Consider the following 72089-nt stretch of genomic DNA (forward strand, 5'->3'; position numbering starts at 1 on the left):
ACTGCTCTTTAACGTGGCTCAAGCTGAACCATTCTGACGCCCCACTCCGTATGATCGGAAATAATGCTCGATGATAAATAGTAGGTCTGCATCGGACGTTTTCGCTCGAGCGCCAAGTAGTTCATAGCATAAACCAATAGGTAGCGCACATGCATGATGGGTAAAATTGTCACGAGCGATAAATCCTCGAACGGTATAAGCCGAGCGTTAGACATTCGTTCTTGTTACAGTGATGAACTGTGTAGTAACATCATAGATGTTTATCATTTCAAAACTTTGCAGTGTTTAACTAACCTCTCCATAGTACAACTACAAAACTTGCTTTAAAATGTAATATAAATGTTGTAGGTAAATGTTCCCCCCCCCCCCACACAGGAGTGATTTTGCTTTTGCCACATCTGATAGATGTTATTGGATGTAAATGTAATTATTATAAACGGAGAACACAATCACGATAATGCAAGAACCGTATCAAGTTTTCTAGTAATAATAATAATAATAATAAGAATAATAATAATAATCTCTAATAACTAGTGTATCAATCTTTGCGCCTGTAACAGTTGTGCAGCATGATTATTCGTGTTATTATATTTTCTGTGACGTTATCTCTGTACTAATATTATTATTAATCTACTGCTATATCAATAATATTTGAAGAGTCCACTGCAAGAATGATGGATGTTATTTGGAATACATTTTTCAGGAGAAGCAATTGAAAGTTTGAAATGCTTAGCGCTCAAAGTTTAACTGTGATTTTCCGATCATTACTGGACAATGACTATCAGTGTTAATGCCATATAACTCTCTATGTACATTCTACAGGGACATCATTTTATTTTTACTTCAATTTTTATTGTACCTGAGTTTTTTAATGTACTTCACTCCCACCCCTTCTACTAATGAAGTTCAACCGTCCTGCACACAGATCCAAGACCGCATATACAGTCATAGTTGCCTTACGGTCATGTTAAACAGTACGTTCCAAAAATATCTTCGCGTTTTCCAGTGACGAAAGAGCTTTCAATATTGAATCATTTTCGCACAGGTACTGTCGTCCATTTGCCTACGTCGTATCCCGGTTTCCCCCACCAGCTTTTATTCGCCAGCTAGTGGCTGGGCTGTCGTCTTAGCTCTTTTGTGAGAACATTAATTTCTGTTAGGAATTGGACGTGTACGTAATATTATACAACTGTTTAAAATAGCTTAAATAAAAGGGGCTCGTTAAGTAATTAACTGTCACGTGATTCCCTCCCTTTCTACGACCTACGACATAACCACTTGGACGGACAGCAGATAGCATGTCTGAGTAATTTTATCTTTTCGGATGGGGCAGAAGTGAAGATTGAATTCACAGTACACTCTTTTATAGAGTAGGTACAGAATTATTTCAACATGAGTTACTAGTACAAAGGACGAAACTGGTAATTGGGATTGGGTACAATAGTCTACACAAAAGAACTGAAGCTTGTATCGAAATGAACGGCCACCATTTTAAAAATGTGTTTAAATATCCATATTATAATTATTTTTTAATTTAACTTCATTCTCTATATTGTATGCTAATGTGTTTTAGACAGTATAATATACACTGCATAATGAATACGTCCACATGGACAGGTCAGTTCGTGAGTAAAAACACTTATTGTTAATACTGTACTGTATTTTGATTAAACAAAAATCTAATGAAAATTATCAAACTCAAAAGCGCGATATTTCCTAGTTTACGTAAATGGATGAACTACTTTTCTTCCCTCCTATAGGGCCTACCTAGTAAAGTGATTTGTTTGTATTCTACGGCAGTATCATCGAACTCCAGTCGTGGAAGGGAGTAGCAAACGGCGTTGATCCAGAGGTATAGCCAAGTTAATATTAAAAATGTTAGTAAAAATAAAATGATGTCCCTCTATATTATGTCTTAAGCTATGCATTGACAGTCTTGGTTCATCTTCGACAAGAAAGTGACATCCATCATTCTTTCAGTGGACTCCTCATTTTGTAAAACGTTTCTACAGTGTCGCAGTATATAGGTGGAACACTATGTATGCACCTATCATATTATATATGTGGTATATATAAATCAAATATTGAATAATTATTAATTAGCAATAATAACTGTATATCGAAGTTTTTCATACTATTTTATTTATAAATTCATGTTCCTGTTTTGGTACGTTCCATTGACTGTTCCATTAAACGTTTGTCATAAACGCAGAAAATAAAGCCTTATTTTTACCGTGTGAGCAAAACATATGTGTATCTTATCTGTCGCTTTCCATACAAGATAAGACGTGTCGGTGAGATGACCTTGTACTGTGCTTCTATTTATTACGAGCATATCACGACCGATCTTATCTCACTCGAGGGTGCGACATTCGACCGAGTTCAAGCGAGCGATTTAACTCCAATGCAGCACTCTGATTATTAAACACCTTCGCCTCTGTTGTGAGAATCATAATAAAATTGCAGAAATCAACACAACACTGAATTCACAATATTTCAAAGTATTGTATACAATAAATATTTCGTTGCTAGGGAAACGTGGACAGCAGATGAGCGATAATTTTTAAATAAAGAACAGAGAAGGAAAAAGAGAGGAAAAAAGAAGTGGCGGTAGTGTTTGTAAAGAAAAAGAACATCGTATCTGAGGTCAGAAGCGATACTATTTCAGATCTTAATGCACTGAAAGTGAGCTGAAAACTGTGTAATGCTTTTTTTTTTCTACCGTCCTGTTATAGGCCTCTGATGCCCATCTTTCCATGTTACAAGATTGTATCATGTTTTTTTTTTTTTTTTTTTTTTCACATCCGGTCTAATCTAATTCTGCATTAAAGATGACTCTTCGCTTTTTTTTTTTTTTTTCGATAATTACTAAGTACTTTGATATAATTTATTCCCATGACAACCAACAATTTACATGTAAATAATAAAAGCATCTGATTTATGCAATACTGTATGTGGTCGATGTTTTTTTTTTCTTCAGTTGCATAGTTAACTGACTACATTTTACATAAAATCTATATTAGGCTACTAGAGTAGGATCGATTCCCGCTCGAGGTTGTGAAATTTTTCTTTCATACCATGGCATGATTGTGACTATAATAGTATTCATTAATATGTCACATCAACGGACGTGCATACGTCACCAAACATCGTAAGATGAAGATTACGTTTGTAAAGTTTCTTTCAACCCATAAGCAGTGCTGACTAGATCAGACGCTATGGACAGTACTCTATAACAGAGTCGCCAGTATGAAAGCATAATTCCGAGCCTTTGGCGTGAGACGAACTCGATAGTTCAGTGATAGAGCGCCTGACCGGAGAACAGGAAGTCGCTGGTTCGATTCCCGCTCGAGGTTGTGAAATTTTTCTTTCATACCATGGCATGATTGTGACTATAATAATATTTAAATTCATTACTAGAGTATATTTCGAATGAGGAACTCTCTTTTGCAGGAGTCCCTGTTTCAGAACTTCAATCTGCTAGATATATTGGCCTTACTCTTGATACAAAACTAACATAGCAGTGTCACCTTTTTTGTAATAGAAAATGCAGACATCGCATCTACAGGGTGTTAAAAAAGTATCCAGTATTTTAGAAGGTGCTAGTATGCATCAAAATAAGAAAATAATGTCTAATAAACATAGGTCCTACAACACATAATTTCTGAGATCTACACACTTGGTCATAGGAGGTGCTCAATGTGACGTCCATTCATGACAATGCATTCCTCTCCCCTTCGGCGAAAGGAATCACGCACTCTTTGAAATTGACCTGGTTGTTCTTGATAACCAAAAGTCTAGGGGATTTAGGTTCGGGGAACGAGGAGGCCAAGTTGTGGGACCTCCCCAATCAATCCAGCGGTCCAGAAATGTCAGCGTCATGTGTTCACGTTCATTGCGAAAAAAATGTGCTGGTGTGCCATCATGCATGAACCACATCTGAAGTATTTGCTGACATGGCACATACTCCAGCAAGGTAGGCAATACGTTAATTAGAAAGTCCTGATAACGAACCCCAGTTAGTCTCTGTGGTAGCACGTATGGCCCTTAATCTATCGCCAAGAACGCCTGCCCGTAAGTTGATTGAGAATCGGTGCTGATGCCTTGTTTCTTCAACTGCATGGGGATTTTCATCAGCCCACACATGCTGATTACGAAAATTCACAACACCATCTCTGCTGAACCCCGCTCATATCCGCAACCAAACTTTTGTTTTCAGTATTCCTTGCGACATACCAGTATTCCATGCCCGGGTTGTCAACTACAGAATGATTATTTGGTAGTCTGCTGTATTGTAGGACAGAGAAATGCATATACACAATTCATCAAACCATCCCATATAACATAAACATGTAGGTTTCCGTACAATGACACACAGATTAATTAATACACCAATGAACAATGACAACTACACTGAAGAATTAAACACAATAAAATATATAGCACAAGACAATGAATATAACCCTAACATGATAGACACACTAATAAAAAGGACAAAACAAAAACAGAACAAACCAACACAAACAGCACGCGAGAATAAATACATAACATTAACATATCACAATACCAATACTTACAAAATTGCAACTTCATTCAGAAAACTAAAATACAAGATAGCATACAAAACAAATAACACAACACAGACATATCTAAATAATCACATTAAACATTCAAATAAATATAATTCAGCTGGGGTTTACAAACTAAAATGCAATAGTTGCCCACATTTTTACATAGGACAGACAGGAAGATCCTTTCACACAAGATAGAATGAACATATTAAAGGTATAACCAAACCTTACATCACATCAAATTATGCAGATCACATTATCAACAATAATCATGACGACAATAATATAGAAACAGATATGGAAATTTTACACATCGCACCAAAAAGTTCACAGTTAAACATCTTAGAACAATACGAAATATACAAACATACAATAACATACCCACAACATATACTTAATACACAATTACAGTTCAATACCCACACATTATTCGACGTCATGATACGTCATAACACACAAACAACCAGCCCCCACCATAAGAGCAACACACCCCCACCCCTACAACCGACAAATGCACATCGCAGAATTCAAGATCACCAGTAGTTCAGGAGACACTGATGAAGACGTGACATCACGTCGAAACAGACCGTCTGTCCAGGGGCGGACGCAGGATTTTTTTTCGGGGAGGGATTTGAGGAGATAGTAAAAATGGAGTAATTAGAAATAAGTTTATATACTGACAATTTGTTTCCGAGTCACAAACATTTACAAGTTGGCCTGAGTAGCGTAGTCGGTATAGCCTTCTGTGCTCGAAGTTGCGGGTTCTACCCCAACCCAGCTCGATGGCATTTAAGTGTGTTTCAATGCGACAGGCCTCATATCAGTCGATTTACTGGCATGTAAAAGAAGTCCTGAGGGGAAAAAATTCCGGCACACCGGCGACGCTGATATAACCTCGGCAATTGCGAGCGTTGTTGAACAAACTATAATTTTTTAATTTTAACATTTACAATGACTGCAATACAAAAACAATGACAGAATGACATTTACAGAAGAAGGCGACGAGGCTTCTTAGACATTTCATCCAGTACTTCATGAGCTTTTACTTCTACATTTTTATGTATATACATCAAGGCCAGTCCATTTAATCTGTCTGCTCCCATCGTGCTCCTCTGTTGCTGCAGTTACAGGCAACGTGCAGAAAAGTTTCAGCGCCTTGCGAGTGCAGGGAAAAATAATTTCATTGCACCTGTTCAAAGATGATATAAAATCAGTAGGTATTAGGTGAAGATTTTTCTGATCAAGGAAATTTCTTCTCCATATCTTCAATTCATTGAAGAAAGACTCTGGTGATGCATCAACATCATTGGGCCACTGATTTACTACAGCCTGAACAGCAGTTTCTAAATCTTCATCTGATGCTTGCACTATGTTTTTAGGCAGCAAAGTTTGTATGGACTTTAGGATTCCCTTATGATTTAAAAACCTGTCCTTGAGCTGACTAATGAAATAGTCTAAGAAGAGAAGGAAAATTAAGGGCCTAAAATACTCTTCATGACTCTCTGTCTTGAAGTAAGAACGCTGTCTTTGTCTTCCTGCAGTTCTTGGAATTTAACATTATAGCAATGAGAATTTACGTGGAAAACTCTCTAATTCCTATGTACATTCACGAATTAAAATTAATATTATTTTTGTTTCTTGTTTCGTATTTTTCTCAAAATTTCGGGAGGGGATATATCCCCTTAATCCCCCCCTTGCATCCGCCCCTGCGTCTGTCCAAGGTATATACCTTTTTCAAAAATGTTAACACTTTTTAACGCGTGACTAAACAATTTTATGTTTTTAACAAATATTGTAGCACATTCATTATTTTGACCACTAGCCGCTACTGGTCTAAGGCTGTACACACAGTGAAGACGAAGCACCTAGGAGAAGATACACTTCCAGCTACGTTTTCCATATAAAACGAAGCCATATTTCGAATTTTAATCGGAAAAATCCGTCATCCTTATTGGTGTTTGAAACTATAAGCCTGCAATGTAGTAACTGGACATCGACTGTTGGTCTTGACTGTGTGACGCGTGTTGCGGCGCTGCCCCTCTTTGGAGTGGCGCCGACTGTACTCCTCCGCTACGAGCTGGACGACAGAGCGGTGCGGGCGCAGATTAAATCACGCAAGGGACAAATGGAATCGTAATTAATTTCCCATAAATTCCGCTCAGCGCCCTTATACTACATTTTATTTATTTATATTTTTTGTGTGTTCGGTTCTGTGAAAGTGCGGGACTCAAAAGCTCGTTTTCCCTGCCATTTTCCCCTTCTCCTCACTCGCCCCCTCTTGCTCCCGTGATTCAATAGATAAAGCCCGATTGTTACCAATATATAGCTCTTCCCTGATGCCCTAGGGCCAACGGGGATTGTTTTCATTACTAACCATTATACTTCTTTCCGTTGTGGTCCATCTTTAAAACCGCAACAGTTGGAGGTTAAAGAGTGCAGTGGAATTTATTTTCCATTTCGGACTGCACTGGCGCGGACCGCGGAGAAAACACACAGCGGTATATTAAGGCCGAATGGGAAGCTAATATTCATCCTCCCCCCCCCCCCCGTATGTTGTAGCTAATCAGTTACGTCCATTTTCGGACGTAATTTCCAGTGGGTAAGTACTGGAAATTTCTAGCGCTCCTTCACTGGGGCGGCGAAACCCGAAGTGAGACAAGTGGCCAAGAGGCTTGGAGCTCACATATTCAGTTTTTCACATCCCCAACTCCCCCCTTGCAAGGACGTGTTTTCACGTACCTTTAAAGTTTCTCCTCCCACTTCCCCCCTCGTTCATTCATTCATTCATTCATTCATTCATTCATTCATTTAGCTAATATTCAGCCTATGGTTTTTCCGTGGTTTTCCTAAGGCGTTAAGACAAATGTCGGGATGAGCCCTAAATTAAATGGGCCACGGACCTGCATTCACTTCCCCAGACATTGGTGACGGCTCAAAATTAATGATTATTCACATCGAACTCGGGCCCTAACAGAATTCAATCGTCCCCTTCTACAGATCATTGGAGTCATCAAAGAGCCAATTGGCTGGTCTCCTGATCTGAGAAAAATCATCAAAGAGCCAATTGGCTATTGCCGTTAAGATTAATCCCTACGCGTTCGAATCTTCAAACAGCCAAACTGGCTCGTGCCTAGACTTGTATCACTCCTAGTTGGTACCATCGCGTCTGTCCTCCGGATCAGGTCGCTGTACTTCTGCCCCTCCTCCCCCCCCCCGTATGTTGTAGCTAATCAGTTACGTCTATTTTCGGCTTATCCACTGGAAATTTCTAGCGCTCTTTCACTGGGGCGGCGAAACCCGAAGTGAGACAAGTGGCCAAGAGGCTTGGAGCTCACATATTCAGTTTTTCACAGCCCCAACTCCCCCCTTGCAAGGACGTGTTTTCACGTACCTTTAAAGTTTCTCCTCCCACTTCCCCCACTCACTCATTCATTAATTCATTCATTCATAATATTCAGCATTTTAACATCTGTAAACGACTCTCACAAGTCTAGTGATGATCATCTCCTTCTTGTCAGGAATCTTGAAGAGGAGAAGAAAACTGCTCTCAAGCGCCTGAAAATTCCTGAAGCCAGCATAACACCTCGAACTACTAGAAGACATCTACGTGATAAGTTGCGAAAGAGATCGTTTGAATCCTGGTGTCAGTTACCTCATAAGGGGAAAGGTGTAGGTAGTCATATATGAAGAATATCCAAGAGCCAATTCATGGGTCAGCACCAAAAAGAATTTGTCGTCTTCGGAATATATTAATGCAATCAAGATGTCCTGCAACCTTACTGCAGTGCGCTCCGTTCCTGGCAGAGCGTTTAGCAACCAGACTGCAACGAGACAGAAACTCTTGGCCACGTGTTGGGTTTTTGTCGGAAAGGAGAGTTATTGCGTAACAGGCATCATAGAGTCCGTGGAGCTATCGCCTGTCTGCTTCGGAACAAGGGTTGGGAAGTTCATGAAGAGGTCCACTGCATTTCTGAAGACGACTCTCACAGAAGAGCGGATATAATAGCAATAAACAGACAACAAAAGGCTATTGTCATAGATCCAACTATACGCATGGAGAGAGATCTAAACCAAGCTCATCAAGTTGATCAGGAAAAGAGGGCTATTTATGAACCTTGTATTCCCTACCTTAGTGCCAAGTATAACATCCCTCTCTTCAATTGGCCAGTGACAGGTTTATTTTTTGGTGCTCGGAGTTCTTTACCAAAATTTACATATAATTTTTTAAAACAATTATCAATATCATCTTTTGTAATTCAAAAAATCATCTCGCAAATTCTTAAAGATTCCCTGCAGATTATACAATTTCATTTATACCACTCAGAAGGCCTTAATTAAGGATATGCTAATTTTAAATAAAATCTTTTATTTATAAGTATAATTTTATAGTCATCTTCTAAGATTTTATTCTATAATTGATAATTTTTGGTGCTTAATTATTACATTTTATTTTTATAACAATACTCATATTTAATTGATTGTATTTGTTTGCTATTAATTTCCAGATCCTTGTGGTCATCTTTAATTAAGGCCGCACGAGTTATTTCTCTCTCTCTATGAAAAACCTTCAACTTCGGTCGTCTCTTGTTCTCATTGCTTAGTAACGGCGAGTACGGAGTAACGTTACGCTATCTGTAACAGTCGTAGATAAATAACTTAGAAAGACCTCCAATTCAATGTATACCTTCAAGAGACTATTGAAATTTATAAGCGAATGTTGCAGTCAGTGGTGACAAAAATTAGAACTACATCTCGTGTTACTTAGCCTGATCGGTATTACAGGTAGCCATTATACTAGCAATATTATTTTTTAGTTGGTTATTTAAACGACTCTGTATCAACTACTAGGTTATTTAGCGTCTATCAGCCGTTCCGGGTAAACTGGGAATTGCAATGAAAAAGTATTTTTCAGAAATATTTGTTTATTGTTAGTGCAAGACATTAATTTAAATATTCTAATGTTTTATTTTCAAAAGGAAAATATTTTTAAGGTTTTAACGGTATTGAATCTAAGTCGTCTTGGCTTGGTATTAGGTACTTTTTGTTTCCCTAGAGTTTGCAGCACTTACTCATAGAGAGATCAGCTGTTAATGTATGTTTTTGAAGGAGCTATTGTTGAAGAAATATTTTGAGAGGCTGCACTGTTATTTCCAGATCTCCAGGATCAAGGAACTTTTTACTCTGTACTGTATCCTTTCTGCTATTTATTTTCAGTAGTTTGTGTGTCATACATGTTTCTTTCTATCATAGCAGAAATTTACATTAAATAAATATTTAACATTGGAGAGGTTATAAGGTCACAATGTCATGGCCGTCTAAATTCAGAACCATTAAGAAATAAGTATCCATGGAATAGCTTGTCCTATTCATGTTCACGATTTCATGGCCGTCTAAATCAGCCATAATCAACAAAGCGGTAGGCAATAAAAAAGTAAAAAAAATGGCACAATAATCTTTGAAAAAGGCGTTATAAGTTTTAAAAAAATCATAATTTAATTTAGCAATAAATTTAAATTATATTAACATAACTCACATATTTACTTCGTAGGTTGACTTACAAAATAATTTTTTTCGTGATTAACTGTCTTTTCACGAACTTTACATAACAAAACTGTCCTATCGATTGAAAACACATGGGGACCAAATTCACTAAAGTAAGCATGAAGTTTACTGAATTTAGGCATTCTAGCTAACCGATCTTATATCTTCTGTCACCCGACAGTAACTGACTGTTCCTCACTCAAATTTCTTTCTCCTACAATAATAAACACGTGTAGCACAAAATTGTAACGGTGAGATTTGAAAATATGAAAGCAAACAATTGGAAATGCTACGTGACAACTTCTATGAGAACGAGCTTAATATTTAAAATTATAAAGCTGATTGTTGGTATCGTGAAGACATGACAATATTATATTTGTAACTGTGGATTGTCGATCATTATTCATATTACACCAATAGTATTAAAGCACGATTATTAGCGATTAAGCACCAAAATAAATTACTTTTATTTACTATTGCTAGTAAAGTTAGTCATTGTTTCAAATATTTAAATTTCATACACATTACAGTTCCCGGGGGTAAAAGGCGGTCAGAGCGTGGTGCCGACCACACCACCTCATTCTAGTGCCGAGGTCATGGAAAGCATGGGGCTCTACCTCTATGCCCCCCAAGTGCCTTCATGGTATGTTACGGGGATACCTTTACCTTTTTACCTTTACACATTACAGTTAATCAGAAAATTGCAAATAAACAAGAATTATTGCTTTAAAATGACAAAAAAAGGCATTTATTAGTAAGAAACACATTAAAAAGGCAAAATAGGCAAAATAAAAATTGGCCCTATCACTTTGATTTACTCCAAATCACATTTATATCTATGCAAATAATGATTTACTTCCACCGAGTAAAAAAAGCATTTTATCAAACATCCGGGCCCTGCTAATGTGTGGTACATGAAATATTTAAAGTAATGGAAGATCGTGACAATGTACTAATTTGTCCACACCTGTGGAGTAACGGTTAGCGCGTCTGGTCGCGAAACCAGTTGGCCCGGGTTCGATTCCCTGGTTGAGGTTTTTTCCGGGGTTTCCCCTCAACCCAATATGAGCGAATGCTGGGTAACTTTCGGTGTTGGAACCCGGATTCATTTCACCGGCATTATCACCTTCATCTCATTCAGACGCTAAATAACCTAAGATTTGATAAAGCGTCGTGAAATAACCTACTAAAATAAAAAAAATCTACCTTTGATAGATTTTTTGATAAAAATTAAATTCTTAAAAAATAGTAAATAGTCAAATATCAGTATTTTCTTCTAACATAAAAAGAAATAGGGTAAACTAGGGTCTGTTGGACAGTCGGGCATGTTGGACACTCTGTACTTTAACGTGTTACCTCGGCACTTGTGGGCCATGACAACAATCACCTCCTACATAATAGCCAAATTGGCTAGTCTCTTGTACATGAGACAACTCATCTCGCCTAAGGTATTCCGTGGTTTTCCTCAGGCGTAAGACAAATGTCGGGATGAGCCCTATAAGAAATGGGCCACGGACCTATATGCCCTTCCCCATACATATTCCACCCTTATTATAAACGATGTATGCCCTAGTTCAGATAATATAAATAGTATATTAAATATACGAGGTCACTTAATAAGTCGCAAATTGAAAGGACAGGGACCTCTCAAATTGCAGATTAGATTTCATGGCGCTTCTTCCGACGGCCTTCACATGCTTTGTCATCGAACAACAGATGACGGCGTCTTGCCATTCTAACGGCAAACACCAGCCAACTCCTCCTCGCCCCGTTCCGTGATCAATTGATCAATGTCAGCCCCCTCGCGTATGTGGTACCTAAGAGGTTACGTCCAATTTCGGCTTCCTATTCAAAATTTTCTAGAGCTCCTTCAGGGGAGCAGCGTAACCCGGAGTGAGACTAGTGGCCAACAGGCTTGGAGCTCACATATTTAGTTTTGTACAGCCCCCAACCCACTTTCAAGGACGCGTTTTGCGTACCTTTTAAATTTTCCTCCCAATTCTCCTTCGATTTTTCGATCACTTGTGGGCACCACATTCTGCTAGAAGTCAATGACGGAAGTAGGCACGAGTGGGGCTACTTCCGTCATTGACTTCTAGCAGAATGTGGTGCCCACAAGTGCCGAGGTAACACGTTAAAGTACAGAGTGTCCAACATGCCCGACTGTCCAACAGACCCTAGTTTACCCTATTATTTATTAAGGAATGTAATTGAAAGAGCATGATATTGTAAACATGGGTTTCAGCAACAAAATAATATAGAGGGAGAACATGAAAAAGTTAACAAGTTTATGAGTTATGAATGAAACGTTTCATCACTACACAGTGAACTACCAGCATTTTCAATTTTGAAAAAAAAAAAAAAAAAAATATATATATATATATATATAAATAATTATTTTTAAATCGTGTGTATATATATGTATGTATATATATATATATTTTTTTTTTCATATAGTAGAAGGATAGTGTTTTACACATACCAATTTTCATTATTGTACAAGATACATTAATGGAGGAAAAAATGTTGAATATTTCCAAAAAATTTACTATTGTAAGCTGTACTTAACCCAGACTCACTTTACGAACTATTAACGTGGGCAGAATGCAACTTTATGCACTACCGTAAAAAAAACAATAAATTATAAAAATAATATAATGTTAAAGGACAGACAGAAACATCTTCGAATGAGGTGGAGAGAAGAGGTTTAATATCAGTAAAAATTACGTTTTACAAACTAATCCCTAAAGATGAAGAAGACTATAATATTTACGAACATAATCATAGTTATTGAAAACAAAGCAAGTGTGGTGTAAAGTAGACATTCATAGTTGTTGGCAAGTGTGTACTGCCATATATTGTGGTGTGTGTTTTCTTTGCGGTCCTCTCCGCGGCGGTGAATGTTTCAAGAGGTCCCCATCCTCCCACCTGATATGGATATCTAGGCGGCGCGGCGCATGTACTACACTTTGCCGCCGTGACATTTTCCGCACGATTTCTTCAATAATGCAACAGCCACTCAACTCATTCTATATACCGACTACTGCCAGCGCTTGCTATAAGAGGGTTCCCACTGCCGGCATCGTCGCTCGCTTCTTTTGCATGGCCTTCTCATCCCTTTCAAGCTAAACCCATCCCCTGACAGGGGTGATCAACACTATGGGCCTATCGGTCACATTAATGCGATGTTGCCTATAAATCTACTATATATAATTTTCTTGGGGCTTTTCCTTACGATATTCATTCATAGTTTCCTGCCCAACGCCAGGTCTTTCGCTACAAACCCGGCATTCTCATATATCTTAAGGGGAAAGGATGGTATTTTTTAAAACTTTTTTCCTATTTGGTGTAAAATATTAATTTTTTGTACAGGGACATCATTTTATTTTTACTAATATTTTTAATATTAACCTGGCTATAACTTTAAACTTACAGCAGAGTCCGTATAGGCCAGTTTCTGTCTGATGCTTTTCCAATTCACTGCGAGCTAAAGCAGGGAGATGCACTATCACCTTCACTTTTTAACTTCGCTCTAGAATATGCCATTAGGAAAGTTCAGGATAACAGGCAGGGTTTGGAGTTGAATGGGTTACATCAGCTTCTTGTCTATGCGGATGACGTGAATATGCTAGGAGAAAATCCACAAACGATTAGGGAAAACGCGGAAATTCTAGTTGAAGCAAGTAAAGCGATAGGGTTGGAAGTAAATCCCGAAAAGACAAAGTATATGATTATGTCTCGTGACCAGAATATTGTACGAAATGAAACTATAAAAATTGGGGATTTATCTTTCGAAGAGGTAGAAAAATTCAAATATCTTGGAGCAACAGTAACAAATATAAATGATACTCGCGAGGAAATTAAACGCAGAATAAATATGGGAAATGCGTGTTATTATTCAGTTGAGAAGCTTTTGTCATCTAGTCTTCTTTCAAAAAATCTGAAAGTTAGAATTTATAAAACAGTTATATTACCGGCTGTTCTGTATGGTTGTGAAACTTGGACTCTCAATTTTGAGAGAGGAACAGAGATTAAGGATGTTTGAGAATAAGGTTCTTAGGAAAATATTTGAGGCTAAGAGGGATGAAGATACAGGAAAATGGAGAAAGTTACACAACGCAGAGCTGCACGCATTGTATCCTTCACCTGGCATAATTAGGAACATAAAATCCAGACGTTTCAGATGGGCAGGACATGTAGCACGTATGGGCGAATCCAGAAATGCATAGAGTGTTAGTTGGGAGACCGGAGGGAAAAAGACCTTTGGGGAGGCCGAGACGTAGGTGGGAAGATAATATTAAAATGGATTTGAGGGAGGTAGGATATGATGGTAGAGACTGGATTAATCTTGCTCAGGATAGGGACCAATGGCGGGCTTATGTGAGGGCGGCAATGAACCTCCGGGTTCCTTAAAAGCTAGTAAGTAAGTATAACTTTAGAGAACCGGAAACACAGTTTGCTACTCCCATTCACGACTGTAGTTGGATGATACTGGCGTAAAACACAAACAAATCACTCTACTAGGTATAGGAGGGAAGAAAAGTAATTCATCCAACTAGGAAATATCGCGATTTTGAGTTCGATAATTTTCATTAGGTTTTTGTTGAATCAAAATACAGTACTGTATTAAGAATAAGTGTTTTTACTGACGAACTGAGTTATCCATGCGAACATATTCATTGTGCAGTGTATATTATACTGTCTACAGCACATTAGCGTACGATATAGAGAAGCTGAATTGAAAAATAATCATAATATGAATATTTAAACACATTTTTGAAAATGGTGGCCGTTCATTTCGATACAGGCTTCAATTCTTTTGTGCATATTATCGCACTATAGACTATTGTACCTAATTCCAATAGCCAGTTTCGTCTTTCGTACTAGTAACTCATGTTAAAATAATTCTGTACCTACTCTATAAAAGAGTATCTTACGTACTGTAAATTCAGTCTTTACTTCTGCCCGACCCGCACAGATAAAATTACTTAGACATGCTACCTACTGTCCGTCCAAGTGGTTATGCCCCAGGATCGTTGAAAGGGGGGAAATCACGTGACAGTTAATTACTTAACGAGGCACTTTTATTTAAGTTATTTTAAACAGTTGTATAACAATTCCTAACAGAAATTAATGTTTTCAGAAAAGAGCTAAGACAGCCCAGCTTTTACAGAGGGGCGAGCAGAAGCAGGTGGGGGAAATCGGGATGCGACGTAGACAAACGGACAGTACCTGTGCGAAAATATGATTCAATATTGAAAGCTCTTTCGTCACTGGAAAACGCGAACATATTTCCGGAACGTACTATACTCACTAACTCAGTGCTGTTTACTATATGCAGTCTTGGATCTGTGTCGAGGACAGTTGGAACTTCATTAGTAGAAGGGGTGGGAGTGAAGTACATTAAAAAAACTCAGGTACAATAAAAATTAAAGTAAAAATAAAATGATGTCCCTGTATGTCGAGACCTCATAGCAGTAGCAACTCAACCAAATATAAATAGGGTAAACCGGGGTCTGTTGGACAGTCGGGCATGTTGGACTCTCCGTACTTTAACGTGTTACCTCGCCACTTGTGGGCACCACATTCTGCTAGAAGTCAATGACGGAAGTAGCCCCACTCGTGGCTACTTCCGTCATTGACTTCTAGCAGAATGTGGTGCCCACAAGTGGCGAGGTAACACGTTAAAGTACAGAGTGTCCAACATGCTCGACTGTCCAACAGACCCCAGTTTACCCTATTTTGAAAAAAAAAATTATTTGGGGGCCCAAATTAAAAAAAAATATACCCAATGCAGGATTTTACTAAAGCGATATATCTAAACCGTTTTTAAAGATAGATTCAAACAGTTTTTTGCAATGTATTTGCAAAAGCATGTTCTACAAACTGTCTGTAACAGAATTTTGATATTAGTGCCTACGTTTGTAAAATAAATAAGTAAAATTTAATAACAATTTTCTGATTTCCTTTCTTGCAAAGAAACGAACGTATTTTTAAAATGAATTCAATTAACAAAATCCTGTTACAGAGAAAAGGTTCCTAATAGTCTACAGAATGTGTGTTCTAAATTTCATGCATGTATCTTTAATAGTTCAGAAATTATATCCATTTTTGTCTGGCAATGTAGTAAATAAAATGAAGTTACTGGAAACCGATTAAAAGTGGGCGTGTGATTTAAAAATTCATAGCGCAGGAAGTTTAAAAATGACGTCTCAACATCCGATAAGGGCATAAATACCAACAAAATGTTATGAAATGCAGTTCACACATATCAAAGGGTATTTTAAAGATTTTTTTTTTAATTTAATTTACCGGAAACAACAATAAAAGTGGGCGAGTGATTTAAAAATCCATAACGCAGGAAGTATAAAAATGGCGACTCAACATCCGATAAGGGCATAAATACAAACAAAATGTTATGCTATGCATTTCACACATATAACAGAGTATTTTAAAGAATTTATTTTTTTGAAAATTTACTCATTTTTCACAAAAAAATACCATCCTCTCTCCTTAATGTCGTCTATCATCTGATATCTTCTTCTGCCCCGAACTCTTCTCTCGTTCACCATTCCTTCTAGCGCATCCTTCAGTAGGCAGTTTCTTCTCAGCCAGTGACCCAACCAATTCCTTTTCCTCTTCCTAATCAATTTCAGCATCATTCTTTCTTCACTCATTCTTTCCAGCACAGTTTCATTTCTTATTCTGTCTGTCCACTTCACACGCTCCATTCTTCTCCATATCCACATTTCAAAAGCTTCTAGTCGCTTCTCTTCACTTCGTCATCATGTTTTAGCCCCATACAGTGCCACACTTGACTTGATGCATTTCACTGATTAACAGAAATTTAGTCCATTACGTTTTCGTCCATTCGTAATTTGGTCCTAATTTTGCGGTTGTCCAGTTATATGATTGTTCTGCATCTAATTTTGTCCACAAATCTTTCATCCATGTCATTTTAGTATTATATGAAATTTCGTCCTATATAATATTTTGTCCTTACCCGATTCAATCCGAATGTATTTACTTGCAATTTTCGTAGCTGTGTTTATTACGAAAAAAGAACACTGAAATAAAACATGAGATTTATTTTCAGTTATTTCTAAGAACAAAGCTCATGCATCCATTGCAGCTATTTCTTAGAAAGTGTAATTTCCTTCTTTAATTTCCAACTTCGGGGTTCTGCGGGTTGCTGTGTAATTTCATTACAGGTTGACCGATTCCCACATCGCCAATATATCCTGGTTCGATCCTTATTATAAGAGTGGTGTTTATAACATAACCCGTCTTTTATGAGGAATGGTTTGTTCCTTTTTAAGTAATTACTTTGGTTTCCATACCTGATAATTTTAAGTAAAACTAGCAACACCTGTCCATTTTTGAGTTCTTATTTGGTATTATATTGTTGGCATATATTTAAAATGTGCTTCTAGTATCTTAATATACAAAATCAATCACGATTGGACAATATGTATTTATTATTATTATTATTATTATTATTATTATTATTATTATATTGGGTTATTTTACGACGCTGTATCAACATCTAGGTTATTTAGCGTCTGAATGAAATGAAGGTGATAATGCCGGTGAAATGAGTCCGGGGTCCAACACCGAAAGTTACCCAGCATTTGCTCGTATTGGGTTGAGGGAAAACCCCGAAAAAAACCTCAACCAGGTAACTTGCCCCGACCGGGATTCGAACCCGGGCCACCTGGTTTCGCAGCCAGACGCGCTGACCGTTACTCCACAGGTGTGGACGACAATATGTATATTGGAGTGAATTTTTGTGGACAAATGCCAACCACATCTACAGAGACATCAACACAGACATGGAAATACTGCACATCCAACCAAAAAGACAGAAACTCAACACACTAGAACAATATGAAATATACAGACACACGAAAACACACACCAACGATATTCTCAACGCACAACTCAACTTCAAAACACACACACTCTTTGACTCTACACTACGAACGCACCCTCACAGGAAACAACAAGAGGCGCCAAGACCAACAACGACCAGTTCTGAAGATGACCCAAAATAGGTCGAAACATGTTAACAAGGTACGTTAAAATTTAACACAAGAAAGTTCTTATCATACATATTCCGATTTGAATTCTTAACAAGCGCTTAAAAAATACGAAGCTGGCATCTTTACCTCGAATCGTTTTCTGTTTGTAATTTTGAATATTGCTCATGACTCCGAAATGGTAAATTTCTGGAAATAGAATTGACGTCCATGTCTTTCCTATGGGAGAAATACTGAGAGAATGGATATGTTCATTCCAATAATTTCATATTTTGTCTTATATTTTAACCCGTTATTCCTGCAACCCCTTTCCTAGGGCTGTTTTTTTTTTTAAACGGAGCCACAGATAACATTGCAATGTGATGGGCAAGAAAAAGCCACCGCTTTCTGTCTTAATTCCATCCCTGGAGATGGTAAATATTTAAAAGCTAGTTACCTCCTGTTCAGGAGACAACCTCTCCCCTTTTATCATACAAGGTAGTATCACCCCTGACTGTATTCCGCTTGTATTATGGAGTTGCTGGAAATATGCTTTGCAATAAGGAAACAAAAAAAAAAAGCTAAGCGGGCTGGCGGTGGTGGCTTGTATAGGTTGGATGTGTGTTTGGGGATATACCATGTAACTCCCGCCAGCTCTGGTACTGTGCATCATTTCCCAAATTCCCTCGTCACATTTCAAAACAACACTCCCGGAATATAATATGGCTGGTTGGGGTAAGTTCATATTATGAAATATAACAAAGTTTTCAAGTTATAAATTAACTCTATGCGCGTTATAGCCGACGTCCGTTCCGCCTGCATATTATTATATTCATAGTCATTTGTTTTTATTATGATCTAATTACATTGCTTCTGACGTGAACACCGGGGTCACGTGACATAGTTCTGCCAAGTAATTACGTCGTATAGATGGAGCGGCCCTCAGTAAGTTGACAGTGATGTTTGAATTTTCGATTTTACACTGTGGCAAAGTCGTGAACAAAATGTGCCTCTAACCGTGCGCAGTTTTTTGTTTTTATTGTGTATAGAGTCGTCACCTATGTTAATCTTCTTGCTATTGCATTCAATCCTGAGATGAAATGTATGTTTGCACTCAGTTTTCAAATAATAATAATAATATAATAAGGCATATGACTCGGTTAAGAGAGAAGTTTCATATAATATTCTTATTGAATTTGGTACTCCCAAGGAACTAGTTCGATTAATTAAAATGTGTCTCAGTGAAACATACAGCAGAGTTCGTATAGGTCAGTTTCTGTCAGATGCGTTTCCAATTCACTGTGGGCTAAAGCAAGGAGATGCACTATCACCTTTACTTTTTAACTTCGCTCTAGAATATGCCATTAGGAAAGTTCAGGATAACAGACAGGGTTTGGAATTGAACGGGTTACATCAGCTTCTTGTCTATGCGGATGACGTGAATATGTTAGGAGAAAATACACAAACGATTAGGGAAAACACGGAAATTTTACTTGAAGCAAGTAGAGCGATCGGTTTGGAAGTAAATCCCGAAAAGACAAAGTATATGATTATGTCTCGTGACCAGAATATTGTACGAAATGGAAATATAAAAATTGGAGATTTATCCTTCGAAGAGGTGGAAAAATTCAAATATCTTGGAGCAACACTAACAAATATAAATGACACTCGGGAGGAAATTAAACGCAGAATAAATATGGGAAATGCGTGTTATTATTCGGTTGAGAAGCTTTTATCATCCAGTCTGCTGTCAAAAAATCTGAAAGTTAGAATTTATAAAACAGTTATATTACCGGTTGTTCTTTATGGTTGTGAAACTTGGACTCTCACTTTGAGAGAGCAACACAGGTTAAGGGTGTTTGAGAATAAGGTGCTTAGGAAAATATTTGGAGCTAAGAGGGATGAAGTTACAGGCGAATGGAGAAAGTTACACAACACAGAACTACACGCATTGTATTCTTCACCTGACATCATTAGGAACATTAAATCCAGACGTTTGAGATGGGCAGGGCATGTAGCACGTATGGGCGAATCCAGAAATGTTTATAGAGTGTTAGTTGGGAGACCGGAGGGAAAAAGACCTTTAGGGAGGCCGAGACGTAGATGGGAGGATAATATTAAAATGGATTTAAGGGAGGTGGGATATGATGATAGAGAATGGATTAATCTTGCTCAGGATAGGGACCAATGGCGGGCTTATATGAGGGCGGCAATGAATCTCTGGGTTCCTTAGAAGCCAGTAAGTAAGTGTATAGAGTCCTAGTCTGTGTTAGTTTTCTTGCTATTGCATTCAATCCTGAGATGAACTTCATCCCATACTGTCCACAGCTGTCATTTAGCTCCAAAAGCATATCCCTTAGAATCATCTCCTATTCTGTTAATATTATTAAATGGATTCTGTCTGAAGATTGGATGAGTGGTTTTGAACTGAGTACTTGAACCAATGATGACCATTGGAATATTGTTTTGAATAATGGCAATATATCGCACCAGATCGTTGACAGATGCTTGGACACACACACTGTTGTAGTTGCCTTCTGCACACCAATATGGCGGGGAGCATAATGCGTTCATAATTCTGAAGGGATGTCAAGAATAGAGCTTTGCTTCTAAGGCCCACGGGAGGGACTCCACCACACTTAAGAGGCAGTGTTCGCTAACTCCGCTGGATGCATAGGGTGTGGACCCCACGCCCGATTAGGTCTCATTTGTTAACCACGTGGCTTCTGAGTTGCAGTTCCAACTATGCTGTGTCACTGGTGCAGCCTTACCGTAATTGACTTTCCATGTCAGAGACCTGGATTCAAATCTTGGCAAGTGCGAATTGAAGTTCACTATGGCCAATGGCGAAATAATAGGATATACTACTACTACTACTACTACTACTACTACTACTACTACTACTACTACTACTACTACTACTTACTGGCTTTTAAGGAACCCGTAGGTTCATTGCCGCCCTCACATAAGCCCGCCATTGATCCCTATACTGAGCAAGATTAATCCAGTCTCTACCATCATATCCTACCTCCCTCAAATCCATTGTAATATTATCTTCCCATCTACGTCTCGGCCTCCCCAAGCTCTTTTTCCCTCCGGCCTCCCAACTAACACTTCATATGCATTTGTGGATTCGCCCATACGTGCTACATGTCCTGCCCATCTCAAACGTCTGGATTTTATGTTCCTAATTATGTCAGGTGAAGTATACAATACGTGCAGCTCTGCGTTGTGTAACTTTCTCCATTCTCCTGTAACTTCATCCCTCTTAGCACCAAATATTTTCCTAAGAACCTTATTCTCAAACACCCTTAATCTCTGTTCCTCTCTCAAAGTGAGAGTCCAAGTTTCACAACCATACAGAACAATCGGTAATACGCTATGACTGTTTTATCAATTCTAATTTTCAGACTTTTGACAGAAGACTAGATGACAAAAGCTTCTCAACCGAATAATAACAGGCATTTCCCATATTTATTCTGCGTTTAATTTCCTCCCGAGTGTCATTTATATTTGTTAATGTTGCTCCAAGATATTTGAATTTTTCCACCTCTTCGAAGGATAAATCTCCAATTTTTATAGTTCCATTTCGTACAATATTCTGGTCACGAGACATAATCATATACTTAGTCTTTTCGGGATTTACTTCCAACCCTATCGCTTTACTTGCTTCAACTAGAATTTCCGCGTTTTCCCTAATCGTTGTGGATTTTCTCCTAACATATTCATGTCATCCGCATAGACAAGAAGCTGATGTAACCCATTCAATTCCAAATCCTCTGTGTTATCCTGAACTTTCCTAATGGCATATTCTAGAGCGAAGTTAAAAAGTAAAGGTGATAGGGCATCTCCTTGCTTTAATAGGATATACAGGGACATCATTTTATTTTTACTAACATTTTTAATATTAACCTTTAGAGAATCGGAAACACCGTTCGCTCCCCCTTCCACGACTGGAGTTCGATTATACTGGCGTAAAACACAAACAAATCACTCTACTAGATATAGGAGGGAAGAAAAGTAGTTCATCCATTTACGTAAACTAGGAAATATCGCGAATTTGAGTTTGATCATTTTCATTAGGTTTTTGATTAATCAAAATACAGTACAGTATTAACAATGAGTGTTTCTACTCACGAACTGAGTTATCCTTTCGAACGTATTCATTATGCAGTGTATAGTATACTGTCTACAGCAAATTAGCGTACAATATAGAGAATGAAGTTAAATTGAAAATTAATCATAATATGAATATTTAAACATATTTTTTAAAATGGTGGCCGTTCATTTCGATACAGGCTTCAGTTCTTTTGTGCATATTATCGCACTATAGACTATTGCATCCAATTCCAATTACCAGGTTCGTCCTTCGTACTAGTAACTCATGTTGAAATAATTCTGTACCTACTCTATAAAAGAGTACCTTACGTACTGTAAATTCAATCTTCACTTCTGCCCGATCCGAAAAGATAAAATTACTCAGACATGCTATCTACTGTCCGTCCAAGTGGTTATGCCGCAGGATCGTAGAAAGGGGGGGGGATCACGTGACAGTTAATTACTTAACGAGGCCCTTTTATTTAAGTTATTTTAAACAGTTGTATAATATTACGTAAACGTCCAATTCCTAACAGAAATTCATGTTTTCAGAAAAGAGCTAAGACAGCCCAGCTTTTACAGAGGGGCGAACAGAAGCAGGTATGGGAAATCGGGATGCGACGTAGGCAAACGGACTGTGCGAAAATATGATTCAATATTGAAAGCTCTTTCGTCACTGGAAAACGCGAACATATTTCTGGAACGTACTATACTCACTAACTCAGTACTGCTTACTATATGCGGCCTTGGTTCTGTGTGGAGGACAGTTGGAACTTTATTAGTAGAAGGGGTGGGAGTGAAGTACATTCAAAAACTCAGGTACAATAAAAATTGAAGTAAAAATAAAATGAAGTCCCTGTATTTTCTGTAGGTTCCTTTTGTATGTTGCAATTCTTCTCTAATATTAATGTCAACTGTGCAGAAAAGAATAAGAAAACAGATTTTAACCGGGGAATATGAGAAGAAAAATTTGTTTCGCTATTAGGAATACACCTACACTTAGAATACGTCATCCAGTTTCGGGAATGAAACTTCAGTTGTATTAGTTTGAATATTTTATTTATGTTTTCGTTTACAAAGGTAGAGTATGGGTCTATGATTAATTAATGCATAGTTTTCCGCCCAAGGGCAAATCTTTCACTGCAAACCCAGCATTCTCCTATCGTTCCTATTTACTCCTTCCTCTTAGTCTTCCATAAGATCCATATAATTATCTTAATGTTGTCTATCATCCGATATCTTATTCTGCGCAGAACTTTTCTTCCAGTGTATCCTTCAGTAGGCAATTTCTTCTCAGCCAGTGACCCATCCAATTTTCCTGATCAAGTTCAGCATTATTCTTTCTTCACCCACTCTTTCCAACACAGCTTCATTTCTTATTCTATCTATACATTTTACACGCTCCATCCTTCTCCATATCCACATTTTAAATGCTTCTAGTCCCTTCTCTTCACTTCGTCGTAATGTACATGTTTCTGCCCCATACAATGCTACACTCCACACCAGTGGCGGCTCGTAGTCAAATGTCCAGGGTAGGCAAAATTTACAGAACATTTTTATGTAATTCCCGCGATTCAATGACAGCTCGCTTTCATCATGCCCCCCGAAAATTTAACTCTTGCTTACAAAACAATACTGTTACATCAATGAGCCGTCTCATAATTTGTCGGTTTTTTCTAGTTTATTGTAATACTGTTGTCTTGCAACCCTTGTTGTTCAGACAACATTTCCGAAATTGGATTCAAATTCTTTTCAAGTCTCTTTAGACTTACCGAGTTACAAATATGATCTGATTCTAAGTACCTTCTTTAGATTACAATAACAAACGTGACCACCTACAGCTTAGCTTTAACTTCACTTCCTGTTAGCCATTTATGTGTTTCATACCATACTTACTTACTTACAAATGGCTTTTAAAGAATCCGCAGGTTCATTGCCGCCCTCACGTAAGCCCGCCATCGGTCCCTACATTGTGCAAGATTAATCCAGTCTCTATCATCATATCCCACCTCCCTAAAATCCATTTTAATATATCCTCCCATCTACGTCTCGACCTCCCCAAATGTCTTTTTTCCTCCGGCCTCCCAACTAACACACTATATGCATTTCTGGATTCGCCCATACGTGCTACATGCCCTGCCCATTTCAAACGTCTGGATTTAATGTTCCTAATTATGTCAGGTGAAGAATACAATGCGTGCAGTTCTGCGTTATGTAACTTTCTCCATTCTCCTGTAACTTCATCCCTCTTAGCCCCAAATATTTTCCTAAGAACCTTATTCTCAAACACCCTTAACCTATGTTCCTCTCTCAAAGTGAGAGTCCAAGTTTCACTATCATACAGAACAACCGGTAATATAACTGTTTTATAAATTCTAAATTTCAGATTTTTTGACAGCCGACTGGATGACAATAGCTTCTCAATCGAATAATAACAGGCATTTCCCATATTTATTCTGTCTTTAATTTCCTCCCGAGTATCATTTATATATGTTACTGTTGCTCCAAGATATTTGAATTTTTCCACCTTATCGAAAGATAAACCTCCAATTTTTATATTTCCATTTCATAGTGTTTCATACCATGAAGGATTAAATTTTCTTGCACCTTTAGCACTGACTTTATGAACAATAGAGCTTAATGCAAGAGTGGGTCGTCCATTGTCCAAAATACTTCTCTTTTCAATGTCATTACGACGCGAAAACGGACAACGTAACAGTTTACTTATTATATCAGTCATAATATAATATTATTGTTATCACTTACATTAACTATAAATCACCAAATATACGTAACATTAATATACAGTACGTACTTGCAAAAATCACATTTTCTAAAATACACTGTTAAAAAAAAACATCTTTTAAAACACACTGTTTAAAAACTGTTATACTACTCGTAACAATCTACGTTCCAACTCGTGAAACTTTCAAACAGAAATTTCGCAAATCGTAGGTGTTCGATAATGCTCGTGGGTTCTCGTTAGGGCAGGCAGATTTCTAGCGCGCTGGCTTCAGCATAGAACGCATGCGCTAAGAAAGTATTTTGAATAGCGATCTCTTTTAATGCTTACTCCAGGGCCAGCTTTGAAGTTACGTGGAAGGTCGGCTAACTTCGCTTCTGCCTACCTTCTGACCAAGAGGAGTACTCCTCTTGCTTCTGACGCATCGTGATCTGTCCAGTGTATTCTTGTCGCATAAATCGAACTGCCAGTAGTAAGCAACGTCCAACTAACCCTAAAAAAATCCCATTCATAGTTAATTGAAGAATTTCTAAGCACCTAGACAAGAGTATATAATTATATAAGGTTTTCCAAATGTGTTGGGGTAGTTAATAAATATCCACTTTTAGGTTTTTCTAAATGTGTTGAGGTAGGCTTAGCCTACCCTGCCTGCCCTGAGGAGCCGCCTCTGCTCCACACAAAGAATTTCGTTAGTCTCTTCCTTAGTTCTTTTTTCCAGAGGTCCGCAGAAGATGCTCCTTTTTCTATTAAAAGCTTTCTTGGCCATTGCTACCCCCCTTTTGGCTTACTGGAAACAGCTGCTGTTATTGCTTATAGCACACCCAAGTATTTGAAGCTAATTTTTTTTTCTTTTTTTTTAACTACTGAATTATATTGGTCCCAATTTTCAAAGATTACATAATATTTCATCAAATTTATATTTAATTTATTCCTGATAGATGTGTGTAAAATATGACACATGCTTTTCATATTCTTCCGATTACTTTTTGAGAAAAACATATTTACTCTTTTCGTTGTTAATTTTTCAGTATTTTCACCAATCCATACTCTTAAATTTTTATTTATGAATTTCTGCCTTATTATCCTCCAATTAAAACTTCGTACAATTGGAAATCTTTCAAATTATTGTACGCCCTTATTATAACATTTCGTTGGCTAAATTTACTAAGTTTTTCTTCGGATACGACACGAATGTTGTCAGAGTATTTTTAATAATTTCTGTAGCAGATGATGTACTTACATCAATTACTAAATTAACTATGTTTCAGTTGTGCGTGAAATATTGAAATCACCCTATTAATCAAACCATGTCCAATCATATTATTGGTCCGTATTCTGTTATTTGACTGCGGACAAGTAAGGTTAGGTTAACCATTCACTACTTTTTTGTAGCTGACTACATTTTCATGCATTGCTGATGCGTAGCATGACTCTAAAATATTAATAGAGGTTTATAATTACTGTTGTTGATGCAGCCATATATTAACCAGGCAGCTAACAAGGCGAAACTACGTCTAAACCTAACGTTTTTGCTTCCTGATTATTTTTGTCCGGGATTATAGTTGGATATGCATGTTAAAAATTAAATCTGTTCGTATTCCATCCATTCTGAGACCGCAAGGTTCCTCTGGCGGTAGAAGTGTTGCAGTTTGCACAATGTGGACTTCCTGCTAACAGTAATTTTTTTAACATTTCAACTTGTTCCTAGCCCAGGGGACCACTTTGTCTTGGAAACGCCACTGTTGGTAATTAATTAATGTGGCTGTGGTAAGACAAATGACATCGGCTTAATAACTACCCGTTAAATGTTAAATATTTTGCTCTAATTAAGTAATTAAGAAATCATACACAACTGTGCAGCTTCTCTGCATGAAATCTGCTTTTCATCGATGACCACAGAGACTACATTTTCCTGTTTTTTTTTTTTTTCATGAATACTTTTCCCTTGTGAGAGTCTGACATTAACACATTCTATTATCCATGTGCTAAAAAGAATAGATAATACTTTTCCTGATACTTACTTACTGGCTTTTAAGGAACCCGGAGGTTCAATGCCGCCCTCACATAAGCCCGCCGTTGGTCCCTATCCTGAGCAAGATTAATCCAGTCTCTATCATCATATCCCACCTCCCTCAAATCCATTTTAATATTATCTTCCCATCTACGTCTCGGCCTCCCTAAAGATCTTTTTCTCTCCGGCCTCCCAACTAACACTCTATATGCATTTGTGGATTCGCCCATACGTGCTACATGCTCTGCCCATCTTAAACGTCTGGATTTAATGTTCCTAATTATGTCAGGTGAAGAATACAATGCGTGCAGTTCTATGTTGTGCAACTTTCTCCATTCTCCTGTAACTTCATCCCTCTTACCCCAAATATTTTCCTAAGCACCTTATTCTCAAATACCCTTAACCTATGTTCCTGTCTCAAAGCGAGAGTGCAAGTTTCACAACCATAAAGAACAACCGGTAATATAACTGTTTTATAAATTCTAACTTTCAGATTTTTTGACAACAGACTGGATGATAAAAGCTTCTCAACCGAATAATAACAGGCATATTTATTCTGTGTTTAATTTCCTCCCGAGTATCATTTATATTTGTTACTGTTGCTCCCAGGTATTTGAATTTTTCCACCTCTTCAAAAGATAAATTTCCAATTTTCATATTTCCATTTCGTACAATATTCTCGTCACGAGACATAATCATATATTTTGTATTTTCGGGATTTATTTCCAAACCTATTTCTTTACTTGCTTCAAGTAAAATTCCCGTGTTTTCCCTAATCGTTTGTGGATTTTCTCCTAACATATTCACGTCATCCGCATAGACAAGCAGCTGATGTAACCCGTTCAATTCCAAACCCTCTCTGTTATCCTGGACTTTCCTAATGGCATACTCTAGAGGAAAGTTAAAAAGTAAAGGTGATAGTGCATCTCCTTGCTTTAGCCCACAGTGAATTGGAAACGCATCTGACAGAAACTGACCTATACGGACCCTGCTGAACGTTTCACTGAGACACATTTTAATTAATCAATAATAACAATAACACCAATAATAATAATAATAATAATAATAATAATAATAATAATAATAATAATAATATGACTCTGTGTGCAGAATTACACCCTGGGAGAGAGGTCGTAGTTACCCCACCGACTTTAAGCACTGTATTAAAGGGAGTTGGTCGTAAGTTTCCGAGCACGGTACCGTGTTGTTGTTGCAGGGGACAGATGGTGTGAGGGCTCCTAACACCCGGAACATGCTCAAGTAGGTCTAATAAGACTTTACTTGTCTTGGCTGTACTAGCGAACTCTCCTCCTGTCTTCATTCCGCGCACAAATCCTCGAGTTTATACACTTGAAGCGACGTGTTGCAAGATGTCTGCAGCTGGCGTGGTGGCGCGCGTGGTGCAACAACGGCACAAGCCCCCCGAATACTTGGGACACACACTTCAGCTTGTCTTGTATAAACACGTATACTACAGCGAACAACGATTATCCGTCCCTCATTGTGTTTTTCTTTTGAGAAATCTGAAATTAGAGCTGCAGATCTCTAATTTTCTTTTAAGAAGTTCACTGATTTCTTGAATTTTCTATTCCCAGACTGAAACAGACCAAGCATTGAACCACGTCCCTTGTTTTAATAAATGTTGTTGTAACACATTCTACTAATTTTTACAACGTGGGAAAGTGACATGAGGTTTAGAGAATCGCGATGATTTTAAAAATATTTATCTATCTATCTATCTGTCTGTCTGTCTGTCTGTCTGTCTGTCTGTCTGTCTGTCTGTCTATCTATCTATCTCTATATCTATATCTATATCTATATCTATATCTATATCTATCTATCTATCTATCTATCTATCTATCTATCTATCTATCTATCTATCTATCTATCTATCTATCTATCTATTTAGTCCTACCTATTTATTTATTTTGAATTTCATTGTGATTTTAATGTAAAAAATCTATATTCGAATGTAAAATGAATAAAATGTTATGAAAATTTCAGCATTTGACGTAAGTTGCTTAGCAACAAGCAATGAGTTACATCAAACTAACTTGATATTACTTGGTTAGTAAAGGATCAGACTTTTGCAGTGTTAAGAAAAGAGGACTTAGGCCTGCTTTCTTGCATAATTTAGTAGATATGATATAATACATTACGATATGATATATGATATGATATGATATGATATATGATATGATGTGATGTGATGTGATGTGATGTGATGTGATGTGATGTGATGTGATGTGATGTGATGTGATGTGATATATGATGTGATATATAAAAATAGAAAAATATTTCCCTCGTCTATTTTTAAGGGGTTAGGTACACCTTACAGCAGTAAAAGTTTGGAAATATTCAACATTTTTTTCCTCTATTACTGTATCTTGTACAATAATGAAAATTAGTATGTGTAAAACACTGTCCTTCTGCTATACGAAAAAAAAAAAAATAAATAAATATATATATATATATATATATATATATATATATATATATATATATATATGTATGTGTGTATATATATATGTGTCTGTGTATATATATATATGTGTGTGTGTATATATATATATATATATACAATTAAAAAAAATTATTTACTTTTCTTTCAAAATTCAGTTCCCTGTGCAGTGATGAAGCATTTCCCACTTAACTAAAAAACTATCCAACGTTCTGTGATGAAATTTTTTGTGTGTATTTTGTATGTCATATCTACAATATGTTGCAAGATCACTTCTCTACCTTTGATAGATTGTCTGATAAAAATAAATTCATAAAAAGTGATAAAATATCAGTATTTTCTTCTAACACAAAATTAAAAAAAAATAAAAAAATTACTGTATTTATTATGGAATGTAGTCGAAAGAGCATGATATTGTAAACATGAGTTTCAGCAATAAAATAAAAGTGAGAGAACATGAAAAAGTTACCAAATTTATGAGTTATGAGGAAAACGCTTCATCACTGCACAGTGATCTACCACCATTATGTATTTTGAAAAAAAAAAAAAAAAATTAATCGTAAAAATATTTTTATCAAAAAGCAGAAGGACAGTGTTTTACACATATCAATTTTCATTATTGTACAAGATACAGTAGGCCTAATGGAGGAAAAAAATGTTGAATATTTCCAAAAATGTTACTGCTATAAGCTGTACCTAACCCCTTAAATTGGTTTGAAGTCTGACAGTCTCCGACATTACTCGGTAGGGAATTCTAAAGTCGAGGAACAGCCACAGTGAAAGAAGATGAATATGAGGATGTTCGGTGGGAGGGAATGGATAATATTGAGGAGTGTTGTGATCGTGTGTCTAGGTTATGATGGGTGGATAAATTTTGAAAACGAGACGCAAGGTAGACAGGAGTGGAGAAATGCAATATGTGAAAGAGGAGGGAAAGACAGTGGATTTTCCTACGATCTTCTTGACGGAGCCAGGACAACATTTCGAGGGATGGTGTTACGTGATCAGCCCGGCGAATATTGCAGACGAAACGGACGCACATATTATGAACAGAATATCACAGTAATCGAAGTGGGGCATCACGAGTGTTAGCACTAAAATCTTTTTCATGGAAAAGGGTAGAAAATTCTTCAATCGCCTAAACGAGTGGATTAATGAGAATACTTTGTTGCAGGTTTCTGCAACTTGAATGTTCCAATTTAAAACTTTCATCAACATCAATCTCACTAGAGGTTTTGATTTATCTAGAGAAAATCAAAACTCGCGTGGGATTTAATTGACTATTACACGATTAGAAGAAAGTATATAAAGATTAGAAGAATTAAAGTACTCTAATACAATAAAATATTAATTTGACTTGTTGAAATTCTATTTCACTAATGTTAGCTTCACCAAAACGTTTGAACGGAGCCGCCATTTTCAGTTGACTGTCTATGCTGTAAATAAATGACGATCGCAAAGTATGTTTTATAGTACCGTGAAGAATTTTCAGTTTGAAATGTTGGCAAACAAAAAAAAAACTAATGCTAGGGTAGTGATAAAAATAAACAAATGCTAGGGAAGCGATAAAATTAAACAAATGCTAGGGAAGCGATAAAATTGTGCGATAAGCAGCCATGATTGGTTGAAAGACGTCCTTTCGTACCGTATTATTGGTTAGTATCACGCAGTAAAAGTGTAATAGTCCATATAATTAGCTAGATTCTTTACTGGTTCACAGAACGGAATTTCGGTGCCGTGTATTTCAATCGGAGACAAATCTGATAAGTTAATAGTGCTTAACAAACGTGAATGGCCCACAATATTGACTGTGATTTTAGACAGTGCATTGAACACCATAATACGTAAATAGTGAACAGCTTTTTTTTTTTTTGTAACAGCTAAGTCTAACACAGATCTGATTTGTGACTTGTAATCAAATAATGACACTGATAGGTAACGAAAGTATCCATGGATTTGAGCTGCACGATTCTGGAACTCAGGATTTGGACTCATTTGTCAGAAACTTAAGGAACAGTTATTCAACTCATAGCTGACTATGGTTATAGCCGCATGCCGTTGTTTTTTGAGAATGAAGAGGAATGTTTCTTGGTATTTAAACTAGCTTAGGTCTGATAGTGGTTTCCATGGTTTCTTTCCTTTCCTTCCTATGTTTTCGTATTTCTTTTGTCTTTCATTCTTTCCATTGAATTTATTGCCATCACCTTGGCCTAAGTCCATGCTTGAACTATTTTGAGATCTGATGTTTTCTTTCACTGACTCTCGCATAACTTGAAGAGCTTTGGCCTATGTCAATATCTAGGTACACTTTTTGGAAACAAGACGTTGCCCTCTTCTTTCTTTCTGTTTTTCTTCCTTCCTTTATTCTTTCCTTTTTTCTTTCTTTCTTTTTCTTTCTTCCTTCCTTTATTTCTTTCTTTCTCTCTCCTTCCTTTCTTAGTTTTCTTTCTTTTTTCTTCCTTTTCTTTTTCTTTCTTTTTTCCTTCCTTTTTTCTTCCTTTCTTTGTTTTTGTTGGTCTCTTTTTCTTTCTTTCTTTCTTTCTTTGTTATTCTTTCTATATTTACTCATTTCTTTTACTTCCTTTCTTTGTTTTTCTTTCTTTCTTCCTTTTTTCTTCCTTTCTTTGGTTTTCATTCTTTATTTCTTCCTTTCTGTTTTATTTTTTCCTTTGCGTTTCTTTCTTTTTCTTTTTCTTCTTTTCCTTGTTTTTCTTTTTTCTTCCTTTCTGTTTTCTTTTTTCCTTTGTTTTTCTTTCTTTTTTCTTTTTCTTCTTTTCCTTGTTTTTCTTTTTCCTTCCTTTATTTTTTCTTCTTCTCTTTGTTTTTCTTTTTCTTCTTCTTTCTTTGTTCTCTTTTCTTTGTTTCTTCCTTTTTGTTTTCTTCTTTTCTTTGTTTTTCTTTCCTTTTTCTTCCTTTCTTTTTTCTTCTTTGTTTTTCTTTCTTTTTTCTTCCTTTCTTCTTCCTTTATTTGTTTATCTTTCTTTCTTTGTTTCTGTTTTCTTCTTTTCTTCCTTTCTGTTTTCTTCCTTCCTTTATCTTTGTTTGTTTTTCGTTCTTTGTTTCTTCCTTTCTGCTTTCTTCTTTTCTTTGTTTTTCTTTCTTTTTTCTTCCTTTCTTCTTTCTTCCTTTCTTTCTTCTTCCTGCGTTGTTTTTCTTTCTTTTTTCTTCCTTTCTTTGTTTTCTTTCTTTTTCTTCCTTTCTTTGTTTTCTTTCTTTTTTCTTCCTTTCTTTTGTTTTCTTTCTTTTTTCTTCCTTTCTTTGTTTTCTTTCTTTTTTCTTCCTTTCATTGTTTTTTCTTCTTTTCTTTGTTTTTCTTTCTTTTCTTCCTTTCTTTATTTTTCTTTCTTTTTGTCTTCCTTTCTTGGTTTCTTCCTTTCTTTGTTTTTCTTTCTTTTTTCTTCCTTTCTCTGTTTTCTTTCTTTTTTCTTCCCTTTGTTTTCCTTTCTTTTTTCTTCCTTTCTTTCTTTCTTTATTTATTTCTCACGCGATTAAAATTCTCGAAAAGCTTTGTTCTAATTGGATACTTGCATTTTTCGATTATCTTAGATGTGCATACGGCGGTTCTCCTGTAATACGAGATGAACTCGATGCCGGACATACTCAAGACAACATATTCGTAGGCTTCACTATGAAGACGGACAAAAATACTTGTGCTTAGCTGGAGTCGAACCCTTGACCGTGACCTCATCCCAGAGCTAAAACTGCACACTATTGCCGTTACATACACTGCGGATAACGGGCCTGCATGTCGGATTGCGAAACTACGGGCCTGGGTTCAAATCCTGGTTGGGACAACATATCTAATTGAGGTTTTTTTCGGGGTTTCCCTCAACCCCTTAAGAGCAAATCCTGGGTAACTTTCGGCGCTGGACCCTGGACTCATTTCTCTGGCATTATCACCTTCATTTCGGTCATACGCTAGATAACCATTGCAGTTGATGAAGTGTCGTAAAATAAGCTAATAAAAACAAAGTTTTATGCTGTGTGATTGCAAGACTACTAGTTCATGTGCTGCATGTTTAGAGTACTCAGTCGGTTGTGTTTAACACACAGTCTAAAAATAAGATGAAGTAAGGAATTATTTTGAACATGGATTTACATCCGTTCTTACGTAGTAGGTGTTATATACAAATTGGGAAAGTTGGCAATATTTCGTGACAAAATAGCGGGATAACTAGAGAGTGGGGATAAGCATTAGCGAAACGAGTCGACAGGTCTTTGGTGGAAAAGTGGACTAGAGCAAATTTAGAGAAAGCTAATGTTGAAACGGATTAATTCAGATTCCTAAGACGGATCACATTTTTTTCGTACTTCACTTAATTGGCTTGTTCGAATTCAAATCCTTGTATTTAATAGGCAAATTCCAACTTTGATATAGCGGGAATCTGTTGAATTTTCGTCACTGGTATCCCACAGATCCTTTGCTATCTTCGGTCATTTCGGATTTCCATTTTTCTTCTTTTATCCACTGCTCAATTACCAACATATACCTTATCGAATAACAGTATAGCCTTTTTAATGACCTGAATACTAGTCTAATATTTCGAATCTAGAGAAAAAGAGGGATTGTATTGGGAGATTGTGTAATAAAGTAGCCTAAATACTAATAATTTATAGGGACCGGATTTGTAGATTTTTACCTTTTTTTTTTTTTTCCTTTCTTCTGAACTCCAATTTCTTCAATACTTCTCCGAATCAGGATCATAGGAGTCGTATAGACCAGCGTTTCTCAAACTATGGTCCACAGACCACCTGTGGTCCTCGAGGTCTGCCCTTGTGGTCCTTCAAAAAAGACAGAAGAAAAAATAAAATTCAAACGAATTGCGTATCACACTATCTCAGAGTTTGGAAATGACACATGGCAATCGCCTTTCACTTTCTCTCCCAGTACTGACATTTTATGAAATTTCTTACCCTATCCGTCTACCCATTTCCCACTGTACTCTCAGCAACAAAAGAGGGATTTAAAGCACTATGAACTTGGCGTTTTTCGCCATCTTTTCCCTGCATATCTGGCGCTGAGCCGTAACCCAGCCAGGGACCACCCGAATTCATAACAGAGGACCGAAGTACCGAACCTTTTCATGTATTGGTGACTTTCTTAATAGTTGTACCGACACTCAGTCTGCACATTGAAATGGGCACGTACTGTACGTCGTACACCAATAATAGAACGTGCAAAATTTCATCGTTACTTGTTAAAAATCAGGTATGTTTCTGCATTAATTTTTTTATTTGTTTTTCCAGATGACGATGTAAGAAATTTTAGACTCCACCTACTTTAAAATCCGACAGGTTTACTTTTTACGCTTGCGTGTTTCGTCTCTAAGTGCCGTTTCAATTTCGCGGGTTTCATACACTCGTTTGAAAGCACTTCGTAACAAACAACGCACCGAGGTTTTGGTTCACTCTCATTGCCATACCAAGTAAATCCAAGTTCCAAATAACTCTTGTCATATTTACGAAAATATTTTTTCTTGAATACCTACCACTAGGACTAGATATTTCTTTAATGGCACACACTATAATTAATATATTTCTTCACACACAGCTTCTGAACTATTAGCACTGCCTAAATGAAGCGTATCATCATGTTCCTTTCTTTTCAAAGATTCGAATCGAAGCCAGTTTTCCATTATATATAATGGGCACTATTTAACAAAGATATGGACAACTACTAGCGTGTACCACATAAGAAGGATTTCAAACAACTGCTAACAGGCAAGCGATGAATCAACAATGTACAGAATTTGTTATAAGTTACTTGTGATTGGCTACAAAAAATATGATTACAAAAGTATTATAATTAATTAATTCTATTTAAAAATATAAGTGTACTGGTATTAAAATATAAAAATGATAAATTTGCTTTCGAAACGAACAAGAGTAAGATGGTCCCCAGAACTGTTCTGACTTAAAAAAGTGGTCCTCACTTAAAAAAAGTTTGAGAAACGCTGACATATATCATTCAAATAAATAACATTATAAATGTTTAAATGAGGCAAAAAGACAAAACAGAACAGCAACAAAGATTTCGCAAAATCGTCCCTTAACACCACACCATTCCTTAAGCATCTTGCACGAACGTTCATATTGTTTTTTATTATTATTTCTGCCGCAGTGAAAACTCACAAGCAGCCCTTGATGCTTCTTTAACATCAACTGGAATCATTTTTAATAAGTACAATGCAATTTTCAAAATGCCTGCAACACTTCTCTATGTGTAAACAGTTTTACAACTTCTATAGCAACAAACATTGTAATAAAACAAAAAATACTGAAACGCGTTCACTAATATTAACAGATGTAAATCCAAACCAGTTTTTTTTAATAAAACAAAAGAATTCTCAAGCGCGTTCACTGATATTAACAGATGTAAATCCAAACCAGTTTTTTTAATAAAACAAAAGAATTCCCAAGCGCGTTCACTGATATTAACAGATGTAAATCCAAACCAGTTTTTTAATAAAGCAAAAGAATTCCCAAGCGCGTTCACTTATATTAACAGATGTAAATCCAAACCAGTTTTTTTAATAAAACAAAACAATTCCCAAGCCCGTTTACTAATTTTAACAGATGTAAATCCTAACCAGTTTTTTTTAATAAAACAAAAGAATTCTCAAGCGCGTTCACTGATATTAACAGATGTAAATCCTAACCAGTTTCTTTTTATAAAACAAAAGAATTCCCAAGCGCGGTCACCAATATTAACTCATGTAAATCCAAGCCATTTTTTTTAATAAAACAAAAGAATTTTCAAGCGCGTTCACTGATATTAACAGATGTAAATCCTAACCAGTTTTTTTTTTAATAAAACAAAAGAATTCTCAAGCGCGTTCACTAATATTAACAGATGTAAATCCAAACCAGTTTTTTTTATAAAACAAAAGAATTCTCAAGCGCGTTCACTGATATTAACAGATGTAAATCCAAACCAGTTTTTTTTAATAAAACAAAAGAATTCTCAAGCGCGTTCACTGATATTAACAAATGTAAATCCAAACCAGTTTTTTTAATAAAACAAAAGATTTCCCAAGCGCGTTCACTGATATTAACAGATGTAAATCCAAACCAGTTTTTTTTTAATAAAACAAAAGAATTCTCAAGCGCGTTCACTGATATTAAAAAATGTAAATCCAAACCAGTTTTTTTAATAAAACAAAAGAATTCCCAAGCGCGTTCACTGATATTAACAGATGTAAATCCAAACCAGTTTTTTTTAATAAAACAAAAGAATTCCCAAGCGCGTTTACTAATTTTAACAGATGTAAATCCAAACCAGCTTTTTTTAATAAAACAAAAGAATTCTCAAGCGCGTTCACTGATATTAACAGATGTAAATCCTAACCAGTTTTTTTTTAATAAAACAAAAGAATTCTCAAGCGCGTTCACTAATATTAAGTCATGTAAATCCAAGCTAATTTTTGAAAACATAACATTTTTTACGTAAAAGTAGGGAAAAATATTATATGCAATTCGGGATGTAAGTAGATTTGACCATACTTGGACTTAATTGCCGCCCTCATTAAACTCGTCCTCGACTGATAACTACAGTATGTTCCAAAACAAACTACTAAAATTATCGCTTATCTGCTGTCCACATTTCCCTAGCAACCAAGTATTTATTTACTATATACAATAGGTTGAAATATTGTGACTTCAGGGTTGTGTTTATTTCTGCAATTATGGTTCTTACAACAGAGGAGAAGGTGTTTATTGTGGAGCATTATTTCCGGTCATACGGAGTATGAAATTACAAACATGCTCTGAAAATCAAGATAAGTCACTACAACATGCAAGGCGACATAAAACTGATCCCGTACGACGAAACTTCTCGACGACAGCTAACATTGTTGTTAATAATATATATCAAAATGTAATTAATTATTTATTCCGTCTTATGGCTTAAGCATTGATTATATATGAAAGAAAAACATTGATGTGTTACATCTTATTTAGTCTTAATACTAACGTTTTCGCCCTTTGTAGGGCATCTTCAGATACGAGATATAACAGATATCATCTAAAATCAATTACAAAAACTTTGCTTTACATTTAGAAATGACATAACTAGAGTAAAAAATATGACATAGTAACAATATTAATCATCCGAAACAACACTAAAAGATAATGTCAAATATTAAAAACAAATTAAAACGACGTAAGTTTGCATAGCTATGAAGTAATACTACAGACGTGGACAAATTATTAGCAAAATTGAAGATTTTTATTATATACTAGCTGTACCCGTGCGCTCCGCTGCACTTGTTAGAAATAAATATAAAGTAATTACATAATTAAAATAGGACATCTGGTCCAGGGAACATTCGTGTTTGATAGAAGGATAAATCGTTTAATATGTCACTTAATTTAAATTGTATTTAAATAATTAAAATGCGATCATTTTGTTCCAGAGACCACTCATTTAGTGCAATAATAATTCCTTTAACATATTTATTAATTGTTATTGCATGCAAATAATTAAAATATGATAATTTGGTTCAGAGAACATCCGTTTTTGGTGCAATTTGGTCCCATCAAAATTTTGCATAGAATAAAACTTATCGGAAATCACTTTTATAAAAACTTTTGTTATGTAATATTTTTCATTAAAATTAATAATAAGGGAGATATTTCGATTTATTTCATTCAAGCCCCCTTATAACCCCCCTTTTAAATAAAGTATTTTGAATGCCATATAGCATAAAATCTAAGTTACAACGAACTTAATTTATATTTCAATTTTCATATAAATCGGTTCAGCCATTATCGCGTGAAAAGGTAACAAACATCCAGACAGACAGACATACAAACAAAAATTTCAAAAAAGTGATTTTCGGTTTCAGGATGATTAATTATACATGTTAACAGCAATTATTTTTGGAAAATCGAAAATTACCAGAAAAATTTTGGCTACAGATTTATTATTAGTATAGATTTTTACAAAATATGAATCTTCAATTTGGACTACAGTTGACATTTTTGCGTATTTCCAAATTATTAGCAAACTGAAGATTTGTATAGTGTATTTTTACAAAATTTGACTATTCAATTTAGAGTATAATTGATATTTTTGTATATTTACAAATTATTAGGAAAACTGAAGGTTTTTATTATATATTTTTACAAAATTCGAATCTTCAATTTGGACTACAGTTGATAGCTTTGATATTTCCAAATTACTAGCAAAACTGAAGATTTTTATTATATATTTTTACAAAATCTGACTTTTCAATTTAAACCGGAGTTGACATTGTTGAATATTTACAAATTATTAGCAAACCTGAAGATTTTTATTAAATATTTTTTACATAATTTGACTCTTCAATATTTACTACAGTTGACATTTTTGCGTATTTCTATCTACTGTAATGATAGAAATATGCAAAAATTGTCAACTTTAGTCTAAATTGAAAAGTCAAATTTTATAAACAGAATTATCATAAATATCGTCAATTTTGTTAATAATTTGTCCACGTCTGTAAATACGTGATGTTGGCATACAAAGTAGATCTCAATACATGCTGTCCTAAATATATTGTACTGTTGCCAATAACTTGTTGAAAGTGAATAGAGAAGCTTACAGAGAGTAGAAATCAATGTGCTGATCATAGTAAACCTGATATTATTAAATGTAGAGTCGTAAAAGCAAATATGACTAATTTCATGGAGCGAGTAAAATTCTTGTTAAGTGTTCTGTGCTCTCCTATAAAATCATGCGAAAAATCTAAATCATCACCGTACATAGGTTGTTGAAGTGAAGGGATGTGTTGTAATCAGTTTAATTGAATAAACTGCATTCTGGTGACCAAATATTGTCGAGTATTCATTCTGATAGAGCGATGAAACTGTATGTAGTTGTAGGCTTGGGTGTTTTCTTTCAATGAAGGCACTGACATGGACTACCCCTGATTGAAAAATATTATAAACTCTCATTAAAATATATAGTGATCTTGTGATGCGAGTACTTTGAATATTATTTAAATGTAATTTTATTTTAATTTTGTGTCATTTTTTCATTACTTTGAAGGTATTGTATTGATCATTTTAAGTAGATTTTTATGTCATCAACATCCGCCCTCTAGTTATCACTCCGTGATTCAAAGTTGTGTCTGTCGCTTGCGTTTTCTGAACTTACGTTTTTATGCTTACAAATTGTATAGTAGCATAATTAGTGCAATTAAGTGAGATCTATTGGTAATAAGGAAGTCCAATAAGGAAAGGGCTGCGAACTGTTGGAAACAAGGGTGATGAGTGGAAGCGGGGAGATAATAGTGTGCAGAGGGATGTCGGGAAGAAGGTGCTTCAGCCACGACGGGCTTCTCCTTAAACTTCATGCAGTGTTTACAAGCAGGGTTCCTTATGTCTGCTACTGACGACTCGAGGAATGTGTCTTGTATCACCAGCCGGATCGATTGAGATTCTATTTCAATTATTCTGTATGAGCCCTATTGCTGTTGCTTTCCAGTGCCTCCATATCTGTTCCTAAAACTCTATTTCGGTAATCCGAATTCAATTTTGACGGAAATACGTTCATAAGTTCGGTCCAGTACTAGGGTGTCATCCCAGAAAGTCAACCGACACATTTCAGATCTTTTTTGTTGCGCCTGTAATTGTCACTGAACAACAGATTTTTACTTTTTGTCTTGCTCCGAAATAAAAATAGGTGAATATTACTGATATGTGTTCCCTAAATCTGAATTCAAAATCCAAATTACCTCATCACGTACCATTTTCTGGGGAAAATGAATTGAATTTTTTTATGACAAAACTTGTTTGTGTTTAATTTTTCACTGCTACTGATAAAATTACAACCCACTAGGGATTCAAAATACCTCATAATATTTGAAAAATGTGTACTGTATTTAAAAATGGTGTTACATAGTTTAAAACACAACAATAAAAAATTTCATGCGTATAATGAGAAAAATCTCGGAATTTGAACTTACATTTAATAGTACATTATGCAACGAGCCTATAATTTTCATACGAGCGTCTTAATTACCATTATAGGCAAGTTTCATACGACTTTTTATGCTCGACCATATTTCTAACTTGAAATTATTCATAAGTATTCATGTTATTCTTATCTGACTGGGGAGCGAAACTGACCTTATGCAATATCTCGTAAATTGTGAGATGTGCGCAGACGCGAAAGTATTGATTTTTTCCGAGAAAGAAATGTCATTGACCTTGATATAATCTAGAGAGTAAAATAAAGATTAATCTTGATATAACCTTGAAATTGATCTAGACATTGAAAAGCGAGATGACAAATTGAATTTATTTGAATATTATTTACAATTAACGCTAATTATTATAGTAACAGAACATAACCTTCTGCGACAGTATTGGATTTCGAGCCTCCGTGACGTTTCGCTAATTGTCTTTCGATTGCATATCCGAGAATAATCGATACTTGCGCTTTCATATTGCTACAATGGTGGTTTCTGATTGGTGGAACACCTGAACTTTAATGAATAGGTGTATTTAATGAGGTCCATTAAAGGACTGCTGCCAGGTGTATAATTACTACATTTCGGCATGGTCGAGCATAAAATAATTTTCTGGATGACTTCTGCTTATGACTAGACCCGGGACTGTATTTTACAAGGAACCAACAATAGTCTGCAAGCATGCTGGATGATGATCTTCCTTTATATCGCCTTTCCATTTCAGATATTTCTTCATGAAATATTTCCCTTCTCATGGCATTTCATAACCATCTTATCATAATATCATCGAGGCGCCCCAACCTCAAAAGTGGGTTACAAATAAGTCATTGCCAGGAGAGACCAGAAATGTCAAATGACAACCTGGTGGCATTGGATTAAGAAAAAAAAAAATATTTTGACATCTACTATATTATTTACATGTAACAAATTGTTATAGTACCTTATTTGTAGGCCTAATAGTAATATGCGTTACAAGAGCGATATGTTGAAGTTTTCATGTTCGAGGAAAAGTCTGAAAAAGCGAAACGTAGTTGAGCTTTTTTAATTTCCCAGAATTGAAAGAAAACATACCGCTCGTGTATCGGACATTATTTTGTGCGAAGATCATTTATTACATACCTGAAAGAGGAATTTCTAATTAGTTGCAATGAAATCTCCATCTTGGTTTCTGTTCAATGACGGCAAATTTGCAAAACAAAAATATCTATCTTCAACATTGTTGCTTTAAATTGTTTTCTGTGTTTACTATACTCCAGCAGGCCGTGATATACGTCTGTCTTCCCCCCCTCCCCAGTCTATAAATGCGAACTTAAAACAAACGGTAAGGTTATATAATGATTTATTTTTCATTTTAATATTTTAACAATATTATTTATATAACATATTGCAGTAATAACATCGGCATCTGGAATCTTGTTGATTTTTTCACGGCTTCCTTAATGTTACTTGCATCAAGAATATAGGTGGAGTTGTGGAGTTTACTTAATTTTTGCAAATATTTAAAAACAATAATTAACAGCGCAATTTAGGTGAAATTGCAGTGGTAAGTTTCCAATTTATAATTATTACTATATTGAACGTCTCTAAAAATAATATGTTAAAAGCCTAAAGCAGTAAATGTGGCGCTTAAGCGGTAAGAAGAGGGAAATTGTTATGTGTGTTAGGTTGGGAATACTGAATGTGAATTTTAAATGTTATTACTGCAATATGTTATATAAATAATATTGTTAAAATATTAAAATGAAAAATAAATCATTACATAACCTTACCGCTTGTTTTAAGTTCGCATTTATAGACTGGGGGGGGGGGGGAAGACAGACGTATATCACGGCCTGCTGGAGTATAGTAAACACAGAAAACATTTTATAGCAACAATGTTGAAGAAAGGTATTTTGGTTTTCCGAAGTTGCCGTCATTAAACAGAAAACAACATGGAGATTTCATTGCAAAGAATTAGAAATTCGTCTGTCAGGTATGTAATAAACGATCTTCGCACAAAATAATGTACGATACACGAGCGGTATGTTTGTTTTCATGTTCTCGGAAATTAAAAAAGCTCAACTACGTTTTGCTTTTTCAAACTTTTCCTCGAACATGAAAACGTCAACATAATAATAATAATAATAATAATAATAATAATAATAATAATAATAATAGTTTTATTTTCCCTGGCAGAGTTAAGGCCATCAGGCCTTCTCTTCCACTCAAACAGGATCAAATCACATACAGAAAAAAATACATACCGGTGTACAAATATGAACTTAAAAATAATAATAAACATAATTAAGTAAAAAAGAGAGATTGAATACATATACACAATCAGTATTGACTTTGAAATAACAATAATAAAAAAATATATATGTAATAAAAAAAGAGACTGAATACATAATCACAAACAGAAAAATACATTCTAGTATACAAGTATTAAGTTAAAAGAAAAAGAATTAATACATATGAATATAATGTCACAACTAAAGGAATAGTAGAATTAGTATGATCAGCACAGCACGTGTTACATTGAGACAATGACAATTACCTGGATATTAGTGTTAATGGGAAAATAAAGTAATGACTGTGTAAAATAATAATAATAGTAATAATAATAATAATAACAAATAAAAATTATACCTAAAAACTAGTTCTGTGCATTTAAAATATTTCTAAACAACCTAATTTTAAACAACTGGGGACTAAGACTATCCCTGATTTCCAGCGGCAGCGAATTCCATGAGCGGGCCATGGCTATTGAGAAAGAACTTGAGTACAGAGATGTCTGATGACGTGATATTGATAGCAACAGATTGTGCTGTGAACGTGTATTACGATTATGATGTGAAGCTAGAGGCAAGGTAGTTGGGTGTGGAATCATGTCTAATTCGATATAGCAGGCAAAGAGAATGTACTAAACGTCGATCTTGCAAGCGGAGCCAGGAGAGTCGTAGAAAATATTCCGATATATGATCATGTCGGCGGATATTGAAAATAAATCGGACGCAGACATTAAGTACACGTTGAAGTTTTTGAGAAAGTTCAGCACTTACGTCACTATATAAAACATCACAATAGTCAAAGTGAGGCTCTTGATTTATATAGAACTGACACATTTCTTTCTTTAATTATTCCATTGGAAATTCATTCAATGACCCAATTTTAGCACCAAATTAAGCAGAATGTTCTGGAGTTTCGATTCCTTGTCACTAGATGCGCAGATGTTTATGTTTTATTCCTATTGTTGGCAGCACTAGATGCGCAGATGTTTATGTTTTATTCCTATTGTTGGCAGCTGTTTTCGACATTTTGTGTCAACGTGAAAATGCAGTACACATTAAATCAACGGCTCTTCCTTGTGAAGCAATACTGGATTTCGAATTCAATTACAGCAACTCAAAGGGCATACCAGAGAGAATTTGGTGTTCGCAATCCTCCCAAAAGAAACACAATACTGGGACTGGTAAACAAATTGGAAACAACTGGATCTCTGGTGAGTGAAAAGGCCCAATTTTTTTTTAACCAGACTGTGAACACTGCAGAGTACCGACTGATTTTCACGGAGTTTGTTGAGCAATTGGATGATGTAGAGCTGAGTCAAGGATATTTTCAGCAAGATGGCGCTACATGCCATACATCAAATTAATCCATGGAACTAATTGAAAGTTTCTTTGACGACCGAATAATTTCCAGGAACCTGTGGCCACCAAGATCTCCGGATATGACAACGCCGGACATCTTTCTATGGGGTTACTTAAAAGACAGGGTTTACGCCACACGTCCCCAGACATTGGACGATCTGAAGCATAACATCACACAGGAGATTCAAGCTATTGACAACAGAGTCCTCCAACGAGTGGCCAGTAACATGGAACGACGTGTTGAGTTGTGCCTTATGCAGGATGGAGGACATTTTCAACATTTGCTATAGAGGTAAATAATCTCCCAAAATTCCTCTACATTTTAGGTATAATAAGTTGTCGCTAGCACAATTCGTTTTGAAACAATTAATGAAAGAAATGTGTCAGTTCTATATAAATCACTCTGTATATTACTATTTCAGTATCAGATTATGTGATCAGTATGTTTTGCGGATGGATTACTGATTTGGCTAAATAATACTGAATGCTCATTTAGGTTTGGAAGTGCATTTATATAAAAACAAAAACTTAATTTCGTCTTTTGTTGGCTACACATATGATGTATATAGAGAATGGCAAGTGGCCATTATTATGTCGGCCATTGGCTGATCCACGCACATGCATGCATGGGGACTATTGTGGAGGCTAGACAAAAGAGTGGGTCGCTAAGTGTTGTTGTCTTTTTGTAGAGGTACCTGATACTGTTTTCCATCAGTTGTGTGACAGAAGCACAATGGAATGTACTACCATTCACAGTACAGTATCTTGACATCCTATCTACTGCGTGCAGCGGGAAACAATGCCTTCTTTATTAACAACGGCGCTCTTAAATTATCAGCTATCACCGCTAATAAAATCATTTGTTTATTCTGTAAGGTTCCAGCTCATATATTGAGATTTTATTTCCTGTTCTATGAGTCTGTCTGCAGAGGAAACTGTTACTCCAATTTAAAATGATTTCATGCTTTAAGAGTGATTGATATACTGTGAACAAATACCAAATTATATTTTAATATCCTAGTTTCACCAAGCTTTGTTAAGTATTTAACATGCCGTCAAAGCAGTTTAACTGTAAACTTAGCAGAAGAGATGTTTCATCAACTATTGTTACTGCTAACATCATGTTAAACCCATTTTAAATTAACATCACTTAGGCCCAGTTTCTTCAACCTTTGTTAAATTATAACAGTGTTATTCCATTTTAACTGTAAACTTAACAGTTGAAGCATTTCTTCAACTACTGTTAGTACTAACAGGCTGTTAAAACCCATGTTAATTTAACTGCCCAATTTCATGCAGTTAAATCATATAACTCTCTGTTAGCATATAAGTATCCAATATGGCTGGTGCGTTAGATGCTGAACTTGTATATCTGGATTATTTAGAAAATTATATCCATGAATACATTAACAGAGCGGATGATTTCTGTGATTTGACAGACCAGAAGTTCTTAAAAAGGTATAGGCTATTTTCTGCCAAGCCTTACTTTTCGCTTTCAACTTAGATCCGTTTGTTTGTTTATTCTCATTAATTGGTTTATACTGGGAAATAATTTCCAGCAGAAGGTTTCTTTCGAAAGAAGAGAAATTAGTCCCAAGATTTCTTTTTGTTCCAGTGTTTTCCATTTCATAACAGCAATACCAATACGCCGCTCCACGCTATTGTGATACAGACGAGGAAAGAAGCAGAAATCAAACCTGAGAGAATAGAAAGACTTCTATCCTCTCTGAATCAAACAACGGAAACAAGCGAGAATCGCAATTGTCGGAGTTCAGAAAACAGAAGTGAGCCTATACTTGGTTATAGGTTATGGTTAAACTCTAGAATCTCTGGTCCTAGCAGAGAGTTAACAAACAGAATGTTAAAATGTGAAATGTAAAGTTGCAGAAACACAATATTTTTAACAGCAATTCATACTTTTAACTTACAGTTAATTAACGCTATGTTAGGTGCATTATAACAAAGGTTTGTAGAAACCAGGCCTAAATGCTATAATTTTAATAGAACAAAAAAAAAAATTGGTAGGAAAATTAAATTTAACCAACATTTCTTAATATACTATAATATTGTACAACATATAAAACTGTGTTTTCTTTACAGTCCGACACGGTTTAATAAACTAGTGTGAGAAATGAAGTTTTGCTAATTTAAGGGTTAAGTTATTCCGGTATTGGTTTATTTTAGAACTACATTCTTATGGCAATATTGAACCCTATGTTCAATATAATCTTGAGATAGAAGTATGTAATACGTCTTGGCTTATAATGTTCTGTGAGGGAATGTACGTTTCATCTTAGAGGTCCTATCCCATAATTTCCCGTTAATTGCCCCTCTTTTGAAGGCAACTCCTGCTAGCGACATTAAGCACCCGTCCGATACCCTTTCTAAAAGCTAGAGCCCAACTCCACCGCTGCTTGCTAACCTATTCCTTTCCAAGCCAATTCTAATCAGAAACAAGACCAAGATCTCTGCCTTTTTCTTCACGGTTTTTTTCTTCTTAAGCGTTTGACCTGTGGGCCGCCGAAAACCGTAATTCGTTTCTTGGTTCAGTACCATTCATCCCCTCCATCCGAATTTTTTTTTCTGTTATTCTTTCGTTTTCTTTCTTTCCCTGACGTTGGTTCTGTGTTCAGTGTGGGAATATCTAGCTAAAGCATGCGTGTTGGGTGGGTTTGGGGGGGGGGGGAGGGTGGGAAGTCCAGACGTAAACAACTCATAGCCACGGGGTAGGGGATACATTCCATAAGGGGCAGGATGTGGAGGAGGGTTATTGGTACAAACTCGGGAACTCGCAAGAATGTCTTAAGCAAGTTCATAATTCTCCACTTCGTATCATTGCAACGCATTCGCAGTTCGTAAGTGCAGTAGATACAAGTGAATGTGATGTAAAGTCGTTTTCAAGATAGCCTTGAAGCAGCCTGAAATTATTAGGTTTAAGGCTTTCATGATAATATTTTTTCAGTAGGCCGAAAAATTGATTCTCTTGCTATAACTATTAATACACAAATTCATAATCTCAAAAGAATTAAACCAAAAGAAATTAAATCACTACCAAATAAGCAACTTAAATTACCCCAATAGAATAAACCAGATATAGAAAATATTAAAAAAAAAAAAAAAACACACAAAAGAAATATTAGCGACTGAATTTATTTTAAGACGCTTTATGAACAGCTTAGGTTATTTAGCGTCTGAATGAGGTGAAGGTGATAATGCCGGTGAAATGAGTCCGAGGTCCAACACCGCAAGTTACCCAGCATTTGGTCATATTGGGTTGAGGGGAAAACCCCGGAAAAAACCTCAACCAGGTAATTTGCCCCGACCGGGAATCGAACCCGGGCCACCTGGTTTCGCGGCTAGACGGGCTAACCGTTACTCCACAGGTGTGGACTTCCATGATAATAGGATTATGAAGAATAGTTTATGTGTGTTTCGACCTTTCCTATATTTGTAATCTTTCTGTTATCCTCATGTCATGGTTAGAGACGGAATTTTAGCCACCACTCTCTGAAGTTAAGTGAGTACTGAGTTGGTGCAATGAGACAAATGACTTGACGAAGAGTAGTGACGCGTGATGGTGTACGAGTAAAACAGACTACTCCCGCATCAAGGCCTCCTTTCACTCTTTGAGTCGCTTGAGAAACTTCTTGCCCCAGCAACTAAAACTTACCCTACTGCAAACCCTAGTAATGCCGCACTTCGATTATTGTGACGTTTTGTTAAGTGATCTAAGTTCTGAACTGTCAGTCAAGTTACAGCGAGCTCAGAATATGTGCGTCAGATACGTGTGCAACATCCGACGATATGATCACATATCACCGTCCTTCGCAAGTCTCTCGTGGCTCCGACTTAAAGAACGCAGAACTTTACACTCTTTGTCTTTACTGTTTCGAATTCTGCACACCTCAACACCAAATTACCTTTCGTCTCGTTTCTCTTATCTATATTCTAACCACGACGTAAATACCAGATCACTTATCTGTGGCACGCTAAATATACCTCTTCATAGAACATCTTGTTATTCCTCATCTTTTACAATATCCACCTCGCGTCATTGGAATTCCTTGTCACATAGTATTAGGGGCTGCAAGACAACAAACACCTTTAAGAACAGCTTAAAAGATAACCTTATTAGCATTTCACTCCAATCATACTGATTTAAACTATCACTGACTACACTGTTGCTTTTTTCTTTAGACATCATCCTGATTGTGCTGCATTTTCAAAATTGTCTCATAATAATCTCTTTCTATTATCTAATATCATTTGAAATATATTAACATTCTATGTATTTTAGTTTATTTCTGCTACACAGTTTATTTCAGTGTTTAATTAATAGTTCATAGTATTTTGTTGTTTAATTCGTAAATAACTCTTGTATACATGTAACTCTCATCTAAATCAAATTGTTGAATTCTTTGTAAGTTCATGCATATGTATATACACTTTCTGCTGGTTGAGTGGAAGAGAAGGCCTTACGGCCTTAACTCTGCCAGCTAAAATAAATCATTATTATTATTATTATTATTATTATTATTATTATTATTATTATTATTATTATTATTATTATTACAAAAGAGTAAACTTATCCTTTGCTGTATGTAAACTTTTAACTTAAAATGTTACTGTTTCAGAGGTACTATTCTTAACTTGTTTAAGCCTACAGAGGTGTGAAAATTAGTAGAATAATCTTAATTTTAAAGGTGTTTTAATAGTTCCTTCACAAATATTAATTGAATTGATGAATATTGGTATATATTACTATACTGATGTAGGATATATTTACTACTAACAATGCCGGAAAGCATTGTTGTACATTGGTATTTTTCTTATTTTACAATTGTTATGGGAATTCAGAAATTATTATATTATGTTGGCGGAATTGGAAACATAAAAAATTATATGCACAAAACAGATGTATACGTTCATTTGAACCTTCACAACAATGTAAACGCAAAGAACAATTTGTTTAAAGCATTTCTTAATTAATTTTTAATGTTTCCAATTCCGCCAACATAATATAATAATTTCTGAATTTCCATAACAATTGTAAAATAAGAAAAATACCCATGTACAACAATGCTTTCCGGGATTGTTAGTAGTAAATATATCCTACATCAGTATAGTAATATTATATACCAATATTCATCAATTCAATGAATATTTGTGAAGGAACTATTAAAAAACGTTTAAAATTAAGATTATTCTAATAATTTTCACACCTCTGTATATTACAACAATCGTTGATGTAAATGTGTTTTTTCTTCCTACAGAAAAATTGTATATTTTGCACATAGGAGTTATTGCAGCAACAACGACGATATGCTTTCTCTTCAAAAAGAGGAAATTCTCTTCAAAATATGTGACTGGTTTTCAGTCAATAAATTAGTATTAAATTGTAACAAAACCAGTGGCGGCTCGTGAACTTGTGGATTGGGAGAGCTGCAGTAGATTTTGGTACATACAAACTAATACCATCGATTTCAGTCTGAATTTCTAATCGGTAGACATTCAACTTGCAATCTACCAGTTCATTCTGAATTGTCTTAGAATTACCTTTGAACAGTGGCATGTTCCAAATGATTTTTGAGAGGCTCGTTTAGATTACTCACGAACTGTAGCAACCCACGAAATACACCAGGATTCTTCGAATCGTTTTTTCATCATGTCCCCTAAGGGGAAGTTCATATTGGCCACAAAATTTGATACATTCAGTATTTTTTAAAATAATTTCACGATTTTTTCTCACTTCTTGATTATGTTTGAGAATGTTTGTTCTGTTCGTTTCATTTAATTGCGCAGCAATATTAGTTTTGCCTAACATAGCCAATGAAACAACATTTTTCAGGTGAGATTGCAAAGATTCGTGCTTTTTAATTTTTAGGGGCAAATGTCCTAAATCTGTCACACAACTCCTAGTCTATTCAGTATCACCACCGAAGAGGAGGCAACCACAAATGCTCAGCGTAAATTTCATTGTTATACTTCCTTACATATATGTACTATTTCGGCTGGATGAAGCTTGAGTAAGATTTAAGTCGGGTAACGAACGACCCTTTAATTTCACTTCATTACATAAATTTTCTCCGCAAGGGAAAGTTGAGAAAAATAAAATTAATATTCTGTAATTCACATACACTCATGCTTGCACATTTGCACTGATTAAGTTACGGTACTAAAACGTCACACCAAAGCAACACTCAGATATACTGATGGTCAACAATTTTCTAAAACTGGAAAAGAAGTCTCTTTCGTATTTTACGTGCTATATCAAAAGGATTATACTCGTGCAATCATTTTGAGTTAAGGCAAATATTAGGTTCTGCTGGAGAATGGATATATACGTAATAATAAGGCAAAAGAGAATATTAATTTCGTTATATTAACTCGATAAGATTCTACAACAATAAGTATTTGAAGAGAAAATAAAAATTTTGTCATTAAGTTTCAAGGGAATAGAGAATCCATTTGACGTAGCATTATAATAACGGTGTGGGAGGAGAGGAAAGATCTTCCCTTGTGGCCTGGCTCTGCAAGCCACTGCAGCGGAATATGGGTTTTAAACAGCGGCAGTTTCCCTCTGCTTCCCTTCACCTCTCTACCCCCCGACCAAGCAAGAGACACTCTCTATGAGCTGACCACCCTGCAGATCCCAGGACGACTTTGAATGCAGTGTCAATTCCAGTACAGTCGACGCGCAAAAAGATTATGCATATGATAATAGTAGGCCTACATATTCCCGGCCAGATGAAATATAAAGCAATTTACCAATAAAAGCTGTAACAATTCTTCTACAAATTAAAATAAATATTATTTTTATTTTCCTGTCAAAGCAGGGAGTGCTGCAGCTCCGCAGCTCTTATGGACGAGCCGCCCCTGAACAAAACTAACATAATTCAATTTAAATCCTGTGAAAATTCAATCTCGCAAATTTCTAGCGCAGTAATTAACAATAGATCCCTGTTAGAAACAACAACAACCAAATTTCTTGGCTTAAAAACCGATAATGTGTTAAATTGGAAAATCATATTAAAGAAATTAGTCTATCCCCAAACTAAATTCAGCTTGATTTACTATTAGATCTATGCAAAAGATAGTAAATATCAATACCTTAAAAACAATATACCTTGCATACTTTCACTCGGTAATGAGTTTTGGAATAATATTCTGGGGAAATTCCACAGATAGTAACAGTATATTTCTATTGTAAAAAAAGAGTAATTAGAATAATAGTAGGTGCCAAATCTAGGGAATCTTGTAGGACTATTTTCAAAAAACTACAAATAATGCCCATGACTTGTCAGTATATATATATTTTCATTAATAGTCTTCCTCGTATGTAACCGTGAAAACTTTGTAACTAATTCAACAGTTCATAGCATAAATACACGTCAAAAAATGACTATCATACTCCATCGGCAAGTCTATCGTGCTATCAAAAAGGAGTGCGTTATATGGCAGTAAAAATTTTTAATAGCCTCCCTATCGATATAAAAAATGAAACTCAAAACATAAGATTATTTAGGGCCAAATTAAAGAAGTATCTATTTTCTCACGCCTTCTATTCTGTAGGTGAATTCGTGACATTCAACAACACTTCATGAAATTGATACTAAAACTTTGTGTTGTACTAGTAGACTATATTGTAAATCTCGTCTGTATATATTTCATCTAGACTGTGACTATAAATTAAGACTTTATAATAGTATTAAGTTTTTTGACTTGTTCCATATTCTAGGTGTGAAGCAATGTATGAATATCATGGAATGTTAATAAATACAAATACATAATGCATATGTATACGAGTAAACTTAGAATTAAGGCATTTAGTTGCAAAATCAGATACATCACTAAAACATAATTTTTCAGTATGGAGGAAAAACGTTTGCAAGGTACCAAGGATTCGCAACCAATACTGTTTTTCATCATATAAATCCATGTGATGTATCTGGCTTTGAAGCATAACAGTGCTATAGAAGTTATGTTAAATGTTATGTTTTTTTTATTTAACGACGCTCGCAACTGCAGAGGTTATATCAGCGTCGCCGGATGTGCCGGAATTTTGTCCCGCAAGAGTTCTTTTACATGCCAGTAAATCTACTGACATGAGCCTATCGCATTTAAGCACACTTAAATGCCATCGACCTGGCCCGGGATCGAACCCGCAACCTTGGGAATAGAAGGCCAGCGCTATACCAACTTGCCAACCTATACCTGGTTGGCAAGTTGTATAAACATATGAAGATATGAAATACCCAAACATTAACTCATTTTCGAAAAAAAAAGTGACGTATCTGGTTTTGCAACTACACGCCTCAATTGAAAAATGAAATAGTTCTACTGTACATTTTAAAGAGAAAGAACTTAACTTACTTAAAATAATATTTTGAGATTCAATCTTGTCAGAACAAAAACGCTTTTCTCTCAGAAGTTATATTTTTGACTTAATGTGTTTTGCTTGTAAACCGACGTTATGTAAGAAAAAAATTATCGAACTAATTAAAACCTAATGTGACACAGCAATAATTATTTCAGAAGAATGGTTGGTAATATTTAGAAACGAAAATTTAATAATTATGAAAGAACTCATGATTTGAATTGTAAAAATTCGACGTGTTTGTGGTTTTAAGTTTCTTTGTTCCATATAGTGTTTAGATTTGCTTTATTTATACATTTCCCTCCCCTCTACTCTATTTTGTAAGTTGTGGGCTTTTTGGGGCGACAGTTGGTAACTCGTAAAGCAGTCCAGCTGTTCCCCGTGTGGGGCGGAGTGAGGCGTTGGTAGGGCGGTGCTGCAGCTACGAGGCCCCTCCTACCGCCAGCTCAGAGGAGCTCCGCCCCCTGTGTCTCTCTGCGCTCCCCATCCCCCGCAAACCCTCCTCCCGCATACTATTTTCTTGTTGTGACAGATTTATACTCGACTAGGGTTTTGGGTTAGATTTGGAAAGCAAACAAAAAAAAAAAATAGAGAGAGAGGGATGATGTTATACTAGATTTTGTTTTGATTCTGTTTTTCTGCCTGGAATTGGGTGAGTTGCCAGTGTTACACTTTATGTGTGGGGTTTGGGATGAGAATTTTGTAATCGTTGAATTTGAAATTGGACGTATTTCAACCAATATGGCACTCAGGGGCCTTTTGACAGGTACTGAGATCTTTCGCTGAGGTATGGTGTTTGTGTCTGGACGCCAAGAGTTCGATTCTGAGTCGCGTCTGTGCTTTAGTAGACGACGACGTTGGGATTGAGGCAATAAACTACAGGAGTACCTAGGGCTCTTAGTAGGATTGCCAGGTCTTATGTTTTTCCCGAAAGTTGCACGTTTTTTAGTTCATTTTTACGCCTTAACGCTTTTATTTTTCCCGTATACTCTTTCTTCAATTAATTTAGGCTACTTTTCAGCAAAAAATCTTCAAGGCACTGATGTAGAAAAATTGGTTCATTTTTTTCTCTCCTGTGTTCCCCATAAAAATGTTATAAAGTAATAGACTATTACTCATCCGAGCTTTTGTTAACTGATTTTAATATTTCGAAAATTAAACAGATATAATTGTATAATTGTTTGGGGTGGAAGTACAAAAATGAATCTTAGTCCGTTAAATTTACTACAAAAAACGAATAATTAAAATTTGTTTGAAGAAACGTTTCGATTATCGAACTAAATTATTTTATTCTGAATTTAATGTATTTAATATTGAACAAATTTATAAGTATACGCTGTTAAAATTTTATCATAAAAATCGTAATACGTTTGTATTACAGACACATAATTATGACATAAGACGAAATATTAATTCAACATTAGTAGAACCTAAATGTCTCACATCTGCTGGTCTAAAGCATAGCATTAATTTTGGCCCTCGGTTGTACAATGCTTTAGCTAAATTACACCCCGAACTTCTAACATGTAACCCACTAACATATAACAAGAAAATTAGAAGAAAATTAGAAACGTGTTAATATCTTCAATTTGATAAATAAATTTATAGCCTATGTGTATGAATGAATCAACCTATATTATATTTGTATTCTATAATTTTGAAATTTAGTCCTACTTTTCACGTGCGATATCGATATTATTCTTCTCTAGTGTTAATATTAATATTATATAATTCCATTGCCGCTGTAATTTAAATTTTAGTTCCTATTTTATTTTATTTATTTATTTTTATTAGGGCCTATTATTATTATTATTATTATTATTATTATTATTATTATTATTATTATTATTATTATTATTATTTTCTATATTTCTCTTATATTAATATTGTATGATATAATTTCTGTAACTCTAATTTTAATTCTTTTTCCTATTTTATTTTATTTTATATTCTCTTATAGGCCTATTAATATTATATCTGAACTGCGACCGAACACGAGCGCTGCTCATTCGGTCTCAAATTTTGTTAATACTACTGCATCTCCTGTTTTATATTGTTTGTATTATTTGATTTCTATTTCTCTTGTTTGTTTGTAATTATATTCTTTATTCTGTATATTTAAATTTAAATAAATAAATAAATATATTATATTGCCTTATTAATCTTCATACATAAAAACCGTAATAAATTCAAATTGTATCATCATAAATATGGATCTAAAAGATCCGATTTTATACGACTAGAGGAACCAAAGTGTTTCACAAGCACAGGTCTGAGCCATGGTACCTACTTTGGTCCAAGGTTATACAATAAAATAATTGATAAATACCCAAATTTGGAAAATTTTAGTATCAGAAATTTAAAAAATAGCGTTAGGAATTTAATTTTTAAAGACAGTATATTGATTTAATATGTATATGTATTTGTATGATTTAATTGTTGAAATTGAAATTGTATTTTTAAAGTTAATTTATTCCTGTGATTCCTGGAATTACCTTTCGTCTCGTTTCTCTTGTCTATACTTTAACCACGACGTAAATACCAGATCACTTATCTGTGGCACGCTATGTGTACCTCTTCATAGAACATCTTGTTATTCATCATCTTTTACAGTATCCACCTCGCGTCAATGGAATTCCTTGTCACATAGTATTAGGGGCTGCAAGACAATAAACACCTTTAAAAACAGCTTAAAAGATAACCTTATTAGCATTTCACTCCAATCATACTGATTTAAACTATCACTGACTACATTGTTACTTCTTTCTTTAGACATCATCCTGATAGTGCTGTATTTTCAAAATCGTCTCATAATAATCTCTTTCTATTATCTAATATTATTTGAAATATATTAACATTCTATGTATTTTAGCTTAATTCTGCTACACAGTTTATTTCAGTGTTTAATTAATAGTTCATAGTATTTTGTTGTTTAATTCGTAAATAACTCTTGTATACATGTAACTCTCATCTAAATCAAATTGTTGAATTCTTTGTAAATTCATGCATATGTATATATACTTTTTGTCGGTTGAATGGAAGAGAAGGCCTTACGGCCTTAACTCTGCCAGCTAAAATAAATCATTATTATTATTATTATTATTATTATTATTATTATTATTATTATTATTATTATTTATTTTCTTGAACCAGTTTGTGTCAAATAATTACCTTTGTTTGTGTTTACCTTTGTGTTTAGATAACTCCCTGAGCACGAATTTTTACTCCTTCAGGGAAGAATTAAGACTGTATTTTTGTATATGTTATTTTACTAACAGTAAACATCATTTGTTTAATCGAAACAAATATGGTCAAATGTGAGATCGATGTACCAAGGACTTGACCGAGTCAGGAATGCAAGTTGTAAACTTTCACCTTCCAAACTAGGAGTTTTTCCAAAATGCAAAAGTGATACAAAATTGCTAAGAAAAAGAAAACCTGTAAACATGTATAGACTAAAGAAACAAGAACAAGTAAGGTATTGTATACACACCCAGAGCATGCGCAGATGTTACAAATGGAACTTGGAAAATTCATGTGGCCCAAATTTTGTTTCTGAGTTTGTACTTGTAACCAAAATAAAATTTGTATATGTATAACCTTATGGTATAGTAAATTAAATAACTTAAAATTGAAATTTCTAGTGATTTGCGTAAAACAGGTGAAAATCTTCCATTTTATCTGAAGAATACCTGGCAACTTTAGTTGCCTACTTAAATTAGCTAAATCGTGTATTGCAGTATAGCGATTTATAACTACTTTTCTTCTCGTAGAAATTTCCAGAATTTAGATGCATGCCAGAGGACAGAAATAATGTTTTAAATTCAGATGCTTTAGAAAAAAAAAGTTTCTATTTTAGGTAGAACTATGTATTAACAGTAACTTTGTATTTTATAACAAATTTATTTGCCAACATTTTTACATCTACAGTCTTTTCGACCTGATTGGCGAGTTGGTATAGCGCTGGCCTTCTATGCCCAAGGTTGCGGGTTCGATCCCGGGCCTGTTCGATGGCATTTAAGTGTGCTTAAATGCGACAGGCTCATGTCAGTAGATTTACTGGCATGAACTCCTGTGGGACAAAATTCCGGCACATCCGGCGATGCTGGTATAACCTCTGCAGTTGCGAGCGTCGTTAAATAAAACATAACATTTTAACATTTCTACAGTCTTGTCAGAAAGTTTAGGGACACCTTATAATTCTTAAAAAATACTGCCCTGGCCTTAAATTATTAGAGAAACTAACAATGTTTTTAACTATTGATTAACGATAAGAAAAACTAATTTTTAATGCAATTTCGGTATGTACAGTAGTGGCAAAAAAACCGAACCTACCCTTGTAGCTGATTTCAGAGCCTTGTTCACTCCAGAGCACGATAGACTGGTAACTAAGACTTTAGTGGTTCGAATCCTGCCTGGAAAGGAAACTTTTTTTGTTCATTATTCAAATTTATTCCCAATACTTTTCGATTGCAGCGATATTTTACTACTTAATTAACTTATTCCCATAACATGAATTTTACCACCAATCGAAATGTATTGGGAATAAATTTGAATAAGGAACAAAATAAAGTTTCCTTCCCAGGCAGGGTTCGAACCACGAAAGTCTTAGTTACGAGTTTATCGTGCTCTGGAGTGAACAAGGCTCTGAAATCAGCTACAAGGGTCGGTCCGGTTTTTTTTTTGCCACTACTGTACTGTATATGATAACTATTGATTAACAATAAGAAAAACTAATCTTTTAGTACAGTTTCAGTATGTAGGCCTATACGATAACTAATGATTAACAATAAGAAAAACTAATCTTTTAATATAGTTTCAGTATGGATATGATAACTATTGATTAACAATAAGAAAAAATAATCTTTTAATACAGTTTCAGTATGTATATGATAACTATTGATTAACAATAAGAAAAACTATTCTTTTAATGCAGTTTCAGTATGTATATATCTTTTAATGCAGTTTCAATATGTAACTTATATGATAACTATTGATTAACAATAAGAAAAACTAATCTTAAGAAAAACTAATCTTTTAATACAGTTTCAGTATGTATATGATAACTATTGATTAACAATAAGAAAAATTATCTTTTAATACAGTTTCAGTATGTATATGATAACTATTGATTAACAATAAGAAAAACTATTCTTTTAATGCAGTTTCAGTATGTATATATCTTTTAATGCAGTTTCAATATGTATATGATAACTATTGATTAACAATAAGAAAAACTAATCTTTTAATGCAGTTTCAGTACGTATATATCTTTTAATGCAGTTTCAATATGTAACTTATATGATAACTATTGATTAACAATAAGAAAAACTAATCTTAAGAAAAACTAATCTTTTAATACAGTTTCAGTATGTATATGATAACTATTGATTAACAATAAGAAAAATTATCTTTTAATACAGTTTCAGTATGTATATGATAACTATTGATTAACAATAAGAAAAACTATTCTTTTAATGCAGTTTCAGTATGTATATATCTTTTAATGCAGTTTCAGTATGTATATGATAACTATTGATTAACAGTAACAAAATCTAATCCTTTATTGCAATTTCGGTATGTAGGCCTATATGATAATTGATAAATTTATAAGTTTTTCAAACAGAATAAAAATATCTAATATTTCACATTTTCAATTGCAATTAAACAGAATTATTTTCATTCTATTGTCCACACAGACACTTACAATTTTTTTAAACCAACTTAGTAACGAAATTGAACACATTTCTTTGGCAGGATGAAAGTACATATGCAGGTTTCATGTTTTAATTTTTATTATTTTTTTCAGCATGTTCATGAATGTAGATCGAAGACCTTCCTCCAAGACGGGTGGAACTTCAAATTAATGAAATATAGGCGTATGAGTTAGTGAAAAATGTAATTTTGAAGCATTCATCTATAACAGTAAATAAATTCATACAATAGCTGAATAAACTTGTATACTTGAATAATCAAATGGTTCAGCTAGTAACTATTGGCCTAACGAAATATGACCCTGAAATTATTTTCTTTTCTCCTGAAAAGTATTATAGATTTGTTGGTTACACCTTATTCGAGGAAGGGCTTCAATTATTTATGAACAGTTCAATAAGAATAGTGAATTACACGATAAAACTATACGAGTTGATGAATTTTAAATATTTTGTAATACTTACTTACTTACTGGCTTTTAAGGAACCCGGAGGTTTATTGCCGCCCTCACATAAGCCCGCCATCGATCCCTATCAAGAGCAAGATTAATCCAGTCTCTATCATCATATCCCACCTCCCTAAAATCCATTTTAATATCTTCCCATCTATGTCTCCGCCTCCCCAAAGGTCTTTTCCCTCCAGCCTCCCAACTAACACTCTATATGCATTTCTGCATTCGCCCATACGTGCTACATGCCCTGCCCATCTCAAACGTCTGGATTTTATGTTCGTAATTACGTCAGGTGAAGAATGCAATGCGTGCAGTTCTGTGTTGTGTAACTTTCTCCATTTTCCTGTAACTTCATCCCTCTTAGCCCCAAATATTTTTCTAAGTACCTTATTCTCAAACATCCTTAACCTATATTCTTCTCTCAAAGTGAGAGTCCAAGTTTCACAACCATAAAGAACAACCGGTAATATAACTGTTTTATAAATTCTAACTTTAAGATTTTTTGACAGCAGACTGGATGATAAAAGCTTCTCAGCAGAGATAAGGGAAGGGAGAAAATAAGAAAGACTGGAGAATACTGGGTTTGCAATGAAAGACCTGCCCTGAGACAGAACACTATGAATGAATAACAACAAACTAAAGGCATAAGATTTCACGCAATTAGGGCTACAGGGATCGTTTGAATTCTCTGTAATTTTTTAATGTATATTTCAAAGTAAGATGTCATCGCTATTTGGATAACGTCTTCTAATGTCTTCAGAAAGACGTCATCTTGAGTGTCTGCAACTGTATGACCCTTCAAAAATAAGAGTCGAGATGTTTTTTTTTGATAATCGAGAGGAGTGGCGCACATTACCACAAGCCTGTACACGCGACCGCAATTAGAATTCATTTGAAAGCTCAAAACAGTCCTCTATAGAGAGAACTAGGGCTGTATACAGACGGATGAGAGACCCCCCTCCCCTCCAGCCTCTTAGTCTTGTGCTCTGCCTCGTCTCACTCAATTGGAAAGCTTATACATTATTCATAACTTGTGAATTTCTCTACCCCTTCCACCCTATCACCATCCCACCATCCCTTATTCCAGTCTGAAACTAGTACAGCACAAGTCTGTACACCAGAGTCAATACTAAAAGTTCAACTTAATACATTCAGGATTCGTAGCTAATAGCGAAAATAAAGCAAAGGCGCGAATTGCGAAACCGTCCGAGCAAAATGCCACTAAAGCCCGCATAAAATATGCCATTGCCTCATGGAAGCTGAAGACAATGAACTACCATTCGATCTTCCTACCATCTCCCTCGCTAACATTACACCTCAGCCGTATGTTAACTTATATCTCCAGACTGAAGTAGCTTTAATGTAGACCTGTTTTAAATTTCAATCACTAGCTTACTAATATATATATATATATATATATATATATATATATATATATATATATATAGGGTAGACCGGGGGAAATCGGGTCAATTTTCAAATGAATTGATTTATTTTGGTAAAAAAGAAATTTTATTAAACAAACTATATAACCAATACAAAATACATATATTGAAGCATCTAAGAGGTGCTTAACAGACTGCATGATGATCTCCTAACTTATTATAATAAATGTTAAACATAAGTCTGTTCTGATCCGATTTTCCCCAATGATACGGGGTAAACTGGATCAATGCTGGGGTAAATCGAGTCAGAAAGAAATTTCACTTTTTCCACATACATATTCCACATACGAACTGTTTACGTCCAAAAGCATTAACACAGCGTTCGTGGTACCACAGTTTACATTTCTGGCACTGAATCCAATCACCTGCATGACTACTTCTGTCATCGTTGTATGACATTTTGCAGAAGTTGCAGACCGATTCTGTTTCATCTTCGTCTTTTTGCTCTTCGGTCTCTTCATCTTCTTCACTTGAATCGCAGATAATGTTAACACTCTGCTTCTTCTTTTTTATATCCCCCTTCTTTTGAACTCTGGCGATTCTCTTCTTAGTTTCGGCCGCCTTGGCGTTCAGATGAGAAATATTCTCTGGTGAAGTTAATACCAAGGAAGTAGGTCTGATGGTTTTCCTACGTTTCATTGGTGTTATCTTTGCTGGAGATGGTAACAAACTTCTGACGTCTTCATGACTAGTGGATGCTTCAGGTGTTGCGGTAGGCCTACTGAGTTGCGATGAATTGGGGGGGGGGGGGTTGCTCAGGTGATTTTGTTTCTGGTGACACATCGTTTAGGCCTACTGATGAGTTGTCTTGGTTGGGTCCAAATTCTGATACGAATTTGTGGCTTGCAGTAGCTGTTCTGTTAAGTGGGTAAATGCCAGTTACTTCAAAGCCCTTTACTCCATTTCTCACTGTTGCTGCAGAGTCCCAGGCTTTTTTGAAAATACTGCCGAAACTCAATTTTGATATTGCTCTATTTGGATTAGAGTGCTACCATGACGTTCCGTGTGAATTGTAATAGCTCTTCAGTGGCTTGAAAATGCAGACATCAAGGGGCTGTAGTGCATGTGTTGTGTGTGGCGGTAAAAGCAAGACTTCAATGCCATATTTTTCGCACAAATCAGCTGTTGCAAACGAAGTGTGAGAATGATGTCCATCCAAGATGAGAATTACTTTGCCTGGCGTTCTATGCTTATTAAAATGCTTCAACCATTTTCCAAAAGCTTCTTCATTCACCCATCCAGATTCTGTCATGCATACCTCTGTTCCTGCTGGCATGTTGTCGCTGAATTCAGCTCTCATCCTCTTCCCTTTAAATATTACAAAGGGCGGGATATATGCACCTGTGGCTGAAACACACGCCATAACTGTCACATTTTCCCCACGTTCCACATTCGTCAATGAAACAACGTCACGAGAGCCTTTCTGAGCAACCACATTAGGCGGCTTATTGTTCATAGGTAGACCAGTTTCATCTTGATTGTAGAGGCACTAGGGTATCCTTCAAGATTGCACTCGATTGTCAATTTCTTTAATTGCTCATAAAACTGGTCCACATTATCACGTGTCATCCCATTAATTCTAGCTCGGGAAAGACCTTCGGATTTCCTAAGTGAAAGTTCAGGGTTACGTCTCAAAAATCCCTGAAACCAATCTTCACCTGCCATTTCATTTTGAATGTTGAAATTGTGCTGGATTTCACGTGTAGATACGTATAGGTATGCATATTTACGGACAGTTTTTGGAGTCAAACCAAAGCCTCTCTTGGATAAATATATCAATCTTGTCGCTAGTACTCGTTCAACATCAAGGGATAACACAGGTTTACGCCCTACCGTCAACACTGGGGAATCTTCAGAAGCAGATGTTCTTCGCTGAAGTGTTGAGAAGGGCACGCCAAAAACGTTTGCTGCTTTTCTTATGGAATACCTTTCCTCCTTTATAGATTTAACAGCTTCCTCCATAGCAACTTTTGACCAAGAACCATGTGTGGTTTTCTTAACATAAGTACGTGGCATCTGAAAATAGCAATATAAATTAGTAAGTTTGACGTTTTGTAATATTACAGTCTATCACTGACGCATTTATAATATATCTATCTTTCTTTCATGCTACTCGACTAATTTGTTGAATAAATAAATAAATAAATAAATAAATAAATAACAAGAAATGAATAAATAGATAAATAACTAAATAAATTAGTAACAAGAAATGAATGAATAAATAAATAAATAAATAAATAAATAAATAAATAAATAAGAGTAAATTAGCCTATAGGCCTACTAAATAAAAGGAGTAGGTCATTTGTACATATTTTAAAACTGTCATAGTGTCAACGATTTTCTCGTGTTAGCAGCACTGCAATTTGGGACACTATGCTCTACTTGGCATTAAATGTCATTAAATATTATTATATTCGAGTATGACCCATCAATTATTATACCCGTAAACTGTTAGGTTAAAAACGTATCTGTGTGATAAACTATTACAATAGCCTACTTGTGCCTCACTTCCATTCATATTGCGGGCCACCACTGAGTCGCGACCCACCATTTGATTAACATTGTTCTACAGCACTCATGGAAAAGTGATACGCTACTATATATACACACAAACAGTGTGAAGAAATTTACCCATCAATGAAAAGAAATAATGATCCGCTTTACCCCTCTAGAAGAGACCCGAATTACCCCAAATTGCATGTTCAATAAATGCAATCAATGCATGTTGTTATTACATAAAAGATGCAAGTTTATTTAATAATCCTACTTATTGATGTGTATATTAAGATAGAAAGTCATTGGACTTTAAGTAATACCATAATAAATGCACTAAATGCTTAAAGTTGAATATGTAATACTTACATCAGACGATTGTTTAGCGAGCAGTCAGCAACAGCACCAACAAAGAACACATCCAAACCTCAACTGCAGCTCGTCCTGGACTCGCAGCATGAAGTAGTCATTTCTTCTGGTAGATGTCAGCACATCCTTGCCAGTGGAGCAATTTCTTTCTGTTTGGTCGACAAGTTATAAGCGCGTAATTTAAAACAACCCGATTTTCCCCGTGACCCGATTTCCCCCGGTCTACCCTATATATATATATATACATATATATATATATATATATATATATATATATTTTTTTTTTGCACACTCATGCTCTTTTTGCATACTTAGACTTACAGCAGAGTCCGTATAGGTCAGTTTCTATCTGATGCTTTTCCAATTCACTGCGGGCTAAAGCAAGGAGAATATGCCATTAGGAAAGTCCAGGATAACACAGAGGGTTTGGAATTGAACGGGTTACATCAGCTTCTTGTCTATGCGGATGACGTGAATATGTTAGGAGAAAATCCACAAACGATTAGGGAAAACGCGGGAATTCTACTTGAAGCAAGTAAAGAGATAGGTTTGGAAGTAAATCCCGAAAAGACTAAGTATATGATTATGTCTCGTGACGAGAATATTGTACGAAATGGAGATTTATCCTTTGAAGAGGTGGAAAAATTCAAATATCTGCGAGCAACAGTAACAAATATAAATGATACTCGGGAGGAAATTAAACACAGAATAAATATTGGAAATGCCTTATTCGGTTGAGAAGCTTTTATCGTCCAGTCTCCTGTCAAAATGGCTCAGTTGGTAGAGCAGCTGGCTACGGACTGAAAGGTCCGGGGTTCGATCCCAGGTGGTGACAGGATTTTTTCTCGTTGCCAAACTTTCAGAACGGCCTCAGCCTCCTATAAAATTGAGTAGCGGGTCTTTCCCGGGGATAAAAGGCGGTCAGAGCGTGGTGCCGAGGTAATGGAAAGCATGGAGCTCTACCTCCATGCCCCCCAAGTGCCGTCATGGCATGTTACGGGGATACCTTTACCTTTACCTGTCAAAATATCTGAAAGTTAGAATTTATAAAACAGTTATAGGCCTATTACCGGTTGTTCTTTATGGTTGTGAAACTTGGACTCTCACTTTGAGAGAGGAACATAGGTTAAGGGTGTTTGAGAATAAGGTGCTTAGGAAAATATTTGGGGCTAAGAGGGATGAAGTTACAGGAGAATGGAAAAAGTTATAGAACACAGAACTGCACGCATTGTATTCTTCACCTGACATAATTAGAAACATTAAATCCAGACGTTTGAGATGGGCAGGACATGTAGCACGTATGGGCGAATGCAGAAATGCATATAGAGTGTTAGTTGGGAGGCCGGAGGGAAAAAGACCTTTAAGGATGCCGAGACGTAGATGGGAGGATAATATTAAAATGGATTTGAGGGAGGTGGGGTTTGATGATAGAGACTGGATTAATCTTGCTCATGATAGGGATCGATGGCGGGCTTATGTGAGGGCGGCAATGAACGTCCGGGTTCCTTAAAAGTCAGTAAGTAAGTAAGTAATAGACCCACAAGGAACGTGTCACGTACAGCTGAGTCGCTGTCTCCTTGCTGGTTGAAGTATGATGCTATGCGCCTGCGCGAGGTGCCGCAAACTTTTGATTGATGCTTATATATCCACCCTTTTTTCTCTCTCTTCGACCCTGTAATTAATTTCACTACAGTAAAGATTTTAACATCTACTTCTTCATCTTGCAAATTAGGACCTCTCTAATAAATTGGTTTTGTCATATCCACGTGCTAACTCTTGCGTCCTAGAGCAACAGGTTCTCCCGCATCTTTCTTACACTGGGGAAATAAAAATGTCTTGTCATCTCAGTATTAATTGAAACAAGCTAAGTGAACAGACAGATATGTAGACACGCTAAATAAATAAATCATTGATTAATTAGTGAAGCTGAAAGTCGCCGGTTGCTATGAAGGCTGTTGACGGTTTGAGACCAAATAGATAGAAAATACAGAAGGCAGGTTGCTAAGGAACAACGTAGTCAATTGTTCTCTTCGCTTCTGTAGCCTACGTATCGAAGATTCGAGTTCATTTCCATGAAAATGTAAAGAAAGCAAGTGAGGGGAAGTTTTGTTTTGAGTACAGTAGACTTAGCTATAGTCCATATTAGCTTACTTAATACTAGACAGTGGGTGCGGGATGACTTATCGTTGAATGTAGGTGCACATTTACTATATGTTACATTTTTTTCATTCAGACCATTGGCTGAACAGGTTTTAAACGTAAACAGACGAAGTCAACATGCTACTGAATATCCGTACAGTCAGAAGGAAAAGAAAAATAACGTACTGTAGTACATACCTTGCAAGGTTCAGTCCTCGTCATCATTGATGCAATTACCAGCGTTGCAGTAAACGACGATATATTCTCGTAAGTTGTCGAAGATGAATCGTCTTCGCCTAATTGCTTAAACAGTTTTTGTATCGAGAGAATTTCTGAAGAGAAACTCTAAAATGGGGATCACTCAATTTTTTTAGAGGAATATTTGTATTGAGCATCATGTTGCACGTGTCGTTAGACCTGCACAACTAGATGATGATGATGATGATGATGATGATGATGATGGTTCCTCACATTTCATTTCAACGCATTTCCTGTGCGATGTACTGTTGCAATGTTTCTCTATAGCCTGAGTTCTTTTGATTTTTATTTCAATTTTACATACATTACTGAAGCAGTGGAATAATTCATGTCGAGGAATGGGAATTCCAGTTGGAAATGAGACAGTGCACTCGCTGCTATTTGCAGACGATCAGGTGATAATTGCGCAATATCGAGAAGATGCAAAATTTATGGTAAGGAAACTCCTTGAAACATTTGAAGCAGGGAGACTGAAAGTTAATATGAGTAAAACCGAATACCTGGTGATAGGTGGAGATGGACGAAATATAAAGCTGCCCCAAGGAATAATTAAAATAGTGAAGGAGTTTAAATATTTGGGGTCGGTTTTGCATGAGACTGGGAATTGTAAAGCGGATATAGATTATAGGATAATGCAGGGTAGAGGAGCAATAAAGATGTTGAATGGAGTGCTATGGAGCAGGACAATAACAATGCAAACAAAAAAGAGAATTCTTGAGGTTATAGTGGAAAGTATATTGACATATGGGGCTGAAGGTTGGAGTCTATCGGAAGGCCAAAAAAAGTAAGATACAGGCAGTTGAAATGGACGGCATAAGAAGAGGTGCTAGAATATCCAGGCTGGGAAAGAGAATAAATGAAGATGTTAGAAGGATAATGAACATGGAAGAATCAGTGATTGTAAGAATTGAGAATAGACAACTTCAGTGGTATGGTCATGTAAGGAGGATAGATGAGAGGAAGTGGCCAAACGTGCTACTTCAGTGGTCTCCAGCTGGTAGAAGAAAACGAGGAAGGCCTAGAAATTCATGGAGGACTGGAATATTGAGGATGATGAATGATAGGGGACTAAATGAGCAGGATTGGAATGACAGACGCAGATGGAAAATGGGAATAAAGGGTAACCACTGAAAAGTGGAGAGGCCCTCAAAAGTAAAGTAAAGTACATGCATTACACGTTAATACATAAAATGTCACTCTCATACTTCTTAATTGCATTTCGTATCTCTGAGCGAATTTAACGTTTTGCCATTATGAATGGATCAGCACAACATATTCAACGCGTACTAAATACTTGAGCAGGATAACACCTGCACACACTGCGTTACAATGTTACTATAAACGGATCGGGGTTCCTTCGTTCTGTACGCTGCTGTACTCGCCAGGTACACAAAAGACGGACGGCGCGGCACGTGCCATATGCTCTAATACGAAACAACTTCACTTTTCCTTAAGTCATTCCGCATCCACTGTCTACTTTATACCCTAAGGGTGAAACCTAACTATTTTTCCCCCATTACTATATATACTAATGGATCATGGTGATTTTCTAGTTGAAAGGTTGAATTTTCTTTTGCCAACTTCGTTTCGAATTTCGGTACTGAGAAATACTACAACCGGTAGAGATTTTCTAACTGTTATGTTGCCAGCAGTAACAGCCGTTGACAGTAGTGAAATTTTATAAAATTAAAATTGAGCCGATTAGGCCTACTGGAAACTAGTGAAATTTGAACAAAACTAATAAATTACACCCAGAACTTCTAATATATATCGCACTAACATATAACAAGAAAATTAGAAACGTGTTAATGTCTTCACTTTGATTAAATAAAGTTGTAGTCTATGTGTATGAATGAATCAGCGTATATTATATTTGCATTGTATAATTTCGGAATATATATTTTTCATAAATTGTCCTACTTTATTTACGTACGATATTATTCTTCTCTATGTTAATGTTATATTATAGCCTATAATTTTCATTGTAGCTGTAACTTTAATTTTAGTTCCTATTTTATTTTATTTCCTATATTCCTCTTAATTAATAATATATCTGAACTACGACCGAACACGGACGCTGGTCATTCCGGCCTCAAATTTGGTTAATATTATTGTATCCTCTGGTTAGGGTAAACATTGGTAATTTCGTGGCAGTGGTTATTTCGTGATACTTTTTCTTTGCTCTTTTGTGAACTAACCAATGGTGTTACGAGATCCAAATTTCCGCCAAGGGATTGCATATGTTGTCCAGTTTCCAGAAACATACAGCTAAGCTTTGTGTGACTATTGTAGTTGCTTCAGTGAGCTTTTATGTTTGGAGAGAGCAAGTTTGCGTCGACTTCTCAGGCGTACAAATTTTGTGGATGTTTGTAATTACATTACAGGCTTATTACTAAAGGTAAGCATATGATATCTGGTACAAAGATTTATTGTATCTTCATGAAATTTTAGGAAATGTTTTTGGAATTTTAGATACATCTGTAGTCGCCATATAGGCTTAGCTTTACTGATAGAAATCTTAGCTATTTGAGGCGAAATTTTGTTGAGCATTAAGTGTTACATTTTATACTATTATAAAAATTGTATTATAATAGGAATTTTAGAAATCTGAAGACATGATGTGATAACAAAAAAGAAAACGGAGACGCAATGGGTTCAGTGTAGCTTCTGTTTGAATTGTTATCATGCTAAGTGTCAATGATAAGTGCAAGATGACTTAGTTGCAAGAATTGTGACAGAAGATGGAACATGGGGCCACCATTTTGGACCGCAGACAGAGGCAGACAATGGAGTGGCATCATGCAAATTCACCAAAGAAATGGAAATTCAAAAGTACACCTTCGGCAGGAAACATTATGGCTACTGTGTTTTTCGATTCAGAAGGACTCTTGCTTGTGGACATCATGCCACACGGAACCACCATTAATTCTGACGGGTATGTTGCAAATCTCAAGGAACTTCTAGTTCGACTGAGTCGTGTTCGACGACATCGGGAGAAGCTAGATGTTCTGCTATTGCACGACAACGCACAACCATATGTCAGTCACAAGACCACAGACCACATCAGAAAATTCGGATAGACAACACTGAAATGACCGCCTTACAGTCCTGAACTGGCACCGTGCGATTACCATCTCTTTGGTAAACTGAAGGATCTCTTCGCGGAACGAGGTTGGAAGATGACTCCCTTGTGCACGCTGCTAAAGAGTGGCTCAGACGTGTTGGTCCTGACTTTTACCGTGCTGGTCTACAGGCCCTCGTTCCTAGGTTACGTAAGGCAGTTGAAAGGGACGGGGATTAGCCTATGTGGAAAAGTGACATTTTGTTCCTGAAGGATGCATCTACATTCTGTGAAAATAGCAAAGCTGTAGGATAAAAATATAATTTTTAAACAAACGTTATGCATTACTTTTGGAATTACCCTAGTAATATAGGCTATAGTAAAGTCCGTAATAAAAGTGTTCACCCTTTCACCATTTTCAATTTCAATTTTTACTTTGATTTCATTCTTATTATGTGTTGATATGTATTTCTATGTTTTCTTGCTATGAATATTAGATGGAATTACTAAGTTTGAAGTCTTGTAACAATAAATGAGAATTTCATTTGACTTCAATGAATTTTTCCACAATTCTTCTACCTCTCACGAAATTATCAATGCAATATCACGAAATAACCAACCCTTCAGCTTAAGTTGTAAAAGTGGTTTTTGGCACATATTCAAGAACGTATCCAATCTTTTATGTCTCCAGATTTGTAGAGCAAGTTATCGTCTTTTAGATGAAAAAATCGGAATAAGGATATATTTACACATTTGCATTTTAAATTAGTTTTCATGAAATTATCACGAAATTACCAATGTTTACCCTATATTGATTGTATTATTTTATTTCTTTTTCTATTGTTGTAATTATATTCTGTAGTCTGATGCGTTATTCTGTATTATACTGTATGTTCTGTTCTGCATTATTATATAAATTTATATTTGACCATGTTATACCATCTTCCGATGAAATTTGAAATTTGAAATTAAAAAAAAATAATATCAGTATTAATATCAATACAAGGAAATTAAACCCAGAATAAATATGGGAAATGGCTGTTATTATTCAGTTGAGAATCTTTTGTCATCTAGTCTGCTGTCAAAAAATCTGAAAGTTAGAATTTATAAAACAGTTATATTACCGGATGTTCTTTATGGTTGTGAAACTTGGACTCTCACTTTGAAAGAGGAACAGAGATTAAGGGTGTTTGAGAATAAGGTTCTTAGGAAAATATTTGGTGCTAAGAGGGATGAAGTTACAGGAGAATGGAGAAAGTTACACAACACAGAACTGCACGCATTGTATTCTTCACCTGACATAATTAGGAACATTAAATCCAGACGTTTGAGATGGGCAGGGCATGTAGCACGTATGGGCGAATGCAGAAATGCATATAGAGGGTTAGTTGGGAGGCCGGAGGGAAAAATACCTTTGGGGAGGCCGAAACGTAGATGGGAGGATAATATTAAAATGGATTTGAGGGAGGTGGGGTATGATGATAGAGACTGGATTAATCTTGCACAAGATAGGGATCAATGGCGGGCTTATGTGAGGACGGCAATGAACCTTCGGGTTCCTTAAAAGCCATTTATAAGTAAGTATCAGTATTAATACATGACAGTTATTTAATGTGTTGCGTTTCGTTGTGGTTACAATTCAAGATGGTAATCAAATAAGTGTAAATAAATATAACATACGGTGTGATACACACACTTTGATGATTGATAGAAATGTCATTTAAAATTTAATTAATTTCTTTCGTGTTTAGATGTATATTACAATAATGCCAGAGAGAGGAAATAGGATGGCATTGACTCCTCGAAAAAAGAAAGCATGTGCCATTCAGAGTACCTTCAGGAATCTATATTTCATATCTATAATGAACTGAAGAAAATTATGCGTACGGAGATTACAATTAGAATAGCAAAATGATTAGGAGTAAGTGTTACCATAAACGAAAGGTCTTTTTCACGTAGGTAAGGCGTAGCGAAAGGGATTAATATTTTGAAAAGTCTATAACCATACCGAAGAAAAAATGCTTCAGTAGTGTCTGCCATAAATTTCATTTGAATTTTTCAGGTTTGATCCCTAGCCTTCGACATATAATCAGGTATAATTAACGTTGTGCCTAAAATGTGCGTTGAAATTATTGTATGACATGCTTTGGTTCAGAAAACATGAGACTGGATCCTTATGACAGCAGTCAGGGCCAGTGATCTGACATCTACTGCGTGTGTACTAGAGGGAAGAAGAAAGAGAAGATATCAAGTACCACCCCCCACCCCCTACCACCTCGGAGATGTCTGCGAGAATCTCGTAACTGCGACGGTGTTCCTTTTAATTGACAAGGATTAATGGGGGTGGTGGTTGAACGTCAGGCATGCAGCCGGGTGCTGTTTCCTTTCCGCAGACTCCATGAAGAATATGTGTGTTTTATTATGTAAACTCAGTCCAGTTAGAAACGTAAAAGGGCGGATAAATCATCGTGAACTTCCATCCCAAGATATTCTCAAAGGTTTCAAAGTTGAGCATCCTTTGTTTGTGTCTGCAGTTTCTCTTTTCGTAAAACACAGGAGATGAAGGTAACAAGGAAGTACAGTAGTTTAGAGTAGCGGTAGGGATTTACAATGACTCTCGTCAAGATACTTCAATTACAAAACTATTCAGTATACTTACTTACTTGCAAATGGCTTTTAAGGAACCGAAGGTTCATTTTTTTTATTGGGTTATTTTACGACGCTGTATCAACATCTAGGTTATTTAGCGTTTGAATGATATGAAGGTGATAATGCCGGTGAAATGAGTCCGGGGTCCAGCACCGAAAGTTACCCAGCATTTGCTCGTATTGGGTTGAGGGAAAACCCCGGAAAAAACCTCAACGCTGTAACTTGCCCCGACCGGGATTCGAACCCGGGCCACCTGGTTTCGCAGCCAGACGCGCTGACCGTTACTCCACAGGTGTGGACCCGAAGGTTCATTGCCGCCCTCACATAAGCCCGCCATCGGTCCCTATCCTGTGCAAGATTAATCCACTCTCTATCGTCATATCCCATCTCCCTCAAATCCAATTTTAATATTTGCCTGATATAAGTTCTTAAAGTCCTTTATGCTCCTATATAAATCTCGAATGTTTTTATTCTTACTATTTGTTTCTACCTCATTCAGTTTTTCCTTCAAGTAACCTCTCTTTTTATTCCTAATTGTACGACTTGCTTCCCGTTTTTCATTGAAATAATTATCTCTATTCTCCTCAACTGGTTCCTGTAAGAATTTCAATTTTGCCTGTTTCCTTCTTTCTACTACCATGCAACAATCTTCATCAAACCATGGTTTCTTTTTCTTAGTTTCAAAAAAACCTATGCTCTGCTCAGCTGCAATTTTGATACTATCTCTGATATTTTCCCACATATTATTAACATCTAACTCTTTCTCAACTTCGTCGGAACTTCCTAAAGAATTAAGAGAAAGACTATCAGTAGCCAAGCGAGTAGAGCAACATAGAATTGGAATATATCAGTCCCGTACCTGCCCATTGTGGAACTCAAACCAAAAAATGGATTCGGAACACCTGGTCAAATGACTTTATTGTCAAACGCCTGGCATTAGAAAACAACAACAACTTACGTGAGGGCGGCAATGAATCTCCAGGTTACTTAAGAACCATTTATAAGTATTATAAAATGGTTGAGCAATTTTTTCTCTTACCCATACAATTCATTAAAAATCTATAGGTCCCAATATGCCGTACAGTTCCCATGACAACACTGGGATTTT

Source organism: Periplaneta americana, chromosome 14 (genome assembly GCF_040183065.1).
Source record: "Periplaneta americana isolate PAMFEO1 chromosome 14, P.americana_PAMFEO1_priV1, whole genome shotgun sequence".
NCBI lineage: Eukaryota > Metazoa > Arthropoda > Insecta > Blattodea > Blattidae > Periplaneta > Periplaneta americana.